At 37.9% G+C, this 72,089-nt stretch overlaps 3 protein-coding genes, 1 long non-coding RNA gene and 1 other non-coding gene across 6 annotated transcripts; 4 read left to right on the forward strand and 1 right to left on the reverse strand.

Annotated features, from left to right (window-relative positions):
• Window positions 1-14,730: 14,730 nt before the first annotated feature.
• On the forward strand, window positions 14,731-19,772 carry LOC139977514 (uncharacterized). Its single transcript, XR_011796582.1, has 3 exons — window positions 14,731-15,724; window positions 17,368-17,637; window positions 18,413-19,772. It is a non-coding gene; the product is annotated as an uncharacterized lncRNA (long non-coding RNA).
• A 3,114-nt stretch (window positions 19,773-22,886) lies between these two features.
• LOC139977422 (uncharacterized) lies at window positions 22,887-28,063 on the forward strand. Its single transcript, XM_071986739.1, has 2 exons — window positions 22,887-23,225; window positions 24,544-28,063. The coding sequence occupies exon 2, from the start codon at window positions 24,574-24,576 to the stop codon at window positions 26,113-26,115; it is 1,542 nt and encodes a 513-aa protein (XP_071842840.1). The 5' UTR covers window positions 22,887-23,225; window positions 24,544-24,573; the 3' UTR covers window positions 26,116-28,063.
• A 2,189-nt stretch (window positions 28,064-30,252) lies between these two features.
• Trnay-aua (transfer RNA tyrosine (anticodon AUA)) lies at window positions 30,253-30,324 on the forward strand. Its single transcript has one exon. It is a non-coding gene; the product is annotated as a tRNA-Tyr (tRNA).
• A 1,391-nt stretch (window positions 30,325-31,715) lies between these two features.
• On the forward strand, window positions 31,716-44,266 carry LOC139977108 (GA-binding protein alpha chain-like). Of its 2 annotated transcripts, none has more exons than XM_071986197.1 (11): window positions 31,716-31,862; window positions 33,288-33,403; window positions 34,264-34,411; window positions 35,081-35,165; window positions 36,177-36,257; window positions 37,782-37,910; window positions 38,693-38,899; window positions 39,614-39,658; window positions 40,371-40,493; window positions 41,249-41,441; window positions 42,483-44,266. In XM_071986197.1, exons 2-11 carry the CDS (start codon window positions 33,318-33,320, stop codon window positions 42,694-42,696), a joined length of 1,311 nt encoding a protein of 436 aa, XP_071842298.1. In that variant the 5' UTR covers window positions 31,716-31,862; window positions 33,288-33,317; the 3' UTR covers window positions 42,697-44,266. The 2 variants fall into 2 exon arrangements, with proteins under 2 accessions (XP_071842298.1, XP_071842299.1); XM_071986198.1 differs by lacking the exon at window positions 31,716-31,862 and adding an exon at window positions 32,039-32,139.
• A 249-nt stretch (window positions 44,267-44,515) lies between these two features.
• LOC139977107 (uncharacterized) lies at window positions 44,516-54,729 on the reverse strand. The gene is made up of 8 exons (XM_071986196.1): window positions 54,530-54,729; window positions 52,487-52,636; window positions 51,606-51,869; window positions 50,662-50,730; window positions 49,600-50,123; window positions 48,492-48,683; window positions 47,478-47,626; window positions 44,516-46,344 (listed from the first exon to the last, which is right to left on the reverse strand). Exons 1-8 carry the CDS (start codon window positions 54,719-54,721, stop codon window positions 46,295-46,297), a joined length of 1,590 nt encoding a protein of 529 aa, XP_071842297.1. The 5' UTR covers window positions 54,722-54,729; the 3' UTR covers window positions 44,516-46,294.
• Between the last annotated feature and the right edge of the window lie 17,360 nt (window positions 54,730-72,089).

Below are 72,089 nucleotides of genomic sequence, written 5' to 3' on the forward strand. Positions count from 1 at the left end.
CGAAGCGTACAAGAAAATTTTGGGATCTTACGGCCCTCAGATGGCCGGAAACATCACTTCCCGGGTCATCTAAGCTGAATCTATACTGTCTCCATATTTGTATTGTGTCTATTTTTTTTTTTCATTCCAGAGGAAAAAATATCTTGAAATAAAAAAAATCTCTGAAATTTTGCGGACGCTGTAGCGTTCACGTGTGTCGTAACGGTATTATTTTTCACGAATCGTATAGGTAACGTTGCTTTCAGCCGGGCATATTTAGCACGATCGGCTTTGAGTAATTTCCGATCCTGGCGGTTCTGAGATAATTCGCATTTTGGTGTGATGAAATGAATTTCACGCTAGCAATGATACACTTTCACAGGAAAAACTCTGTTGGCCTACAATGCGGGAGATGCTTCAAAATGCGGGAGTTTTTTGGAAAATGCGGGAGATTCGGACAGGTGGGCGGGTGAGCGGGAGACGACCCGAAAATGCGGGTGACACCCGCCCAAAGCGGGTGACTTGGCAGCACTGTTAATACCCAACTTTAAAATAGGGATATCATGTCCGAAATATCTCATAATCAGGATCCAAAATACTTTCTTTTTTAATTTCGGGTGTTATTTTGGGAAAATTGCCCCTGTCAATCTTGTTTCAGACGCTACGTTAGAATGTTCGAGAGCTCTTTTATATTATTCGATGAAGAAAACGGCCTCATGCAGGCTATTATAGGCCTATACACATGCAATACACAATTACACATAGTTACATCCTAGGTACCGATTGCTAGGGCATCCAGATGAAACGTGTATTAAGCATTACCCTGGTAACTGAGATTCTCAGCTGTTCGAGGGAACATGTACGCGTGTAGGCCTACTATAGGGCCTATATGAATACTATGAGGGTGCATATATGTACTATACCAATACCGTGATAAAGATAAAGACGGCTTATTTGAAAGATCGCACTGCATACATTTACATAGCTCCCAACTCTTGACAAGGCAAATGCTGGTCCATGCCACGAATCGCCGTCCTGGGGGAGGGGTATAAGGGGAGGGGGTGTCCCCCTCCCCCTTTTGATTGTTTGGAATCCTGGTGATGCCTACATGTAAAATGGTGGCACTTAGAAATGCTTTTGTCACCCAAAATTTTCTGAGAAATATGCATTTTTTTTGTGTAACATCAATAAATTGAATAGTAGGTGATAATTCATTCTTTCCCGTGGCATGAAAATGTTCGCTGCTCGCCCCAATGAATAGAAAGGCTAATTTGAGGTTCAAATGATGCTGTAAAGGAGGTTTTATACTCTATTATGCTAAATGCTAAAGAAATGATGGTTGCTAAGTCAAAAATTGATGCAATTTTTTTTATGTATACTTGACAATTACAATGCGGTTTTTTTCGGACGCTTGTGCGGGTCAGCGGGTTTGGGTGTTAGAATGCGAGTCTAATTCCCGCGAATTGCGGGCCAGTTGGGAGCTCTGCATTTAATTTTAAACTAGAAAACGAAAAGGTTTAGACTAGTCTACCACTGCTATTCCTCTCGATTTTTTTAATTTCCAATCATATGATTTAGCGGATGTTCGGAAACACTTTTTGGCTCACCTTTGGGGGGGGGGGGCATGGCCCCCTTGGCACCCCCCTTGGATCCGCCAGTGGATTCACCAAGCAGTATCTAGCATGAAACTAGCTAAGTAATATAGTGTGTTTTTAATTCTTAAAGTATTGCTTACTTTTTCATGGATATGAAAATAAATCTTTTCTTGCTAAAAAAAAAGGAAGCTTTTATTCACTTATGAAATTTACCAGAGTTTAGGGCGTTCCAGAGTTTACTACATCCTCATGTATATTATCCTCATATCTGAAGTCTTCATACAAGAGTTTATTTATAGAAATCTGTTGATAAGTGTAGTCTCACATTCTAGATTATTATATATATTGACTTGTAACAAAACACACGTAACTTATCCACAAGCTGCATTCCTTCTTACAACAAGAAAGAAGGAATGCAGCTTGTGGATAAGTTACGTGTGGTTTGTTACAACTCTGCTCCAAATTATTGTTAGGTTAATCAGGTTGTTATTGTTAGTGTGTTACCTTTAAGCAATCTTGTTTTCTATATATATATATATTTATATATGTACTGTGCAGTTTTTCCTCAGTCTCTGTTATACTCTTACAGAAAGAACAAGCTGTGTGCAGCAACAGGCTGTAATATACTCAGCAGCATAAGCGTAGGAGCCAATTTGATTGGGGGGGGGGGGGCTGTAACGTCTTTTATGTATCATTTTTATGTGTCCTATTTATAAATTTTATAATTTATACTGGAATAAAGAAATTGAAATTGATTGAACTTGAAATCTGTAACCAACATTTTTCACCATGGTAATGCGCATATCACATAGGCATGGGTCGGTTATTATATCGCATGCCAATAAAATGCAATCATTTGCTGTGTTATAACCCTTCCATATTGGTTACAATTATAATGATAAGAATAATAGTATATGTTTAACTATTGAAAAACACTTTTTAAATTATTTTTCTTTCAGTAGGTGCCGAAAAATTATCAGCATATTGCCCGAATTTTCACCAAAATGTTTGGATGGGGGTGCAGCCCCCACCCCCCCCCCCCCGCCTCCAATACGCCCATGCTCAGCAGTCTCAAACTCTAACAGGTTATTGGCCCAGACACATACACTGGAAGATAACTGTGTAGAATATCTTCTTGTTTGGAATTTATATGTTGATATTTGGAACCATTTCTTGGGGACTGTTGGTGCTTAACTTGGTTAATAGTCGTGACCAATATGGCTGGAAAAACAGAAGATATGACGTGGAAACTTATCAAAATGGGTGGCTCGAACTGGCTGAAATGGAAATTCCGGATGAGACATTTGTTGCTTGCAAAAGGGCTATGTGGATGGCTCAGGAAAGTTGGGGGTTACAGTATGTGAGAAGTAGAAGAGTACAAACTTGAAAAAGACACAACTGGCATTTTCCACCATTGTACTTGCAATAGCATCTAGTCAGCTGGAATTAATTACGACAAGTGACAAACCAAGTGATGCTTAGGATGCCTTCCGTTTGAAAAGGATTCTCTAGCCAACAAAATTCAGCTCCTATTTCTAAAGAAGACCAGGTTGTTTAAGTTATATGTCAAGTTTGGAGCCATTTATTTACTTTCTACTCTTACCATTTACTTTTCTATATTTGTCATTTAATTTAATATCTTATGCTATATGTCACAGTTATATATTACCATTTCAAAGTTACAAAACTATCCATCCTGCCACCTGAACTGTTTTTGCTATGTCATGCCTTTCACTATGCCACATTGTGATACCCCTTCCAGCCATAATGCACTTGACATTGTGAGCAAAATTGTTTTCAGACAATATTATTGTATGAAGTCTTCACAGTATAAAGTGTGATTCATTTCAAGAAATATTCAAATTTTATTAAGCTATTCCTTCCATTTTATCAAAGTAGTTTCACTTTGAAGTGATCGATTTCATGCCCATTTTTCACAAGACATCATGTTCTTTCATGGAGTGTGTCACACCAAATGTTTTTTCTTCTTTTTCTGTCGCTTAAAGTGCGGCCTTATTGTTACAGTTACAAGATCAATACAAGACCAGGCAACTCTATTTCCACTGTTGACAAATGTTTGTCTCTATGCATGTGCAAAAGAAGAAGAAAACAGCCCTACTCAAAAATTTTGTTGAGAGTATCCACAGAACGAAATGTATCCAAACATGTCACGTGTGCTGTAAGTCCGCTCTTGGTCATTGTCCCCATCCCAAAGCGGCAAAACCACCTCATCCCTCGAAAATACCCTAACCCTTCCCAAAGCTGGTACACACCCCACCCATCCCAAAGCTTGGAAACTCCACACCCTTCCGCTTAGCACCACATTCCCTCCCAAAATCCCTAAAAACACCACAGCCCTCCCATAAACAACACACCCTTACCCAAGCCCCAGCACTTAACTCCAATATTGACAAGTGATTATGTAGTGTGATACATGAATAAAAAAAGGTTGGTATTGACTGGAAAACTGTTAACTGATATTTATTGATGGATATACCCAGCTTTGCAAAATCTCACTGAGTAAGGGCTACTGTGGAACTATGGTAAGTGGGTAAGTATAAATCATTCGGTATTGTAGGTATAAATCATTCGGTATTGTGGGAGTTCCTTACAATAAAGCAACTAGAAAGAAGTTTTTTCCAATGCCATGTTACCTTTGTTTATTCAACATGTGGTATGACCCCTTTCCTAAGGCGTTCAATTTTGACAACAAACTCGGGAAAGTTTGTGTTACCTTGACAGTTACCACCAATGATCTTGCCAGAAAAGGAAACATTTTAAATGGAACATTTTAAAATATTATCCTTGATAATTGTAAGAGCATTGTGATATTATATACTGTTTTGCTTGATCAGAGTGGAAAATAACAAACATACTTTTAGAGATCAAGATGGCTGATATGAAGCACAATAATGTAAATAATTCAGAAGCCATATTACTGCTGCTTAAGACAACAACTAACATATGCACATTTTACAGGCACGAATGTTTAAATATATGTCATATATTTCCGGGTGTAATCGAAAGAACAAGTTACTTTTAAAATTCTGAATTCTGGTTATTTCTCTACTGTGCATTTGAAACTATCAGTGCTTACGCACGGACCCTTGATGCTGAGATCTGGGAACTCACCTAAACAATAAAATACAACTAACGGTTTCACAGTTATAATTAGTAATAATATGATAGTAAGAACAAGAATCCACAACCACTCTTAACGGTATGATGTGGATTACTCTCAAATAAGGCCTACCAGGATGTGCCATTGTTAAACTTATGTTAATTGTGAGAGAAACTCTGCGTATTTTACACAGTGACGCTAAGGTCCACTTTGTGAGCGACTGATGAGTTTTGCTCAGGTGCAATAGTTGACGTGCCGCACCGTATTTTAAGTGTTGATCATATATTAAATATGACCAATCAACATTCGGAACTATGCATATATATATATATATATATATATATATATATAGGGCATTTATATATACCATGTGGTAAATGACAGTCAGTTCATAATAAGTAACATTAGTGGTCCTAGTTCCGCTTTCAGAAAGGAAACTAGGGTAAATGGTTCACATTGCGGTTTCCTCTTTTAACAGCGTTGTTGAAACCGTGTAGGTGTCTCTGTAGCCTTGATTCTGTATTCATGTTTATTGTACACTGCGTTGGACGTTGCGTTGGCACTGCGAATTGCGCCCCAGTATGGTATTCCGTTAACAGTTCTGCGTTGTACCTGTATAACAGCTATTTGTTGTGAGCACAATATTTTAAGAACCTTGTAAGATGAAGGAGGAGGTTTCAATAACCTGCACTACTGGAATATCGTCTCCATTGCCATATTTAGTCGAGACTCTCTTCCGCTAATCCCAGCTTTAAATATTACCCCACCAGATAGAAAAAAAGAGGTTACAGTATGTCCAATGCCAATAGGAATTAGTATGGTTGGCCAAAAAAAATCAACATTATTCTGATTTTCGTCTGAAATTTTAATCTTGGTAACACTTGAAGGATGTTATCGATTTAACTTCTGACGTTACGTTCTGGATGTTAGTTAGGATATTTGTGTTAACATTATTGATTACCAATGTTTAATAATTCAGTCATCAGCTTCTACATTCTCTAAAATAATATATTTAATTCAGCTGCATTTTCTTTTCTACCACTGCATTTTGCTCGTAATTTCAGGAAGTAATGTTTATTTACTTCATAATTTGTGTTTAGTTGAAATGAATATGATCCTTAAATATTTCTTCCTGTTTCAAATATACTTTGTCCGGAAATCAGTTCACCTTGTCGTGTAGTGTTACTGATACCGTAATCCATTCCTATACTGTAAGCCTACGTAGCACAGACGTTAGATACACAATATCGTACATTTCAAATACACCGGAGGCTGCATGAAACCAACACACAAATGTCTTATAATATTCGTGCTGTACTTTGCTGTACATCAAGGTCACACTGTGCATGTAATGCAAATACTTTGTAGTGTTGATATGGTTTGTATAGGCTGATAATAAACTAGAAGTTCAACTAGAAGGGGTGCATTTCACAAAAGATATTCAATGAACGTTTCAAAGTCGTAAACAACTACGAAAAATTTAGCTCTGCTTGATCGCAAACAGTTCAATTCAAAATACAACTTTAGAGTGTCTTTGTATAGTATAAGTAGAATGGGAAAAATATGAAAAGCTCATAAAGGTTAACGGGAAAGCTACCTACGGTGAGCTAGTTATGAGTCATATATATATATATACATATATATATATATATATATATATATACATACATATATATATATATATATATATATATATATATATAACATGGCATAACATCCGTTATGCCGATGACACCACTCTCATAGAAATGGACCTTGACAGCCTACAGGAGGCCACCAACAAACTTCAAGAAGCATGCATGGGGAATGAAAATCAACCAAACAAATGTAAAATAATGTCTGAAGACACCAAAGATGTTCTCCTTAACCAAGTACCTGTTGAGAAAGTTGACAACTTTGTCTTCCTGGGCAGCAATGTCCCCTCAATGCAATAAGACGTCAAATGCCGCTTAAGGTTGGCTTCCTGGGCTTTTGGAAGACTGAAAAATACCATTTGGTCAAACCATGACATCACCAGATCCCAGAAAGTAAGGATTTACCAGACCCTCATCCTGCCAATAGCAACATACAGTTCTGAATCCTGGGCACTCCGTGAAAAAGATCGTCATCGACTTGATGTCTTTGAAATGAGATGTCTCAGAGCAATACTGGGTGTCTCCATCCTAGATAAAGTGAGGAACAGCACCATCAGACAAAGGCTGAATGTCATAACTACCATCAATGCTACAATCTGCAAGAGACGCCTGAAATGGGCCGGCCATGTCTTTAGGATGCCGGAGCATCGGCTTCCATACCAAGCATTCAAGAATGACTTCAGCAAGCCAAGACCTCCAGGACGACCACCTTCAAGACGGAAGGACCTAATCCAGAAAGACTAGAGATGACAACCGTCCCCAAGCTGATGAAAACTTCCTGAGGCGTATGTTCTCTGATACTCATCATTGGTAATCTGGCCTTGTTTCAGGAGTCTGCGTAGTAGGTTGTTTAAGGATACTTCCTTCTTTACAGTGGGGTCATGATCAAGTTTACGAAACTTAGAATTATCATTCAAAATATGTTCCATCTTTGTGTTGTAGTCCAACCTATCCATCAAGACGACAGCATTCCCCCTATCCGGTTTCAAGATAATAATGTCCGACTTTTGTTGAAGTCTCTGGAAAATGTTAATATGAAAATTATAATCTGGTTTATCCCTTCTAGCAGCCGCGAAACAGAAACGACGCAGTCTATGTTTAAGTCCATCATTAAGGGGTTGTGTAATGACAATATACATATAAAAATAATTTTTCTGCAAAAGAAAATCTCTGCTTTGTTCAATTTCAAGGATGCCTATAAGTTAGATTATGCCAACAATGTTGTATATAGGATAAACTGTCCTGACTGTGATTCCTTTTATGTCGGAGAAACCAAAAGACGGCTTAAGGATAGATTCAAAGAACATCTGATGAGCTCCTTTGGTGGTCAGAAAGGCGCTATTAACCTTCATTGTAATGCGCACAATCATAATCTACCTACTTTTGTTGACCTTTGTGCCGCTATTGGTAATGAACCCCAGTGGTTCAGGAGGAAGATTAAAGAGAGTCTCCTAATAAAAGACTTAAATGCTGACTTAAATAGAAATGTAGTGAGCTACGGGTTGGAGCTATTCTAATCCCTATTTACTTTTTATTGCTGGTTGTTCTATTCATTCCTAGTTTAAAAATTCACTCAAAAATGTGCTGGTTGTTCTAATCATTCCTACTTAAAAAAAAAAAAAAAAAAAAAAACATGCTTATCACTATTGTCGTCTTCGGATGTATATTAGCCCTTGTATTTAATTGATCTTGTACAATTGCCTGACGATGGAGTGGTGACCACTCCGATATATAGCAGTATGTCGTTGTTAAAAATATTCGCTTGTTTAACTTTTATATTATATATATATATATAGGCTATATATATATATATATAGGCTATATGTGTATATGTGTTTAAAATCATGTGCTTATGGACGATGCACCTGTTTCGTGTAATTAAGGGGGTTAACTTAACTGACCAGTATAGTGTTATTACTATATGAGTCTTTTAACTGCTCGTAAGAAATAAAAGCTTTGCCTCTTTGCTTGAGTTCTTTCTCAAGTTTAATAGCAAATTTTAACTTACATAAAAAATCTCTACATCTCATTTCCGTGTTTGTATTTTTTTTTTTTACTGAAGATGAAGTACATGAAATGATATGGGTGATTCACAGAAAAATGAGGGGGTTAACAGATTTACTAAGGAAACGGGAATGTTTTACATTTGTAGAACTATTTAACTGTTTCGTTTTATTTTGCTCGTTTATGTGGTTCTACAAACGGGAATGTATTATGTTAACTGCATTATATAACAATCTGTGTATCTTTGGTATACTAAACAACATTTGAGACCTGGCGTCAATTAGCGAGCCCGCCGGAAAATATGAAATAAAAATAATTGAGTCTTCAGGTATGATGAAATGAAGATTTCATATAATCGTCTCCTGTGCCCGGCCTGGCTTCCCCCACCCAAACGTGTTACTTTATCGTGAAAAGACAATGAAGACTCGCCCCAAACCGCATACCGCCCTCTGAAAATGTTTTTTCTTCTTGTCGTTACAAACTGCAGACAGTAATGAAACGTGATACCTTATCTTTTATCTAGACCTGAGATGTCCATCGCTGCTATGTACACTGTGTAATGGGTATTGACAGTAGCTGTATATATTGACTGTACACTATTGTCTAATTACCGACGGTAGCAAGCTGTGTGTGTATTTACTGGGATCGATTGTAGTGTCTAACACTTCTGTTACAACTCATTCGAAACTAGGTCAGATTACCGGCATCAGACGTTTCTTTGTGCGCGAGTCTTCACTCCCTTTTAAAAGCATCGAACAAAAACCCCCTGCTTGCCATTGTTTACTCCATCGCGACCCGTGCCGCTCCAGGCACTACAAGGGCCTCTATAGATAATGCTTCAGGTTCGGCAACAACAATTATCCGCTTGTGAGTTTAGACGGTACACAGAATAGACAAGCTAATGAAGAATAAAACCTCTTCTACGAACAACTTATTGCATGTAACGATAATCTTCTGTTCATAGAAATGCATGGTCAGAATGACAACCTCTGTTCGAGCCGAGCCCGGTACGGCTCCTATAGCAGGTCAATTAGAAATATTCACAGGAATACCTTACTGCAGGAACCTCATGTAGAGTGCGTTTCGCATCATTTGGTGTAGAGAACCCGTAAGTTATAGCCCGCTATACCATTAAACATATGGTTTCAATGTTGCGTATAGCCTACACATGTCACAATCTTGCAGTGGCCTTTATCTTGAACTGAAGAGTAAAGTCTACCAGATAAACCTCAGAAGGAAAGCAAAACAAACTGGTTCTGTAGTTCTGTATATATTGGCCTACTTAGACTCTTTAAGGTGAGTACAGTTAAGTTTTATTGAGTATATTAATGCAAAAACTGTGTGTTGAATCACACTTATATGATCTATAGCGTCAGTCCATGTATATATAGACTATACGACGTTCCGAGTAAACATACCAATCAATAGACTTATATACGGTTGACAGCCCTCTTATGGGCAAACAAAAACTTGGCTGGTTTATTATCTTACAATAATAGGTACATGTTATATGCATATATAGCGACAATCACGGTGTAATCTCGTGGGGCTGTAGAGCAGGGTTTCCCTAACTTTATCCGGCCCTCACGAACCCTCTGTGGATGTCAGAGTTGTCCACGAAACCCCAACTTTTCCAGACACGATCTGTCATTATTATACTATATTACGCATGACAGTGCTTCGTAAAAGATCAAGTTCATAATGTGATATTGAACTGGTATAGCCTATCATGTTAAAACTGGCTAGTGACTGCATGTTGTCACTCAACAACAATTTTCAAGCACGAATTTATGCTAACTTTGCTTTGTGTCGGGCAAAATGGAGGTCATCTGGAATTTCCAAAATAATAACATTACTTTGGCCAACCTTTCAGTTACTTTCTCAGCTATTTATCTTCACGACGTACTGTCATGCGTAGGCTACACAAATTTCACCAAAGACATGCGGCCTGTGTCTGTTTCATAATTCAGTTATTTTTCACATGTACGGTACGGTACTACTATGGCAACATATGCGTATGGAACGCGAATAGAGTTTGTCGATAGGTACGACTTTTGTACATTACTAAATTATATGATATATCAGATTTTAGTTCAGCAAAAAGTACTCTAGATTTAACTTTCAGAAACGTCTCACGAAACCCCTGGGATGGACTCACGCACCCTCTGTGGGTTCATGCACCCCAGTTAGGGAACCCCTGCTGTAGAGGTTCTACATACATCGCCACCATATCCTTTAGTCCCACCCTCCCCCTGCCCACCCCTACACCCATCATCATGATGATGACAATGATATTATTGTTTGCTTTTCATCTTCCCTATTCTTTGTTTTTTTTAGGACGGTCCTTTAAACACAAAAAATAAAACTTTCGACAACCACTACTTATGATGATTATTATTTTTCTGTTGCTTTATAGGCCAATATGTTTGTTCAGATATCGCAACGGAAATCTAAGAAGAGAAGATATAAGTCACAATGGAACAAGGACGTCTAGAACAGCAGCAGCTAAAAATGGGAGCTTTTGACGATTCTACGATATTTAGTCACATTATCATAGGCGTCACAATTTCTTTGTGTTTCTGGAGCATCTTCTACAAACTAATAAATTCGCTTAATCCTTCCAAGGGATGCGAATGGAACTTTAACATCGTAGCGATGTGTTTCTCCGTGTTAATTGTCATTATGAGTTTCATATGTATCGTGTGTTTCAACCCACCACTACTTACAAACTTGGGTTAGTCAAAACTTTCAACAATAATTCGGGTTTTTTTTTTTAAATGTTCATTACATAATATTTGGCTATTATAGAAGATAGTCAGAAATAACTAGGCCATTTAAGGTCGACAAGTGTAGGGTGCAACCCCCATGCACACCCCTGCCCCGCTCACCCCCCCCCCCCCTCAACAAACAAATTGAAAATATAAGATTTGTTTCAAAGATTTCTTCAATGTAACAAAATCAACGTATGATTTTTTTTTTGTGTAAAATTGTTTACTTAAATCGGGTCGTATCTGACCAGAGTTTTCCTTCTTAAAATGTCATTGCCCAAGAAGCCTGTCGATGGAACATATATACTATCCGTACTCAATTTATCAAACATTGAACGAAATTACCCTGTAAATTATTTGCAAGTTTAAGCAAAACTCTGTACATAGAGGTACATACACTAACATAATTAAAAAAAGTAACCCAGTTAAGTCACATGTTAGCTGCTTTGGTGACGCCACTGACTCAGCTATATATAGCCACAGACAAACAGTATTAAACTCGACAGCAACTCGTTTTCAAAACAATGCAACATATTTCCACAATGAAACAAGCAATCTTGATCTGGCATGCAGTTTCCACTTTTATATTACAAACTTGTTACAACTGGTTAGACAAATTAATTTCTGTTAATTATTCAAATCCAAGTACAACATAGTTCACTGTTGACAGTTTATTTTATAAATATTAAATTATATTTAATTCCATTTCTTTTCTTTTCTGCCTTTTCCTTCTTTCTTTTGTTCAGGTCAGCCTAGCAACCCTGCAGCATTTAGGACGCTTTGTTTTACTCTCGGTTATTTTTGCTACGACACCCTTTGGTGTGTCATCCATTGGGCGGAGAAGAAAGATGTTCCGAATATTATTCATCACATTATAACAATTCTCATCCATTGTCTTGCATTGTTCAGTGGAGTTTGCGCAGAAATAGGCACGAATGTGCTTTTCGGTACGGAAATTAGTACCCCTTTACTCTTAGCTCGTTGGTTCATGCGGGAGAAAGAAATGAAAAACCATATATTATACCATATCAACGATTTTGTATTCGTTTTTTTGTTTTTAACATTTCGGTTAGGAATTGGTACATGGTATATCTGGACATTACTCACGGATCCAAAATGTCCGCCTATGACCGTGACGAAATTGTTTCTTTTAAGCATCTACTTGATCAGTTTGGGCTTTGCCGTTTCACTTTGTAGGATGGTCTATTTTAAAATAAAGAAGTTAAGCCGGCCGACTGTCGAGTACCTCCATCACGGAGATGAAAAAGTTTCGACAGCAGTAGACATCAATTTCAACTCACCACAAACTCAACTAAAACTATTGGCTAATGTGAATAGCTATAACTGTCAGGGCCGCGACTCAGTTTGATCAATTGCAAGTGTGTAATATAATAGCCATGGATGGATCCCCGACGACGTGCGCCGGTTTTTTGAAATTTAGGAGAGACAAAAGGCGGTCATGGCCCCCAGAAGCCTCGCCCACCCCCCCCTCTTCTCCCCATGTCATGTCCCACTTGACGCTGTTGAACGCCGTGACCAGTTTTTTTTTTCAATTGCCAGACTTTGCAATCAACTTATGTGAAAAGTTGTTTACAAGAGATGGTTATACGAGGACTGGTGTACCGATGTATATATAGAATAGAATCTACATCACGTGATAAAACAATCATGAATAAACATGGACCAATCATGTCACATTTTTATCATTATAATCAGCAAGGACGGACTTACAGATAAGGTACATTGTCTTGATATGGTTAGCAGAGTATGGTTCTGTAAAAATCTGAAATCCTAGTTTCATCGACTGGCGTCGCTTCTTTTCTTGTTGTAAGTTTTGTTTTGGTTTAGATAGAGAGAGAGGTTAGTGGGGGGGGGGGGGGTTGAGGGGGCTTTGGTAGAGATGAAATGTGCTTCATTTTGATATTTTGTTTCTGTGAGAACGTATAGTTGGTGTGAATGAAATATTTCAAGGGATATTGAAGTGAGGTTCGTTGGGTAGGGTGTGTTTGGGGGTGGGGGCGAGTAGTTCGAGGATGGAAACATTTCATGAACCCCAACCCAAATTTTCATCTCCTCATTAAATACAACTGGACTGCTGATTAGTAATATATATTTATAATAACATTACTGAGGGTTTATTCATAACATTATGATTATGTATCTCTTTATTTTTTAACATTCAGTCATTTCGTATTACTTTCTTAAATGCTTTCTTTTGTTCCTGGTTTTTGTATTATTTCCTCCTTTGCTTATCTATCTCTTTTTTTTTCCAAAGAAAAAAGCAATTCCCAACATATAATTCCTTAGTAAATATGTTTTTTTGAATCTCTTTGATTATTTGTGTACCTTCATGGTTATAATTTCTCAGGAATTATTGTAATATTCTTGATTTGTCTCTTCGTATTTTTTTATTTTTTTTTATATTTTATTTGTGTCTAATTTGTAAATAACGTATTTCCGTATACCTTGCAAAATATTGAAATATATAATAATGAAATATTATCCTCATTCAGGGACATTCCAAAGGTTTAATGTCGTTTTCTCATATCTTCATAATTTTAACATTACTTAAAACAAAATATACAAATCATAATTTAGTGTTTATTACGGCCCGGCAATATTCATATTCATATAATTGCACTGTTCCATCACACATTTGTAACATTATTATTAACAATCATAAGCATGCCCAACCCGACAAAAATATTCAACACAACAGTACCGAATTAGAATATTCCAAAGCTGAAAACTGGAAGAAATCATGGCTACATAGCCTAAAGGTCAAACCCATGGCCGCTACATTGTTCTCGGAGGAACTGCAGGCTGGCAACCCCAGCAAGATAATGTATGGCAGAATACCAACCAAAGAAGAGTTGTCTATATATACCTACGGCCCCAACACAGGGACGGAGGCACCAGCCCCCCCCCCCATCCCGCCACCACCCTGATATATTTTCTCCGCAGTGGTTTGTACGTGGGCGTGGTTGTAATTTCAACACTACTGCCTGTTAATTTGGTTTTTACCCTTGTAGCTTTTTGCTTCGAAGTTAATTTCATGATTGAAATGTAAATTACATTAAATAAAGATACCACATAAACCATATAGATGTAGGTAAGCCTATACCAGTCATCACTATGACGATATACCGGTCACCAGGCGGGTAGCGAGGAATTTGCCAAGGGAGGGGCGAACCTGTAGGCAAACTATCAGAGCAGTAGATTCGGCGTTGAAAACTATCTAAGCGTAGCGCCAACTCACGCGTACAAGGGAATTTTGGCTGAAAATGCCTCCCAGATCGCTGGAAATGGCACTTTCCAGGCCTTGTAAGTTGCATCTAAGTTTGAAATTAATAACGATATCATAAAAACATACAACAAAAATATGCCCAAGGGGGGGGGGAATCGATCGCCCCCTTCGCCCCCACCTCCTTGGCTACGCGCCTGCCGGTCACCGTGACGATTCAACAAGAATGAGGAACGCCGAAAGATGTTAATTAAATCAACTTATCTGACCTCCAACGATTTACCTTGATTGTTGGACTTTGTCCTCCAAATCAGATCAACTAATATCGTGATAGGAGTTCGTTAAATCTGGCACGAGATCTTCATGAACTGATGATACTGTTATATATCGTGGAGTACCTGTATATAGTCTATATGCTGACCTAACAATGGCTTTCGATCTTTATGGTATGACCCAGTTCTGTAGGATAACATGCATTAACCGCGTGTTCTTCTGTTTTATGGGCAGAACAGGGAAACTGATATACTCTGTCAGAGTATATAATTTCCCTGGCTGGCAAGGACTGGTCAAACACATGCAGACTCGAATCCATTTCGATCTTATGACCGATTTGGACCTGAATTGAACCGACCAGCCGACTGCGTGTTCTAAAATAGAAGATAATCTTTTTTTGTCAGGAATAAAGAGGTCATTACCTAATTTATCGAAAAATGGCATATTTGTTTTTATATCTGTAACAAACAAAAGTCATCTTTTTGTTTTCGTGTCGTGTTTAATAATACTTTTTGTCAGTTTTTTGGTTATTAAAAAACTGGCAAGAATTGGTGAAATGCTAGTCTACAGACCGCCGAATCCATATATTTGTCAAATATGACCAGCTCTTTTACCCGAATTGGACCAACTGAGTGACATGAAATTGTTTACAATTCTCCAAAGGTCCTTGCATGCCTGATTAGCTCTAAATGGAATATGGATCAGTTGTGTATGATATGAACCGTTCTCATAGTGTTTGTCATCTGTTATAACGGTATGTTATTTACAACAGCTTTGAAAATAATTTCTAATTCCGATCGTTTGAAGCAAAAACCAAAAATTCATAATTATAAGAGCAAATGCAAGTTTTGTTATTTACAAAGGGAAACTCGAGTTTTTGTTTTGAAAACATGGAAGTATAACACGGCAGATTCGAATTCATGTTCGTTCCGACACGATGGTGGACTGACCAAAAGCGATCCGCACCGCCACTGACCCGCCATATCTGATGGTTTTGTTTGATCCTGCCTAAGATATTATAACGACATTCTCGTCAGCGAAAAGGTCGGGGGATCTCTCAGTGTATTACGACGGATCCAATCTCCCCTGGGATATATTTCACAGAGGTAACGAAAACATTTAATTCAGTCTCATGGTGTATTCACTTTTAGTAAACAAGCCATTTAGTTGTTCAATTGATATGTGTTTTTACTCCTCGATTTCTTCTTTCTTATCTCAAACTTCGTAACAACTTTCAGAGAGTATACGTGCCTACTTAAATCGCCTATACTGCTCTTTACTAGGTTTTCGTTATGTAAGCTCCAACACTAAAAGTGTAAAACCGGTCCCACTCTGGCCCTACCGTGCAAGGTCGCTGGAAGCCGATTATGGGCGGCACCCCCCCCCCCCCCAACCTCAACCCGAGGTTGACGAAAACTGGTCTGAAAAACATAGATATGTGTATATGTCTAGCGAAACGGTATATACACATTGGGATACGGTTATTTCTGGAGAAACAAATGAGAAATACTATCACTAAATGTATCTCTCTTTTCATAGAATTTCCGGGAACCTTTATTACAGGGATTAAATGTAAACCGTCACGTACAGCCATGTCTCTGTAAGACCTCCATTCTCGGAAGAGTATAAACTTTATTGAATGAAATGAAACACATTCAAACTCGATAGAAGATTCTGCAAGCTATATAGCCTAAACTCCTAATATCACTCGTTTGGTGTAATCTTGAGCTGGAGAGTAAAGTCTACCAGAATCGATAAGATAAAATTTCAGGGGGTAAAAAAACGTTGTGTATGTCAATACTATAGGATCGGACGATAACATGTGTTTTTTTGTTGTTGTTTTTTTTTTGGGGGGGGGGGGGGGGTTTGCTCTTTTTTTCAAGTAAGTTGAATACGTGCATATATACATAGTCTTAACGCAGTGATATTGTCGTAGTTTAACAAGTGTACAATTTGACTATTGACTTTAACAGTAAATCAACAAGATGACATTGTCCCTAATGTTTTGCTTATGTTTGGACAGGTAATCTATATACTATTATAGCTACCATGTTCACAATTTCCCATATGTATAGGCATCATGACCTTCCAGATTTAGCGCTAATTTTAAACAGGGGTCGACCTCAGTGACAGCGTCTTTGTTTTAAACCAGTCGTGTGCCGTTGAGAAACTATAGAGCTCCGCCGGAGAGTGATAGTAGGCCTACCAGAAGTGATAATCATTTTTATTTTAAATTTGCAACAAGCAGTGGCGGGTCCAGGATTTCTCGGAAGATGGGCCCGTTGTAAATTTTTCTAATATGGACCTTGTTTAGAGCAAATTTGCTGCTATATTTAGCGCATACAAAATGTCAGTACCACACATTCCCTTAATTCCCTTAATCCGGTCCAGCCTAGTAATGGTCTTATTAGCCAGTAACATTCTTCTTTAGGTGTGGAGGATGTGGGGGGGGGGTTAAAAAATGTACATAATTATGAAGGGCGTGGATGTGGGTTGGCCTGTTGACCGATGAGTTAATGTTGATTCGTCGATTGATGAGTTCCGCACATTGGCATACAAATGGATCTAACAATATCCTTTTGTATTTGAATTGATTTTGTTAATTGTTGATGTTTTTGTTAAGTTTTTTTTTGGGGGGGGGAGGCTTCGATTTACTTAGAAATGATTCTTATATACAATAAGCTTACATTAAAGCGTTTCGATATCGCCTATAATAAACTTGATTTTACCTTCTTGAACCCTGTTTCAGATATCGCAAATACGACTCCCCCAAAATATAAAATGGTACAGGTGAAAACTGGCGATTTGGACAATTCACTGATATTAAGTTACGTCATCATTGGCGTCGTAGCTTCCTTTTGTTTCTGGAGCGCCTTCTACAAATTAATAAATTCACTTAATCCTTCGAAGAGATGCGAATGGAACTTTAACATCGTAGCGATGTGCTTCTCCGTGTTGATATTAATTATGAGTTTTATATGCATCGTGTGTTTCAACCCACCGATACTAACACACTTAGGTAAGTCAAAGATTTTAAGAACTGAATATTCAAATTTTTGTTCCATGACGAAAAACCTTGCATTGGATGAGAACTTCAAAGAATTTTGTAACAATTGTTAGCCAATGATTTGATTTGATTTTTTTTCCCTTTTTCCTTTTTTCTTTTCTTTTGATCTTATTCTTCGTTTTTCTTTTCTCAAGCAATGTTAGTCTTTATTCGCTGGTAGAGCCAACTTTCAGTTCAATGAAATTAAGACGAAAATCTCGGAACTTTCATATTTCCTTTTTTTACATGTTGGGCATATTCTGTAGTCTTGAAAAGTCTGGGTGGCGAAATATTTGATTATTAACTCCAAATTCTAAAATTCATTAGTATACTAGCTCATTAATCTTTATTAATAAGGAGGGTGTCTTAAATTGATTAATTTACAACCTTATTTTGTGTAACAGGGGGAGGGGAGAGGAGGGGGAGGGGAGAGGAGTGGGAGTGGAGGGAAGGGGGAGTGGAGGGAAGGGGGAGGGGGAGGGAAGGGGGAGGGAAGGGGGAGGGAAGGGGAGGGAAGGGGGAGGGGAGGGAAGGGGGAGGTGGGGAGAAGAAGGGGATGCGCACGTCGCGTAATATGATCGATACGGCAATGTAACATCAGTCTGTGAGTAGACAAGTTTCTATGTTCTCTCAAACAGAACAAAATGTTCGTAGTTTTTGTCATTTTATTTCACAGTATTCATATTATTCACATTATTTATATTATTCATAACATATGTTTACTCAATTTATTTGTTTACATTTCCAGGTCAGCCTAGCAACCCTGCAGCTTTTGTGACAATCTGTTTTTCTCTCGGTTATTTTTGCTACGACACCCTTTGGTGTGTCATCCATTGGGCGGAGAAGAAAGATGTTCTGAATATTATTCATCACATTATAACAATTATAATCCATTGTCTCGCATTGCTCAGTGGAGTTTGCGCAGAAATAGGCACGAATGTGCTCTTCGGTACGGAGATCAGTACCCCTCTGTTATTAATACGTTGGTTCATGCGTGAAAAAGAAATGAAAAATCATATCTTATACCATATAAACGATTTTGTGTTGGTGGCAATATTTTTAACATTTCGTTTATTAATTGGTACCTGGTACATCTGGACATTACTAACGGATCCAAGTTGTCCTTTGCTCGTGGCTAAAGTATTTCTGTTTGGGCTCTATTTAGTAAGCTTAGGTTTCTCAATAACAATGATTAGAATGCTTTACTTTAAAATTACGAAATTAACTCAACCTGCTGATGATCGCTACCAAGGTGGCGAAAGAGATCCGAAAATCCGAAAAGCACCAATATGATTCGATGCTACGGACGTTAATACGAATCGAGGTGATAATCTCTGTAGTGTATCTGTTTTTACCTCCATGGTTATATCTAATATGACAAGTTGTGTGAAGAAGCCGTCACAGCTTTATGACCGTTTCCTTTTGACATTTCTAGAAGAGCGCCATTTCCAGTGCCAGGATCAATGGAAGACTTCCGGACGAAAATGAATACGTTGATGCAGTGGCATCTCCAAGAGGTTAGATGGCAGGAGACCATACCCCCCCCCACTCCCCCCATCAATGAGTGACCCTTCTATCCATTAAAAAAGTTTACCCGCATCCTCCCCCCCCTTCCCACCCATTTGCAAATGTCTGGGACCGTCACTGCATTGATATGTTAAAGAGTAAAGACCAATTTCAATATATACAATAGTTCAAATTATATTTTTCTTCACTTTTTCGCTTTTAGCTTTGATGACTTATGTATTGTTACATCAGAGGCTCAGCAATCAAAGTGGCTGTTTCTGATGTAGGGTATTATCATCATACGACCGGGCTAAATCACACCTGTACTGTAGGTTTGTTGGGTTTTTGTTTTGTTGTTTAGTCTTGTCTGTCAGTATTTGGTAGAATACTCTAGGCAATGCAGTAGCAATGGCGTGTACTATACAAATACAGCTAATGTTGAGAATTAGTCATACTAAGTTAATTAAAGAGTTATGCATTATATATAGAAGTATACGCTAAGATAACTTTACGTGTATTTTTCATATCACCTGACCCTCTAACTATTAATTACTTTTAATGTCAAACCGCACAACTTTTTTTTTTCTTTTTTTTTTTTGGTGGGGGGGGGGGGGTTCCTTATAACTGTTGTATTACAATTATTAAATTAAAGTTTTATTAAGGAGAGACACAATATTTAAATATATGATTTGCAAATGATAATTTCAAATTCATTCACACGCTGAAATTGGCGAGTCGCATTGTCCGAGGTGACGGGGTGCGGATGGGCGCAACCGCGTGGACGTTGAAAAGGAAAGGAAACTGGTGCACCTCATATCATTTATTGACATTGCATATTGTTATCAAGAATTGTGCTTCTGAAGGATTCACCACCGCCTCCCCCCCCCCCCACCACCACCACACCCACCCTCTTCATGTACCTTTCTTCCTTACCATTCACGCCCCCCCCTTCCTCCTACCACTAATACACCTCCACTCGTTTGAGGTCATACCCGCCTAATTAATTCGGCGCGCCATGGACTTGAAGAAAGGGTCGTTATTCTGTATACAAGCTTAGTAAATAAGACTGTTTTACCACCACAGATATAAGCAATTAATATACATATTTAAACGAAACGTCAATCACACAGCTTCAACATTCTGTCATAGAAATGATAGTTATCGGGAACTTATATACCATAGCGTTGCTGATCATTTCAACCGATAATTTCAGGATTTTTTCCTAAAATTGGCAGTCTGTAATTTGTTTAAAGGGAAATTGGACAAAGCTTACCAAGGTTACATATGGGTCCGTTGAGGGATGAACAGGGCAATATATCTTCCAGGAACATTGGGTATTTTGAACAGCAACTCCTTGAACATATACCGATATATGTATTATATAGAAGTGGCATTCACACGAAACACAGATTTCAAACATTATCATAATAGGGCTTACAGGGGGCACATACAGAGGGAGCGCTGTCACAGCCCCATATCCCCTCCTCCCCCGCCCGGGCCCCCAAACAAAAATCACAAAAACGATTTCCATGCAAAAGGCGTCAATTTCAACGTGATTGAAAGTCATAATACCATTAATACAAGAGTGTGGTCTTTTGATGAAAGCAAAACTTGGAAAGGTTGGTGGTAAATATGTCAATCCGCAAGCTAGATAAGAAGTTGATTTACTTTTATTTTGCTCTTGTTTTTTTACTTTCTGGTATCACAACCTTACAGGGAGCAACCCAAAATAATCTTCACATCAGTGACGTCACTCACCATTGAACATTTGTCGGACTACCCCGATCCCTCACCCCCACCCGATCTCACACCTGTGTCGGGGTATCCTGCTTTTACTGAACCGTACGTCGCGTTAAGAACACGTAGTTGTAGGTATTTACTATAACGGGAAATGACCTGCAAAAATAATATAGAACAAATATCACACCTTTACTAACTGAAACGTTCAAATACTACATTAAAGTAGTGGAACAGCCAATAAGTTGAAAGCACATAGAGCAAGGACCGACTCAAGATTCATACCAACAAAGAGGTGTGTTACTGGGTTCGTTGAACCCGGCTCCCATGTAGATGGTCTGAGGCTCACCAATCCCCTCCCCCCCCCCCTCCTCGGCAAAACTTTTGACTATAATTAGGTCTACACGCCAGGTTATGCTAATAAATACTTTTAATTGTTTGATATGGGATTGAAATTAAGGAAGAGTGCGCACAGCCGCCGTCCCAACCCTCAACCCCCCGTCACCCCTCCCCTGGATCCTCGCCTCTACAGGAGCATATAATTGTTGTTCTGATGTTACATGAATTGGAAATGAGAATCACCCCTTTTTCCAGGTAAAGTTTTAATAACTCACGATGTAACTTTAATAGTATATTACGAGACGTATTCGCTACTGGTTTAGGTCGACCACCTTGCCTATAGAGGTCGTTTATACCTAATTTGCCTAGGATGGAAAAAAATATATATATTTATGAGCAGCTGGTACTCTCGTCGACATATATGTACCCGCCTGGCAAAGATTCCATTAAATTCTGATAAATTAAAGGAGCATTTCGTATTAATTTGATAAATGTTCGATATTAGAGCGACACTAAACGTATACGTACGATATATGGTGAGTCAACTTCAATGGCAACTTTATCTATGGAAAATGAAAGGGAAAAAGTAAAAGAAGAAAAAGCCAACTTTTCTTTTCTTTTTAGGAATGCAATGTGAAGACTAGGAACATTAAATGTTTATGTATGAATAGTGATCAAATTCCGGATACTTGAAAAAAAATTATGAAAACTTTCGTTGACGTACGTTATAGAAAAAAAGGTTCATTCACGCAAAATTATTATGAAGTCCTGTAATTTGGTTGAACCATACGTATATCGGAATGCTGAATGTCTTTCCTTTTGGTATGTTATAGATTCTCGACTTCTGACCAGATCCTTCGAAAGCCTTGTCGACGCCGTACAATTATATATTACTGGGCTCCCATTTGCATTTTCCTGAAGTTTAAACTTCGTAATAATTATTACGAAAGCGAGAATGAACTATTCTTTATTCCAGTTTCATCGTTCCCCATTCCCCTTCATACTTCTCGAGCCCTTTAATACTTTCTAAGGTTCCTTAATTGACCCTGAGTCCGGAGGTTATACCCCCCTCCCCTATCTCGTTAGGCCTATAATGAGGTATTTGTTGACGCTTGTAAAGAAAGCCTGCTCCGTTCTCCCTCCCCTCTCCCCCGCTCCTACTTTCCTTCCCATCATATCTCTCCCTTCCCTTCCCTTTCCCTCCCGTCTCCATCCATCCACCCGCCCCTCCCCTCCTCTCCCCGTGCAACGAAACCTTTGCCTCGCTATCACTGAATGCCTTCTGTTGGTTGATCACCATCATTGAACCTACTGATTTCTGCAGGTTTCTATGGTAACGCGAAACTGATTTTCAACATAGCCTAGCCTTATCTATATGTGAATTGGGAAACTTTATAGCCTAAAGCAGATCCTTTAATAATTCGAATCTTACACATCAACTTGACAGGCTGCTCCAGCATGCGGCCTCTGCACAAAGTATTACAAACAATTCCCCAGTGAGCCTGATAACTTGACCTCACAGAAGAGTTCAAATTCGTTGTTATGGTAACGTTTACCGCAGTTCGGTTTCGGATGTTTGGGGATATAGGATTCGTTGTTGAGCGCATGCATGAGGTGTTACCCTCTGTATATGCAGATAGTTCAGTGATGTGTTTACCTTATACCCGGCATGGTACTGTGACGTATGTAGCAGCAGTTGTATAAACGCACATCAGACACATAGAAGATTAGATTGCAGTTAAAATACAGAGGTCGATATCTTAAAATGAATGTATAGGAACAGAGATAGATTGATAGAAAGAGCTACCATTGCGGTAATATTCTGCCTAGGGTTTACACGTGATATAATCGTGTGACTTTTCTTAGTCTTTTGGTCGTCTCTGATTTTCTGGTTTGGTTTTCTTCCTCGTGAAGTACTACCCACAACTGAAGCTGGTTATACCTATACCCTCTGTTCGGACATTGTGTGAGGAACTGTGGTAAGTCATCGTTTTATTCTGGCAGTTATTGTAATTACCTCTTCAGAATGGTTTTTCAGTTTCTATTGTTACGTCACTAGCCATGTATACTGATGGTCTCGCACCACAATTCATTGTTCCATTGACTTACACACTAAACACGTCACTTTCAAGATCTGCCAAAGCATAGATAGAAATTTTCAACTGGCATATCCTACCCACCACATGATAGCTGAGATCTTGGCCTATCATGGCACATATCATGACCGTTTAGATTTTGAGCTAGATGAGGAGCAAGTTTAGCATACTGAACCCCCACCCTTCCATCTGCTCGCTCGGAGTAATATCAACATTTAACCAAAGATTTTCTAAAATGGTTTAAATCACCTGCGATCCTCCCTATTTTCACATCATCTGTACTTTGAATTATGCTCTTTCATAAAAGGCAGAACAAACAATGACAGTAACTGATAACATGCTTAAACAAGTATTCCTTAGGTACTTTTACCTCATTTCTCTTTTCGCTTTCGAGCGGATGAACACTACTCTAATTGTGGTGCGGTATCTGATCCGTAGCAACCATTGCTTTGTCGGGATAACGACCACGGTGTATAGGCTAATTGCGTTTGTCCTTTAACATTTTTGGGCACCCCCTCCAACCCTTCCCGGCCCATCCTCAACTTTGAAAGTTCGTATACCCTCGCTGTACATTCATTGACTTGTATATCAGGATAGAACCTCGACTCGGGTGTTTCGCAATACTCGAACCTTTAACTAGGCATAGACAATAATTGTGCAGAAGGATTTAGGCAAAGAAAATCCTGCAGTTTATAAAATAATCTACTGTTCTTTGAACTTCTTTCGGATCTAAACAGGAGAACAGAAAAGTGGAAGCTTATTTTTAATATTAAGAATGGAATTAAGGGGCATATCTTGTAACACAACCTTTATATTGAGATAAATTGATGATTTCAAATTTCTTATTCACACCTTTATTTATTCTTCATCAATATTCAACAAAGTTCTTTTTTTTTTGGTAAGTTTTTTTTTCGTGCATAAATTATTTGTACATTTAAAAAAAAAAAGGCTTCGGAATTTTTTGTTTTGTCATGTTTTCCATGGTGACATAACTAATATGCATGTTGCCAGATGCATTTTTCAACAAAAAAAATCCTCAAATCTTCAGGATATGAAATGCTATTCTTGTAGTTTGAGATGCAACATGTGTCCCGTAAAATTGGTTAAAATAATGAACTTCAGCCACCCAGGATTATATTCCTTGAAAATTGATTCTGATTTTTTGCTTTGTTGTACGTGTCATTCTGTTTTCGATTCCTAGGACGCACGGTTTGAAGTGTCAACTACAAGAATGAATCAACTGACATCATATCTCCTGCCACTGGCGGTAACCATAGTTTTATTAACGTTACAATGGACTATTGTTGCTCCAGCCATCGTCTGCTCTAAAGGATGTACCTGTCAGCTGAACAACGTCGATTGCAAATACCTGTCGTTGATAAGAGTGCCGGACGATATTCCGAGAAATACCGAAACGTTGGATCTCTCAAATAACAAAATTTCTTCAATCGGTAATTCCTCCTTTGGTAATCTCACCAACCTCTTGACGCTTGATCTCGGAGAAAACGCGATCAAAGTGATAGAACCAGCTGCGTTCTATCAGTTGTCCTCACTTGATACGTTGGTTCTGTCGGAAAACGATATCGACGAACTAAACGCTCTGCATTTTTACCATTTGGGCAGCCTGACCAAATTATGGATTATGGAAAATCCGAATCTGAATATAGATATCAACGCTTTTCAGAATCTTCGATCGATCACAGAAATAATAGCCGATGGAAATCTGATCACCGACAATTACGATTTCTCGGATTTAGTGTACTTGGAGGTATTACAGTTATCAAAGTGTAAAGTTCGAAAATTTCATTCGGATAATTTTCGACGTTTGACGAATCTGAAGAAATTGAATTTATCCGGAAACGAACTGACCGAATTCCCAGTCGATATTTTAGATGACAAGGAAGCACTGGAAGAGTTAAATTTGGCTGGTAACATGATCACAAACCTCCAAAGGTATGATTTCAGTAATAATCCAAATCTCATCCATCTTGATGTCTCGCAAAATGACATTGAATCGCTGGAAGGTGTTAAGTTTGAAAACCTGAGCGCCTTAAATCTTCTTGACCTTAGTTATAATAAGATACAAGTTTTGCCGGTAGATCTTTTGAAAAATTTCTCACCGTTGTTGTTTCTCAGAGTGAAAATGCCCGGAAATCCAATTGCTTGCGACTGTCATCTGAAATGGCTTAGTGAACTTCCAGATCAAATCACGTTCGACGCTCGATGCGAAACTCCTTTCGTCTTGAAGAATTATGACGTCATGAATCTTTCGCCCGATAGTCTGCGCTGCGCGCCCTCCGAGAAGAAAGGAGCCGCTCTTTTTAGAGTGGTGACTTATGGAGAGTCTGTAACCTTATCATGCCCGGTAACCGGAGATCCGTTCCCTGATGTCACGTGGCTGTACCACAACCAATCAACGGCCTTGAATATACCAGTCGCGTCGTCGTCTGTTCGTCCGAGTATCGAAGGAAATAAATTGTTCTTTAATCTCGTGACCTTTGACATGGCGGGTTTATACATATGTAATGCAACTAATGACCTGGGGTCAGTGAAGGTCGCTGTGGGGTTGAGTGTTGTCCCGGTAGTGGCGGCAGATCGGATAACAATGTGTTCTTGTCAAAAGCCAATCTTTCTCTTCGTTATTCTATCTGTTGCAGTTATGGTTAGCGTCGGTGTTAGCTTTGCATTTTATCGGAAATTTATCAGAGCGGCACGAACGCAGAGAAACATGAATTATACAACACTTCGGGAAACGGAGGGCGAAGCTCTGTAATGGATTCATCATTCATTAAAGAGCTGCAGTATCATGCTTGCAAAAAAAAAAGTTTCTTTGAAAGTTGCACGAAGACATTCAAGTTAGGTGAATTATTAAACTGCTGCATACGAGGATACAGACGACACCAATGAGGCTGAGCGTGGTGCTGTGATTTCAATACCAGTGAACATTTGTCTGATACCTATATACCGCACCGCCCCCCCCCCCCCGCCATACCATGCATCCATCTCATCCCTGCGTCAGGGTATTGACCTATAGGATACCGGTGATAAGCTTTTTTCGTCCCAAACAGTGGTTGGGTTTCAGAATGGTGCCCAAATTTAACATACCGTAGTTTAGCAGGCTGAAGCAACTTGACTCAAGTTTTCATGTATTTCCAGTTTTCAATTTTCAGTATAGTTTCATGCTAACTCTGGTCCTGTATCTAATCACAATCACGGAGAAGTGTTAAACTAACCCATTTCATTTCAGTAATGCTATGCAGCTGTCACCCTTGTCAATATAATGTTCGTTGAATGTTTATGATGACATGACCGTTCTTTTACTATTTAGCACAATGACACAACCACGGGGGGGGGGGGGGGAGGGGGCTGAGAAGGCTCCCCCCGCATTGACAGACGGAATTAATACAAAAAAATCAGTAAATCAGTAAATAAATAACATACATAATTAAAATACATAAATACCATGATCATGCAGTACAACCTAATTGGTCGAAAAAAATGAAGAATCTGTTTTGTCAAAAGTTGCAAAATATAGCACCAGTCTCTTTATGTTTATCTAAGCATCTTCAATTGCAGCAAAATTTCTTAAGGACTTTCCTTATAGACCACCCCCCCCCCCCAGACGTATTTCGTTACCAATTTGTCAGATTAGGCAGAAAGTCTAATTAATTATCAATGTCCAACGGCCGGTAACATTTCCAAGTCAAATTTTTGCCGGCCGAATTCCGGGGTACGTTGAATGTTTTCCCAACAACCAAACTAACTCAGTAGGCTACACTAAGTGCCTCGAACATCCGTACTTTGCTTTCAGTTTTCAAACTTGCAAAAACAATTCTTCATTCTATTTATTTATTCTTCTCTCTTGTTACGACTTTGTGAACAAAAACAGTATTCCAACAGTCTCTCTTGCCTAGGTATGCTTAGCTTAAACAAATCAACAAAAATTGTTATTTTAATTTCTTGATATTTTGTCATATGTTCCAAGTGGTAAGGAAAGCTCTGCAATTGTCATAGCATAAACGTGTTATTGTGTGTGTGTGTGTCAACCACTTTCCCATATTATTCATTTGTCGTTTAGTCTAGGTATTGTTCCAAATAATGTATTGTTCGCGTTGTGTGAATTTTTAAGCAGGTGGATCCTATAAGTTTAGAGAACGATGGACCTATTTCCATGATACCAAGTATCTCTAAACTTTACGACAGAGTATAGCCATTGATAGGCTTGATAATTTCTTAAACAATAACAATATATATTATATCATTATTAATGTAGTCTCTTACCGGGTCGTTCACCCCGATGGCACATGCACTCATACGTTTACTATAATCAGATCATTGCAGGTTTCTAAAAAGGGGGAGTTTGTTTCTGGTACATTTCTTGACCTGTTTAATGCATTTATACCCGGCTTGATCATAGCATACTAATCCAATATTTATCTCGTTACGGTATGCGTGGCTCTCCATGGAAATGGTTCACAAGTTATCTGAACATGTACTCAATTTGTCTTACTCAATAATGCAAACTCTGATCCCTCTCCCATATCTTGTGGGCCCCACAAGGTTCCATCTTTGGACCACAGTTATGCTAGCACTAAGTCGATGATACAACCTTTATGTTCTTTTCCTGATCAACATTCCGTCATTAGTACAGTTGAAGCAGATCTAAATAAGATTTATCTGTGGTTTTCTGTTAACTTAGCTAGGCTAGCTCTAAATATATATTTTTTTTTTAAAAGCGAAGTTCGTTCTTTCCTATCTAATAAATAAATCCATCGATCCTTCCATTCAATACATTGCTGTTTGTAACACAAAAATCCCTCTCTCAAATAGGCCTAACTCAAAGTTTCAACATTAAATAATACAAAACTGTTAGCAACCTGCTTATCCAATAAAGAGCCTTGTCTATACTAGTCCTCTTACATCTTTCTCTTTTGTATTCACCCTGCTCATTAACCTGATTTATTCTGTGTGTGTGTGTGTGTGTTGGTCCCTTCTGGTTACTATAACTTGTCATTCAGCCTCTGCAGAAGATCCTGCTAGGACCGAAACGTCAGGCCCTCTTACTTTTACAAACTTTACGTTTCGATACAACTTGATCGTCTTAACCTTTTTCACCACATTTTTACTTATACCGGATTAACAGTCTGTAATTCCATACCTGATAATTTTAAAACTCCCTTCTAGCAAATCCACCTTCAAGAATATGATATAACGTTACTTAATTAGTCAATATGCTCGCGATTAATGTTTTCATGTAATGTACACACATTTTGTGTATTTGTTCATCTATTCTTCTTGTTTTGTTTTGATAATGATACTTTACGTCATTCTTTTATCTAATGGAGGGCCTATACGTTTACAAGTTTTGTATAGCTTTCTGAGGGCTCCTCTTAAGCTCGTTCACTTTGTTATTTTGTATTTGATTACAATGTTGTTACAACAAAACGAGTTTAAATAAATGTTACGTATATCGAAATATATCTCATATGTTTATAGAATATATATGTGATCGACATTGATTAAAATTATATCAATGAATATGGAATCAACCAATCACGTAATTGAGATGCGGGTTGGAAGAGCTAAAGTAAACTCGACGCCTGTAGACTGTGATTTCTAAATGACTGTTATTTTAGAATTGTAATATTCCACCAAAAATGTGCCCAATGACGATCGTCATTATTTCAAATAACACTTTCTCTCAATAAGTGACTTTTTTTTGTGATTCATAATGTTACAGAACTCTTGTGACAATGTATAGTTTGGTTACTTTACCTGCAATTGCAAGAATGTGATGAACACAGTACGTAATGCCTCATACTGACGCAAAAGTTGAAAAGACTTCTCATCTATTTTTGGCTAAGATCATGTGTAGCATTATGTTCCCCTTCAAGGGGGGGGGGGATCATGATACACACCTAACGATGATCTCATGTGTCGGTGTACCGGGACTGAGGTTGAGAGCGTGATGTCCAATTGTCTAAGTCGTCGGACTCGTGATCCAAGGATTGCTGGTTCGATTCATGCCTATAGTTCATTACGTTGTGTCATTGGGCAAGATGCTTTATCTCACTTGTCTCTCTCCACCCTGGGGATAAATGTGTACCTGTGAGGTAACTTGTCATTGGGCGCAGTATATAACTGCTGCCGACTCCGGGAGAGATTGTCTCTGGGACAGAAGAACATTGACCAGGGGTAATACAACGTCTGTAAAGCGCTTTGAGACCTATCGCTGGTGTAAAGCGCTATGTAAAAATCCAATATCAATATCAGATGGTTCGTATATACCCATGCATGTTCTATCCTGTATGTACATTGCCATTCGCATGCATGGGGAATATGGAGTTTATGAGAATGCTGAGTGTATGTAAGATAACGGGAAATGGATCAAGAAAGCTTCAAAATAGTTACAAGAAATACATTTTTTGAAAGACTAAAGTTTTCTCGTATTATCTGTTATTACCATCTATTGGTTCCTGTATTGTTCTTTCACAGTGTATTCCAGTGTATCCATCGTCGCACATAAGTATAGAACAAACAATGTGGGTTATCTAATAAAAAATAAAATTCGATCAAAATTATGAAAATGAACTCCTCCCATTACTTATACTTCCTGTGAAATAGTTCCACGGCATCTCCGACTGATAAAGAGGTCGGAATTGAAGGAAACAGATGACATTTTGAGATCATTCGAAACATTCAAAGTACCGTATAGGATAAAGACCGACAAAAATAGTTATTTCAAATGACCCCCTTTTGGCCACTGGAGCATCTACATAACTGCTACGTAAAATCAAACTGATGATATGTTTCCAAGCTTGATTCTACTGCCACGTATGGCTGACGAAAGTTCCAGAGGGACCGAAAAATCCAATATAATTTCTAAAACAATACTCTGGACATACAATCAGCGTCCATAGCCTAGTGGTTAGGGTGTCCGCATATAAAGCGGGAGGCCCGGGTTCGAATCCCGGTGGAGGCTGGAAGTTTGTTCACTGTTCTTGATTTTCCAACTCATTACGATTTCAATTATCTCTCTCTCCACCCACCTCTCTCTCCACCCCCCCCCCTCTCTCTCTCTCTCTCTCTATATATATATATATATATATATTCATTTGCCATTGTCTTTTACCTCCATTTCATTAACATAAAGTCTGTTCAAGGTATCTCAGGCTTTCGAGATCCGGCTTTAGGAATCACAAATGATTTCGAGTTATTTACCATCATGTTTGATCTCTAGAGTAAGGCAAATATGTCACCAAAACAGAACTAGCATTGTTCGATACAGGTGACTAGCGCCTACAGTGGAATTACGACCTTCCTTACCGGTTTCGAACCTCTGGACATACAATCAGCGTCCATAGCCTATAGTGCATGGTTAGGGTGTTTCTTTGAATAGGATACGTTATGTTCCTATGAAAGAGTAAAAAAATAATTAATTTAGATAGCATCCGTACGAATCAATACATAAAACAAAGCAAAAAAACACTTAAACAATTGTTTATGCTGTAGGCCCTATGTTCTATTCGTGCGAAATAGAAAGAAGTGGTATATTTAGCGTGCGTTCGTACCACCTTAAACTAATACAACGATGAACATGCTTAATTTATTGCTTAATTTCGTACAAAATAGTTTAAACTATTTCTGTTTCTCGCATTCGTACGAAGCCACCATTAACACGAAGAAAAACGTCACCATGACCATGCTTTTTTGTATAGTGAACGTTATTTTCGTACGAAGGAGTTTAATTTAATTGAGCTAGCATCCGTATGAAGCTACAAAGAAAAGACCGGCCCATTTCAACATTTGTTTGTGCTGTATATCCAATATTCGTACGAAAATAGCAAAAAATGACATAGGCCCATATTAGTATCAATATACAGGGGCGTATCCAGGATTTTCTAACCCGGGGGGCGCGAAATACTATCTAAGCGGAGCGCCACCATCGGTTGGCGCGGAGCGTACAAGAAAATTTCTGGTTTTGATAACCCCCAGATCACCGGAAATGGCACTTCTCGGGCTTGAAAATGACGAACCAGATGTACACTTTTGCCTGAGAACCAAGTATTTCCCAATAGTTTTTTCCATCCATAACCTTTTTGAAGACTGTCACCAGTCACACATCATGTTCGACCTCATTGCATGTTCTGTGGATCATTCATTGCTTTTGTAAGTGATTCTACGTCACGGCCCACAATATCCGAAAGCCCCACTTTTCAAGGTTTTAAGCCCATTATTTGTTCAGAATTTGAAAATTCACATTTCTCGTGAATAAGCTTCTAAGCTTGGCCGACTAATTCGCCATTACTACTGTAAAAGAGAGTTTTGACATAATTGGACCTGTATGCTCTACTTTCTGGCGAGTATGAACTACCGTATTATTTCTCTGTCATTAGCGAGCCATAGCGAAGGAACGTTGGTTGTGAAAATCGCAAATTTCAATTCTGTCAATGGAGTCACTTAAACAGCTCACTAGACTGCTGTAGATTGAGCGTTTTGTGCCTTATCAGAGGGGGAAAGGTTGGTCTTTAACGTCAACAGTACTGTAAAAATAAAAAAGCTACCTTTTTGCATCACTTTAACTTTGAAAGTCACACACATACATGTATATGACTCGTTTATATTCATATTCTGATATGGTGTAAGTGTAACGTAGTAAAAATTTGCACAGAACGTAGTACGCACGTACTGAACTAATTTGTAGTAATAGTAACAATGACGTGCGACCACTAATGAACTTGGTTCCAGTAATGTACATTAGATAGCCCTTGAACCATTGATTTGCTCACAGTTAAATGTAAGAATATGTAGCGTAGCAACAATAGAAAATCTTTCCCCTTACCCAACTTGGTCCCTAAGATATGCCTACACAAAGTTACTACTTTATTACTGGTTAGGCCTATAGTCTAGCCTAATGCCTAAGCTTGGCCTAGGCTAACTACAGTATGAGTAGGCCTAAATAGGACTGCCATTACGGGAACTTAGACTAAAGCCACAGCCTAGCCAAATTGGAGCTTTAGTTTAGATACCCAAGGATCAGCAAGCCTTACAGTAGCCTATGTGAGACCCTATTCGTGTTAGATCGTGGATGAACTCCGGCTTATTTCAATCCTTAGCTTTTCAATAAGTTTTTAGAGTATAATGAAGCAGGGGTGTTGATTCGCTCACATTCCTGCTCCCGGGACCGCCATTTAATGTCCCCATCCGATGGACGGGAGTGTATGCCCCAGCATCTGACCACTTTCTCAAATACTGAGGTAGGCAAAGGCACCCCATTCGACATCACTGCAGTACAGACATGACGAACAAAGTTGTTTCGAAACCAAGTGAAGCACAAACAAACCCCCATTCCCAAGTTCACAAACCAGAAATAACAAATTCACAGAAGACTCAGACATCACCACTGCACTATGCCATGTGTACAGCTTACGCAAAACCTAAGTTACAGGTTACAATAGAGTAAGTCTTGTCTATATGAAAGAGTTTTGCATAGCCTAGATGTCAGCAGAGGACGTGTGTAGTTTGGGGACAAATTCATAGATACTGTAGGCCTTACAGATATTGTTGTGCATGCCTACTGTCAGGAGTTTTATGGCAAGGAATTCTTCATTCCATGAGTAACCTACGGTATGTCTCAATAGGCCTAGTAATAAATCTGATTTGGGTCTTGTGGTTCCCATGTTGCTCACACTAGTAACTTTTTTTTCTTTAGATAATGTAAGTGAGTAAAATAACATAAATGTGTCGGAAACCATTCATGAAGACTGCTTTGAAAATAAATCAGCAGCCATTGAAACTGAGAAAACATTATATTTTATGAAAATTCTAAAGATTTGCAAAGCATATGTTCAAAGCAAAGTTCGGCTCCAAGTTTGGCTACAACATACTGTCATGTGCATTGCAAATTATACTTTCAGTTTAATGTCACAATGTTTCATGTCACAGAGTATTCGTCAAGACGGAAGAGTTAGACATATGGAGGAAGACAAGGACACCTCTGAGGACACAAGTCCAGAGAAAAAGGTTAGATTGACAGAAGAAGATGACTCTGATTCAATCAGGTAAGCATGTATGCAGATGTGACAAGAGGTGTGATGGGGAGGGGGTGAGAGTGGGGGTGGAGCTACTGCTCCAGGGTCATGTAGGGGCCCTAGGATAATATGGGATGAAGAATTTTCTTATTATAGTTTATGAAATATGAAGAGTGCAAAAAGGGGATCTGTGAGATAATTGATGATTTGGAGGGTGGATGAATGAGATTGACTTGACTCTTAAACATGTGTCATCTTGATGTGAAGGGCAATATTTAAGGGGGCAGCTGTTGCATTTCATGACGTAACATCCCTTGCCATGCAAAACTATGGGTAATGTTACAAGTATCATCACAACACATGTAAAGCTGTTAAATCTCTCAAGAAAAACCGCAGCACTTGACCACAGGTCTGTGAATCTTTCATAGCAAGCTTATCCCACCCTAGGCCTTTTTCTTCCTATAACATGCAACAGATATTAGTTTTGTTACTATTAAATAGTTTATTTTAATGTTAGATTTTATGTAGGGTGGGGGGAGGGGAGGGGGCCATGAAGGGTACGTGGAAGCTTTAGTCCATCAGAGGTGCCTGACGTGCAGCTTGTTTCAAGGTCTCAGCACCACCGAGGGGGGGGGGGGGATTGCTGAACTGTTATTGTGGGAGTTTGTGACCCAGTCTGCCTGTGAAAGTACTGTACTACAGCTCCTACAAGGGCAATGCACTAATATAATACTACTTATTGAATCTGGTGAAAAGTGGAAATATCAGAGTGCAGCCAACTCCTAAATTTATACAAACATTACAATGAGAAGATCAGATTATTTTTTAGAGAGTTTATTTCTCTGATTTAATCTATAGTGTGTGATAATCTTTGCACCTCATTTTTTTAGTGTGGTAGTCGGCACTCCTCACTCCCAGAATGTAGTCACCCAGATGATGGACATTGCCGAACCCCTGAATACGTTACGGACGTTGCTGTCTCACCGGCTGGACTGTTACCTCAACGACCATGAAATTCATCTGCAGGACTCTACAGTGGTAAGAACTACTACTGCTAAAGACTCTTCCCGAAATGTTAGTTTTCGAAACAAAGAAACATTGATAGCTGCCCAGAAGATAAGATGCAGGATAACCCTTTTGAGTATGATTATAAAAAGGAGTGATGTTGGCAATTCTATCGTAGCTATGAAGCCTGTAGTCAGTTTAGCCCAAAGTATATCAGAATAGCTAAGAAAGAGTTCAGCGAATACTTTATCCAACGTGGTGTAGCAAAAATAAGATGCAAGCATGACTACGTCGCTTTAAAATGTAAACCATTCTTTGTACAAGTGACATTGAGAGTGATAAAACCAAAAAGTGACTTATTTCTTGACATTCCGACTTGTTATCTAGAAATTTGGATATTTAATCCCATTTTTTGATCTTTTTTTTTTTTTATCACAACGTTTCGATATATTCAATATTTGTTTTTAACTTCCATTCGATGTCCCTTCCTGGCCACCGTAAGATTGAGGTCAACTGTACTTATATTAAACACTAAACTCAAGTCATGCAGGTATATTATTATGTATGTACTGAAATGTAATCAATCTGTGTCATACAGGTATGTCTTTTCAAGTAAAAAAATGTGCCAAAAAACGAGAGACACTTTGTGTCGTGTCGTACTTGCAATTCCTAACAGACCGTTTGTGATTGCACATTTCACAGCTGGATCCAGAGAAGAGCCTTTTAGAACAAGGAGTCAAGACAGAAGGGATCGTTCAGTTTAGTGCTCAAGTCATATCCAGCCATGGTAAATATATAAAGACATTCTACTTTAGTAGGTTCTCTAGCAATTGTATGCAAACTATGGGTAGGGATGACTGATGACTTGATTCCTCTCATATGCACTACCTGCTTGTATTAAAATGATCATCAAACTCTTTATGGTATTAACGTCTTTCTTTTATCATTAAAATAAAATATTGACTTGATTTTCTTAATTATAAGTTACTGCAAAAAAAACTCACAAACAACATATACAGCACAAGAACATTGATGCTAAAGTTAACATCCAGCAAGCCAAGCTGTAGAGTTCATGTATTCTGAGCATCCAGCTGATAGCAGTGGTCTGGTCCATCCCAGTGGCCCAGTTCAAATGATCGGTTGTGGATCCAAAATCTTGCCTTAAAGAAATCTTGTTTTCAAGAATCTTTTTGTTTTTCATTGCTATAGGGTACTGTTTTGATATTGTAGAACAATGAACCCTTTTTTTGTATCTTGACTAGTCAAGTTTCATGTCAAATTATGTAGTAATTAGTAAAAAAAAAAATTCATAAGATAAAGGTCTCTGGCCAAAAACTTCTTTTTCTCAATTAAGAAAAGTTATTATTTACCAGCTAAATTGGGCCCAGATCTGATCGGTAGGGGTGCTAGAGGGCCACAACTCACAAAATATATTTCACGGCAGTTATTTTCACAGGCAGGCATGCTGCTTTCCAACACCTGTGAACATAATTCAAGACCAACAAAGTTTTGTAGCAGATGAAACAGATTATGAAATGTTAAACTGTTCTTGACACCAAAATCTGTCATAACATCTTCATTGTCATTTAAAGCAGCATGTCTGTAGGTCATACAAGAAATTATCCCCTAGTTTGTAAGAATTTATTTTTTCTGTCAAAATAGAAATGAAATGTGCTTTATGGAGGTGTGACTGGAAACGTCTGCTTATTTTGGATTAAAATCTTGAGAGATGGGTCCTTGGAGACTTACGAACTCAGATTTTATTATAAATATATATATATGACCTTTGAACCTGCAGGTGTGAAACCTGTCATCAACATCCTGGACATTGTCAAACCAATCATTGAGACAGTAGAAATACCAGTTTCTGAGAGTCAAGGTAAGAACATACCACCCTAATAACGCCCACTCACCCTAATGATGCCCACTCACCCTCATAACGCCCACTTGATTTCATTTCATGACTATATTTATATATCTGTATTAGTTATATATGTAATATATCTCACTTTGTAATAGCATCACTAAGATATGGGTTTGTTCCATGGGGCAAAAGTCAATCAAGTCCAAAAAGGGTGTAACTTTTGCTTGCCAGCCACCCCTGTTATTTCCAAGATTTTCCCGGATTCCATGTTTCGTCCTTGGATGAAAAATGTTTCACTTTTACATGTTTGGCCTCCCTTTTCTAGAGTGGACAAACTTGATCCTAAAGCAGTAATTTTTTACAACTACTCATCCTCACAAAATACAGATTCTCAAAGTGTCACCCTTCCCTTTAAACATCCTCACAAAATACAGATCCTCAAAGTGTCACCCTTCCCTTTAAACATCCTCACAAAATACAGATCCTCAAAGTGTCACCCTTCCCTTTAAACATCCTCACAAAATACAGATCTTCAAAGTGTCACCCTTTCTTTTAAACTTCCTCACACAATACAGATCCTCAAAGTGTCACCCTTTCTTTTAAACTTCCTCACACAATACAGATCCTCAAAGTGTCACCCTTCCCTTTAAGCATCCTCTCTATATACAGATTCTCAAAGTTTCACCCTCCCATTTAAATGTACATGGTAGGTGCATTCCTTGATGTCAACATGGGGTGGTGGAGGAGACGGGGTGGGGTGTTATATTATATCCGTGGATTTCCTGGAAAAAAATTGCTTACCTAATTGTTTGGTAGTTGCTGTTTTGATGAAGTAATATAATCTGTCCTGATTCTTGTATGTAAAGTAGGCAAGACCATTTATGGTGGGGGTAAAAACTCTACCTGTTGCATATTATCAAAGTAAGGAATATATATGTACAACCTATAACAGTTTTGTGTGGGTTTTATGACTAAAGTGACATGATAAGTTTCACTGCTGGTCAGATTCATACCTATCTCGTGGATCTCATATCTCATTCTACCAATGTAAACTTAATGCTCATTGAAAAATAAACTTCTTCTCAATTTAGGTCCTCTATCTACAAAATCTTGTAATGACAACAGAGCTTTTACATCCGTAGCGCCAAAGCTTTGTAATACTTTGCCCCACAATATTTTCAACATACCTTCATTGACTACCTTCAAATCTGAACTCAAAACTTATTTATTTAATTAATTAAATTTACGGTCTTCTTTGTATTTGTGTTGATTTGTTCATATTTTCTTAGTACATCGCTTAGGAACATTGTATGTCACACTTTATTAAAGTCTTATTATTATTAGTAGTACTATTATTGTTATTATTATAATTATTATTGTTGTTATTGTAATGATTGTTGTTATTATTATTATTATCATCTGGACTCCTCCACTGCCTCAGTAATAAATAGTACACCACACTGACGACTACATGTCCGCCTTCCTTCAATGTGAAAGGGATTGCTATACACACCATCTCCATCGCTTCTTTAAATCTAGGTAGTACAGTCTCCGAGGATAAGATGTCAGAGGGGAAGAAGCTGATGTTGAAAGAAGATGAAGAGGTGACCCAGCTGATCGTCTGCAACAATTACCGAGAGGAACAGGAAAAGAAAAATATTCCGCTCGGTGAGTTTTACAATTCCATTCTGCGCTTATCCTCCACTTTGGGCTTGGTTTGTTGGGAGTGAAACATAGGAGTTGGTTATTTTGCCGAGTTTGCTTCAGGGTTGATATAGTTGCATCAATAGTCCTGATTGATTTATGCAAAGTAGCTTAGGCTAGGTACATCTGCTACTCTGAAAGTGGTAGGTTTCATACGTTAATTTCTAATGCACATTTTTGAGGATTTTTAAATATTCCACACCTGTCCCTTTTCACACAGCAAAACTATTAAGATAATTTCTGTAAAATGAACAACAGAAACTTGATGTGGCAAATTTTACACAAATTTGAAATGAGAAAAGACTGTTTTTTTCCAGAACAGGATTGGAACCAAACCAATGATGTCAGGTGTACAATTTTTCTGTTCTACCAACACCTATCCAGTCATTAAGTAGTGACAATCCCTATGCATCCATGTCATTACTGGAGGGGATGGGAGGGGGGGGGGCAGGCAGCCAAATTGCCTTGCATATTGTGTTACCGTGAATCACACCCCTTATTTCATTAGATACACCCCACAAAGCAGCAGGTTTAAGATTCCTATAGCAATTCGGCATTTCTTTAGCCTTTTAGCCTGAGCTCACTAGATGATATCCCATCCCTTCTCAGCGTCTTCTCGTAACGCAATATTAACACAATCTTGTTGACAAGCCTGTTAAGCAACCAGCCCACTGGGATACATTTCACAGTACTAATATATTGGACATTGCAATATAATTTTCTTCGCACGTCTGCTCTTGTACCAGATCCCCTTGAGTGGACTGCCAACCATACCATCAACTGGTTAACTTGGGCGGCGACCGAGTTTGGCATTAGCGCCTCTAAGGATGTTATAAATTCCTTCCGTATCACCGGCAGGGAGCTCTGCCAATTCACCAAAGAGGACTTCATGAAGAAGATGCCAAAACAGCAGGGAGATTTATTCTGGACCCATCTACAAGTCTTAAATAAAGGTGAGATCCTACTATTAAAAATGTATGAAAAGATCAATTTGTGGTAGGGTTTTTGTACAAAGAATCTTCAAAATTTTCAATACTTTGTGTTTTGAAAATCATATATTTTAGGTGTTGCTATGCTAATGTCCAACACATAATTATCCTCTCCTTATTTAAAGTAAGTGATTCTACATGTATGGTAATGAGAGTATGTTAATCTATCTAGGGTTTGAATATTCATGTATCAGAAAATATTAAAGAGCCAATATACTATCCTCCTATGTAGTGCTTCAAAGAACTCGTACTGACAGCAGGAACATTTCCTAGCCTTTATCATGATAGACACAAGATATTTCCTACAGCTCATACTGTCAATATTAGTGCTCTGAAGTAGTCCAACCACACAGGGTGATATGAAATCAAGCCCTGAGACAGAACATCTCGGAATAAAACAAGTGTTGATAACTAATTGCAATGAAAAGGTTAATTTGGCTTAAAAAAAATATTATCGGCTATAATGAGTATTCTTTAATCTATGTGCAGGCAAATCATTCATATTCATCTATAGCTATGTAGTATACATATTCATGTATAAATATATTTGTATAGCTATAGAAGTTACATATATTATTACAGCTACCTGGAATACAGATCTATTAAAAGAAAACCCATAGTGATCAAGCTGTTTGTTACCCTTTGTTTCTTTATCTAAATCTTTCTCTACCTCTGCAGGTAGAGAACCAGATATCACCATCTCTGCCCCCTCAGCACCTGTTGGTAAGTTGAAGCTTCTCGCTGGAGTTAATTACTTCCAGTCCTTCGCCAGGAAAATACCCAAAATTGCGTTCAAAACAGATCGACTTGATTTTCAATCCAGTAATTGGTATATTGCCATTTACGAACCCTACTTATGTTTTCATCTCAATTATGTGTAGTGGCCATGGTTACCCACATGATCTGGAAAAGTAGGCAAGAGGATAAACCTCTTTTACTAGGTCTGTAAAATGAGAAAAGAAAACCTCATTTGAACACTTCTTGTGATATGATAAGACTTATACGAGCAAGCTTTTTAAGAAGGAATTGAAATTAAACAGCATAAATGGAATCGATCGTGAAAAGTTATGAATCTCACCATAAAATTGGTTTCACATGTTTACCACAGATTCTGCCAGATTAAGGGTGAATCTGTATTGATAATGTCGTTAGCGTGGTAGTGTACACTAAGTACAACATGATACCTTACAGGGACGTCCAAAAACCCAGGTTTGTCTCAGGGGACAATTCTGACATCCAGCTACATGTTTGGAATTCTTCCCTTTTCATTAAGATGAGAGTATATTATTCTTCACCCCCATACTGCCTGCAATGTTACCACAGGTACCAGGACTGTATCACTCAGAGACCCTCACCACACCCCCTCCTCTCCCCTCATCAGGGTCTGGAACAATGTAATTAATATTTGTCGTCATTAATTTCTTCCACTCTTTAGCTCCTCTCGTATTGAATGCTGGCCCAGCGGCCTTCCAGAACAGGCCTCGACTACCCAAGTCTCCCCGGACCCCAAAGTTGAACTCTACATCTGAAGACAGAATCCTTCCAGGAAACCGCACCGGTGAGTTTACCTGGCCGGTGTTTTAATAAGTTCCAGGAAGGTATCATAAAGAGATGTTGAACTAATGTGGCTCTACAGTGATATGTTGCCAGTTACATATATCACACATTTGTGCAAATTATATGGTGTTGAATTTTGTCCATGTGACGGTAATTTGGAAGAAAAGTAAAATGGATTAAAATGATAAATGAAACTAGAACCAAGTAAAATTCCCTCCCACCCTCGAGAGCCGATTCTATCGGGATGATAATATTTCTTTTAGACCTTCACAGTTGAATAAACAGAGCTCTGCGGCTAAACAAATATTCAAAAGTGTCAGGTTTTCCAGGATGAATCGAGTAACATTCCCACCCCCCTCCCACCCTTGAGGGCCGATGCTATTGGAATAACAATACTTCTATCAGACCTTCACAGTTGAATAAACAGAGCTTTGCGGCTAAACAAACATTCAAAAGTGTCAGGTTCTCCAGGATGAATCAACAAGAAGATTGTAACAGGAAAGTAAAGGTTTAAAACGAACGATTGCCATTATGACATCACAGACAACCCACTGTGATCCACTCCAAAGAAGGATCGAGGGGTTTGCCAGCCAGAATAGGTTTTGATTCGATCAACCACATCTCGAATTACGGAAAAGATATTGAGACGGGTGGTTTTCAGCTAACAAGTGTGGAATAATTTTCTTTCCCATATAAGTGTCCAATTGTCCCCCACCGGAATATTCCCCTTAACGACACAAACTTGTCTTTTTACAGGCAATAACGGTCAAATTCAGCTGTGGCAATTCCTCTTGGAGTTACTGACCGACTGGGAATGTCTGGAGGTCATACAGTGGGTCGGAGAGGAGGGCGAGTTCAAACTGATGAACGCAGAGTTGGTCGCACAGAAATGGGGAGCACGGAAGAACAAGCACTCCATGAACTACGAAAAGCTCAGCAGAGCGTTAAGGTGGGTTTTGAAGGAGAGAGTAACCCTGAACAGAGTAAATCTAAATACACACATTTGTATGTTTTTGTTGGGGGGTACTTAATTTATATTTTTTTAATATTTATTTTTTTTTTTTCCATTTCATGGGGAATCATAAAGAAATTCTCATTTGCAGGTTAGATATTGGTTGGACTTTGATACTGCAAATTCAAAGGTGATGCTTCTTATCAATTTGGTCTGATGACATAAAACTTTCACAAATTTTGTTGCTCCTTGTTCCGTATGACTGACAGTGCTGAATTAACGTCCTCATGGATCCTAAGGAACCATTATGCATTCCCCTTCACCCCCCCCCCCCCCCTCTGTGAACTTTGGCAGGCACAACCCAAACAGTAGAACACAGATAGTCTTGTCTGGAAGTGTTCCCATTGCAACACAACCATATACATTAGCACAAATTATTTCCCCAACCAGTTGCACATCTAGAATAGTTGGCACCTGAGGCGGATCCTTCCTTTGTCACCCCTGCAGGGCATGCCATCCTGGTTAGGGGTCTAAGGGGACAGGATGACCACTTTTTGTTTATGTAAGGTGGCTTAGATGCAAAATAGTGTTATCTTTGGCAAAGCTTTAAATGGTGTTTTAAATTAAATTAAAAAAAAATTAAATAAAATGGTGTTTTAAATTATATGTTTAGGAATTTTCATTCTTTAGTGAGTTTTCATTTTTCCTATTGTTTGTTCTAAGTATTCATTTGAGGTGGGGGGGGGGGGCTGTGGCATAGCACCCTCCCCTGACTGGGCCCCTCGCTTTGTACACCACTGTTGCCAACTTCAGTCGAGAAGAAGAAAGAAGTTCCCTCTTTATCGCTAACCACAGAACCCAGTTTCTGCATATAGTATTTCAAGTTGATGAATATGCATGACAGATTGTTTTCTATGATTCTCTAGTATTGGGACAAACTTTTCTCAGCTATTATATCACAAATGTTGTTACTTGTCTGGTGACATCACAAATGTTGTTACTTTTCTGGTGATTGAAACAAGTTCTCTGTCACTGCAGATACTACTACGACGGCGATATGATCGCAAAAGTTCACGGAAAGAGATTCGTCTACAAGTTTGTGTGCAACTTGAAGGAACTCATCGGCTACGATGCTTCGGAATTGAAGAAATTAGTGAATGAGGCTGCAAACGAGCACAATTGCAGAGAAATGGACAAATCGGACAATTTTCAGATCTCTGGGAACATAATCCACGTGGCCGGGTTCACGTAGGATATGCAGGGTATCGCAAGGAGGGCATGGTTCACATAGGATCTGTGGGTATCGCAAGGAGGTTTGCAAAGGTGATGGCAAGATGGGCCAAGAGAGAGAAAATACATGGAAGTAATCGGAGAAAATACTTAGATCAGAGCTTTCTCTGGTCTCCATGGAAGAGGGGCTCTGTGACCTGGCACAAAGTGCGTCAGAATGATCCCTGAAACGGGGCAGTGACAGACGAGGGCCGCCGTGACCTGTGACAGACGCCAGGTACTGGCTAGAATGATATGTGACTTACAAATGATTCCCATGACATGTTTACAGTTACACAGTACTGGAATGAATTTGGACTAACAGAGAGTAACAGCAGGACTTGTGACAGGCACAGACAGGGATGGAATGACCTGTAATTGACAAGATGTTCCTGACATGTTTACAGTTATACAGAGTACTGGAATGAATTTGAACTGAAATATGATTAATAACAGATCATGATCGGTGTGGAACGTCTTGTGTGTGACTGATAGTTATAGCAAAGGAAGGACAGCTGGGGAACTTCAACTGAAACTATGTACATATCTTGGTGCTAACTTCTGAAAGACAACAAAGTTTTCAATGTTTTTTTAGTTTTAATATTGTTTTAGTTGTGTGGTAAATGTGCCTTTCTCTTCATGGCATGTATCAGTCTTTGCTGTGACTGGCTTACCTTAAGGACCTGGTTACCAGAGTAATGCTTAAGTTTATGGCTATGCCAGAAAGGAAAATGCCCTTGAACACACATGAACAAACTTTTAACTTCTTATGTATTATTCACAAAGAAAGACCATTTCCTATGGATATTTGCAGTAGGGTCCACAGGGTTTGTAGTTGGAGGGGCCAAATTCTAGAATTGCCCTCGACCAATTTAGGCATTTTGGTCAGGGCCCAATGAAGGTTTTTTTTCTTTCATAAAGGGGGTGGTGTGACCCTGGGGTGGTTGAAGGCAATGTTCAAGAAGGGGGGGTGTTCCCCCAGGGAAGAAATATACTTCAGACTGCATTCTGACGCATATTCAGAGCATTAGTGTACGTAAAACATGACCCATCTTCCCCGAATGAGGATGGAGGTGTGAGGGAGCCCATTCCCCCTCCCCAATGCACACCCTACTGGTTGTATGGAGGGACAGTGTGAGCAGATGGATGGCCTGCATGTTGTGATCATAAATATTAATATTTGCTAGGTCTATCTAACCGAAGTCTCCCCTAGTCTAGGGTTAACCGAGGAGGCATAAGCATATCAATCCTTTGTTTTTCTTGGAGATTTCATCTATCCATTACAACCTGCCATGCATGTTTCGGATTTGTAATCTTTTTTCCTACTGATTATGACCATGAAATTCTGATAGGAGGGAATAGTCATCTTTATTCCATATCAACAAATTCATTATTTCATTAATTCTGATGCAGGGGTATGGGAAGGGGGGGGGTCGGTTGACAGAAAGAATTTCCTTTTCACTATCTCCTTTGAAAGTGTACAATTGATAACAATGGTGTTTATACATTAAATGCATGTACAATGTAAATATACTTTTAACACATCTGCACAAGTTTGTGTTCCTTGGATTTTGTTTTTCTCTGCAAATGTTTTACACAATCCCAGGGCTTGCTCCAAGTCCCACTCATAATAAATGTTGGCTCTGATCAAGCCGAAGCATTGAATGTGGGAGGGGTGGGGAGGGGAGTGAATGGTTGGCAACTTGGCTGTAGGATGTGACTAATCATCCTCTCCTTGCAAAGAACATAATAATGTACAACAGTAGACAATGTAAAACAGTAGACGATGTACAACAGCAGGCTCTCTTTCTAGCAGTAATAATTATTAAAGGTACTGAAAGTGTACAAATATTGATGATGTCCATACATTATATAGATATATATGTGCAATATATAAATAGACTTTCTGTTTTCACACAGATCTGGACATTGTTACAAAGGTACACATCTGAAACAGAATAATAATGAAATCGCTGGGTATCACAAACAATGTGTTGCCACTGTGTCACCAAGAACATATGGAGCAAAATTACTCTACGTTCGAATAAAAACCCATTCTTACAAATTCCTAGTGACAGTTAAATAAAAAATTTGGTGGCCTTTTTAGAAGAGTGCAAAATGAGTACTGTGATAAATTGACTACTGTGAAGAGGAGAAGTGTTACATATGAAGTATTATCAGTCATATGAAGTATCATCTCTCATGAGTATCATCACTAATATGATGTATCATCACTCATGTGATGTATCATCTCTCATGAAGTATCATCACTCATATGAAGTATCATCAGTCATATGAAGTAACATCACTCATATGACGTATCATCTCTCATGAAGTATCATCACTCATATGAAGTATCATCTCTCTTAGAGTATCATCACTAAAGTGATGTATCATCAGTCATGTGATGTATCATTACTCATATGATGTATCATCTCTCATGAAGTATCATCACTCATATGAAGTATCATCAGTCATATGAAGTTACATCACTCATATGACGTATCATCTCTCATGAAGTATCATCACTCATATGTAGTATCATCTCTCATGAAGTATCATCATTCATATGAAGTATCATTAATTCACTAATGTGATGTATCATAAGGTAAAAATAAGTGGGATACTTATTTACTTTTCAAGGTATTGTAGTGAAATGATCTGAATAACAAATGCAGTAAAATACCTATAAGGACATTCCATGTGTTTCTTTTTGCTAAAGTCAAAAACTTCCCTTCAACAATCTAGTACTTTCAGCAAGGCTAGCCCAGGACTCAAATACCTTTCACAAAGTAACTGATTTCTAGTTTGTTCTTACAGAAGTTGATGACCATGGATGGCATAAGACTAGTTTCACTGCATGATCATTTTGTATAATGTTGACAAATTGCCTCCTTTATGGATCTAACTAGGCCAAAGCTGTCCAATTCACCGAGTTTTGTTCATCGTGTGAACAGATCTTCAAAACTGGAAATTCTACATTAATCTAGCAAGAAAACGAACCGCCAGTCCATCGATTATCTCTCTTCCCTCCTCCCCACCCCCCTCCTCAAGAGTTTCATTTGCAATGCCACTAGGATATGGCTGCTAATGTGAGTCATTTGATCTTGGCTTGACGATGCAACAATGCAATCCTGAGATTGGGGTACACAGGGCCACTGTGTCCAACTTATTACCATACCTCGATTTAAGATCAGTTAACAATTTCTATGCGCAACTTCCGAAACGATCTCTTGACCCATTGTAAATCCTTAGCTGACCCCTTAGGTTGTGGAACATGGTTGTAGACTTTCTTTACACGCTAAATACTTAAAATTTTTCTTAGCGGGGGGGGGGGGGGGGGGGAGAAGGAGTGCGCTTGATGGACCTCAGGGCTACACTCCCTCCGTTTTAAAATCCTGGATCTGCACCTTAACATTGTGACTACAATCTAGTTGGACTAGATTATGTTTCAAACTTCTACCAGTCTATCTGGAGAGCTCTCTATCTTCATGTTGCATGAAATCCATTTCCTCCGGCTAGATGACAGAACTTCAACTCATGCATAGGTTGTCGACCTTTAACCTCTGACACATGGTCAATCATCCAAGGTCACTGGAATTTAAGAGTGATGTGAGAGCCTTTGCATATGCTGTTGGAGAAGGAGGAAACATTCACAGTATTTATAGACATGATCCTAAGAAAACATTAAGAAACATTCACAGTGTTAATCGACGTGATCCTAAGGAAAAATGAAGAAACATTAACAGTGTTTATCGACATGATCCTAACAAACCAGAACACATGAAACATTTATGATTACATAACCATCATTATGATGTTTCTGGTAATTTTCACCATGCAACCCCTTGAAATTCTGTTTATGCTTGTGGCCAGATAGTTTTAATAAATATCACAATGGGCTCCATGTTTCTCTATTAAAATTGATTTCGCAAAAATACTGAAGATAAAATATGGCTTCATTTTACAAACCCAACCATCAACTTATAGCTTAAATGACAAAGATCTTTATGACGAACGATTCCTCTACACAGCTAAGAAATATTGTGTTCCTTTTGAGAGATATCCACGTTTAAAAGTCATGTCTGAGAGCTGTCTTTTTGTAAATCTGTGATGTCATAGTGCCAGTAGGATCTAAAACCTTTAAATAGCTTTTGCTTTTGTTTTCTTTGTGTAAATTTTCAAGTAATATATTGTTAACCAGTGTCAACCCTGAAAAGTAATGCCATTTTTACTGTATGTAAAAAGCTGCAAGATTTTATATACTTTTTTTCCAGCATCTCCATTAGTACAAAAAATAATAATAAATCAAAGAAAATTGAAAGCAAATGTGGCTCTATGATGTCATAATTAGGTTTGATGAAGCCTTTTAGCCTTGCTTGTGGAGGAATATTTAAATCTGTGATAATCTTCAAATATGACATAAGATGTTTCTTAGCTGTTTGGAGAAAGTTTTGCATATCAGTTATCTTTACCACATAGAACAATAATGATGGTTTGCGATTGTGTCTCCTTTAATGTTATTTACATTTATGATTATGTCACCACTGCAACTGACATTCCAAGCTTAGAAATTGTGCACCAGGGCTGCAATTCAGTTGCCCTACAAAATTTCTTATCTGGTCTGCAACATCTCTGCTTTAAATAGTCTGATTCCAAGTGTTAATTTTTTTGTGAATTTATTATTTTATAAACTTTACAACAGAGTATCAACACAAATGTATCAAACAACTGCACGAGTTTTAGGGACAAACTCGAGCTAACCTTTGGGGTTCTTGTAAAAGACACAGTTGTTAGCACAGGTGTCTGGATTACAATCCCAAGCGGTAACACCGCATGGACAGAGAGGGGGTAAGGCCACACCTTGCTGGTCCATCTTCTCCTTCATCTGTGCTCTGAGAGCTTGAATGTATCTGCGAAAAAAGACAGAAACAAGACAATACTGCTGTTACTGTCTTGTATAGTGGTCTTCTATAGGTCTTCTATATTGTCCACCAAAAGACGAATAATGGTCACTTATAGTCAAACATCGGCAGAGCGCTTTCCTTTCATCGTCAAAGAATTAAATAAAATGTTTTAAACATCAACTGTAGGCACATCACTGTGTGGATATTATCTGAGAGGCCAGAAGCTCTAGGAAGGACAAAACACTTCAAAGAAATTTAGTGATTTTATCAGAGATGTATTAAATAGGTCACTTCATGGTCCACTCAAGTCAGTATACATGGTTTTTCTGACTTGAGTCTGGTCATCAGATCCGTATCTTTCGGTTAAGCTTAAGTTGCATATCAAAACTAAAGGTGAAGTTAGTTGCTATTTTCAAGGTAATGCTACTAAATTTGCCAGTGTCGGAACCATTTCGAAATGGAATTAGTTACTGCTTTTGTAAAGGCCTGTAGCCATGGATGTTAATTCGAGGGGAACCAACAATTTAAGAGAGGGCTCCGACAATGTCAGGAGTGGCACCAACAATTCAAGGAGAAGCACAATACTCATGTTCTGTAGTCTCCAAGGGGAGGGAGGGAGGGTGGTCCAGGCTAGCTATGGATCACCTCTGAAGTTTGTTTTACAGGGGGAAAAAAGGTACTATTTGCTTGTAACCGACAATGAGTATAGGCTATCTGAAGACCAAAGCAACTATACAGTTTTATTCCCCTTCATAATTTTTAAAAAAAAAATTACAAACAACGGTTGAACAAAAGTTTTACACTACAGTTAGATGGTATTTATGTACAGCTCATTCTAAGAACCATCCGTGAATAAATAAACTCAAGTTACCTCTTTGTTTCTCTGTTTTTGGTTTCCTTCCTCTTCTGTCTCTCCATCTGAGCTTCCACCTCTCTCTCGTCTTCTCTACGTATTCTCGTCAGCTCAGCTTCGGTGAGACCCGTCTCTGGATCTTTGGGCTCTGTGGCTTGCTCTGATTGCCTCTCTATAGCTAACCTCTCCTCTTCTTTGACTTTCTTCAATCTGAACAGAAAATCATGGCGGAACCAAAACGTTAGGAGGATATCGATTACTTCATTATTTTTATATTTTTTTTATTAATGATGTTAATGAGTATATGTGACTATTTATAATAACTATATGGCAGTATAACCCAGCCTATCAGATAACATCGATGTTCGATAAAAAAGAACTGTTTTCACGCTTTCTGTTTGTAAACCTCTTACTACATGGCATGACTTAATCGTCTCCAGTGATATTTCTCGTACGACAAGAGCAACAGCTCTTTGGTGCTTTTTTTAAGGGACGGAATATCTTCCTTTCTATCAGACGAGAAGGGGAACCACCAACCAGGTAAATTCACTACCGACTGTAGGTTTTCTATAGCTGCACATTGATGAATCAACTTGACAGACACACAGAGAGACACATCGACAGACACTGGTGACAGGAACTAATTATTTAAAACAGCATTGCTATTTTATGCAGCCACAAAATTATCATTCACAAGTTACAGAATTGTTAATACTTCTCAACAAAACTGTATGATATCCAACTTGTTCTTTTTTTCGGGACCCTCTAGATAAATTGCGGGAATCCCGCAATCGCGCGTCCAAATGTGAACATTGGTTGTACAGAAACTGGTTTTTTTGTACCAAACACAGGCTTGAAAACTATGGAAAAAAAAAAAGTCCATTGTTTTTAAAAACAAACATCAACTTTAGTGCCTGGCCAGCTCTTCTTAGTTTGGTGCAAAGTTCAGTTTCCATAGTTTCTGTAACAGTTCTTAGATATTGTGTGATTAAAGTTTGTCATAAATTAATATAACTCCGTGTACAAACACTGCTACACATCTTTGCATATGTTTTACAGCAATCAGCAACAACTCGCATAGCATTCTGCTAGATACAAAACCCGGACACACTACCCCTTTGCTTACCTCTGGATACGTTTGCTGTGCTGCTTCTTACGTCGGTTCTCCTGGACGTTTTCTCGCTCCATGTCCATAAACAATCTCCGGTACATCAACACCTCTTCCCTGACCTGCCTCTTCTTCTCCTCCACGATGACGCCCGGCTTCACGTCCACCGCCTCCCTCACTTTTTTCCTCCTTCCGTCTTTCTTTCTCGACCTCTCGTTCACTTTTCTGTCTCTGTCTTGCCTTAAATTATTCTCGTAGCCTGGATGAACGTCGTCGTCGGCTGTAACCACGGGATCGAAAGTGACCGTCTTTGACCTCTGACCTCGGGTCTGAGTCTGCGATGGAGCTGGTTCTGACATTTGTCCTATGGTTGTAGTGTCAGAGGTCACAGGTTCACAGGGGACCTCATCGCAAAGAAGTTTGACACCATCGCTCACTTGGTATAGCGGTTGATCTCTTAATATGTCAGTGTATGGATTTTCCTTGCCATGCAAAAGCTCTCTTTCCATTTGAGGTATTGCTTCCTGCACGGGCATTCCTTCCTGTGAGAAGAGAGAAACAGAAATGTTTCTGCAGGAATACTTGATTATATAAAATGAAAATGAGAACATGAAACAAATATGTTGAAAAGTAAATGAAAATGTTTGGTCTTATCTGCAGATATGGACCCGGAATCCTAAAGGATATACAATATTTCTGCTGAATGTTGCTTTAAAGGAGCTTAGTATATGTTCTATTTTGATATTGTCAATGTTATGTGTACCTCTTAGTATAACTAAGTAACCTGAGTGAAATTGAGAGTACTACTTTAAAGGAGCTTATCATAGGTTCTGTTTTGATACTGCCAATGTTTTCTTACCTCTTAGTAAAACTCACTGAACTGACTGAAACTTTGGAGTACTGCTTTAAAGGAGCTTATCATATGTAATGTTTTGATACTGTCAATGTTTTCTATACCTCTTAGTATAACTCACTGAAGTGACTGAAACTTTGGAGTACTGCTTTAAAGGAGCTATCACAGGTTCTGTTTTTTCTGTATAAATACCTAATGCAAAATCTGCTGCAAAAATAGTAGTTCACCTGAAATTGCTGCAAAGACAAATCATCCCTCGTAAAGGACTTGCCCCATCGTCCACCTGGAACGTTTTCCTAAAATAAAATAAATGAAAATATATTAAAAAGGAAACAAGGGATACATACTATCATAGAAGTGGATGGGACTCCCACTTAGCAATTGGGTTTGAGGATTTGATTATTGAATGTTAAGCTAAGAAGCCTAGAAAATACTGCCTACATCAATTTAAAGAGAAAACATGATTAAAAAGTTTAGGTTGATTTTGCAATGAAATGATTATTAGTCACTTCTTCTTTCCTCAAATTAATGTTGAGAATCACCATGGAACATGGTGAAATTGAATCACGTTCAATTTTACGGTTGTCACATGAAACCAACAAGACTGGGATACAGTCCGTACCGTCTCATTCAAGTACTAAAGCAAATCTGTCCAAAGTCTCTGTGATTCAAAAACTCACCCTGGTGGTAACACGAGGGAGGTTATTATTGGATTTGGTCTCGAGTTCTTACTTAGTGGAATTAATCAAACCCTGAACAATATTACTACAGTATTAATAAACTGATTACTTCATAAAACAGACCACATATGGAATGGAGAAATTTCCCAGTAAGCTTTGACGTGCCTGTCGAGATTGAAAGCCTGCCAATTGTAATACCAACACTCTCTATCGGGTTAAATTTTAAATTGTCTCAAACGCGATTTCTTAAACGGGTTCTTTATAAATGGAGTGTGAAGAAAAGACTAACTGAACACCTCCAAGGGTCGATAGATGACTTTTAATTCAAGGGTAATATCTTTAGGGCAGCTATCAGGGACTAAACAGAAATCAAATGTAATACATTCTTCTCTGCTTTGTCGAAACGGATATTGGCTCTGTCATTTGTAACTTGAGACTAATTTTGTAATAACACAGAGAGCTTTAGAGCAAAAGAGACAGGCTTCATTTACCTTTTCTGGTACGAGTTTGCGGCTAGCCAGTTCACTCTTCGCCATCTTGATCATGTTTCCTATTCGTTGAGACAGATGGTTCAACTGGTGAGGATCAAACACCTTCTCTACCCCTTCCCGATCTCCTCCTCCTTCATATTGACTCTCCCCGTCCGAGCTTATCTGGATGTTCCGTTCACGGTAGATTTCCTGTCCCTTGGGTCTGCTGGTCACTCCCATCTCCCCTCTGTGGCTACGGCTGAGGATCCTTTGCTGCAGGTCGACCTGAAGGTCGGCCAAAAGAAACAAAGACAAACAGGGAGGAATGGAAAGGAAAGTAAATTTTTATCTTGGCAAATTGGGGTCTTCATTCAGCTCAGCATTTGATTTTCATGTATTTCTCATTGTAACCCTCAACAGTTTTCTGCAAGTTAGATTATGATTCCTTTAACAGCAATTTTTATTCCCCCCCCCCCACCATCCCAAAATTTTTAGTATCCTAAATTAATTACTCAAAGTTTTCCTGGAGCTTTCCAACCCACCAAATGACTCAAATGAGTGCAAATTGACACCTTCTACAATAAATCGTCTTAAAGAGATTAAAACATGAATCTGTAACATGATATAATTGTTTTCTTTATAGACACTGCACTTAAAAAGGTAACAACATAAACCACTGGGAGCTAGTGCAGCAGCCTTTGTTTTGTTTTTTCACTCTTGAAGATCCAGGAAATAACTTTATCCAGTACTGCATCACAAAATGATTTATCCAAATTCATCCAAAGATTTATGGCAGTCTTTTCAACAAGAAAACCATAGTATTTTACAAGAGACCAAATTCAAAGCCATCAAAATTGCTGCACAAAAATGTTAATGCTAACTGAATCCCTGATATTACTCACAGCCTGAGATGAAACTTGAAGTTGCCTCTCTCTTTTCTCACGATGGACTTCTCTTACTCTGTCCCTTACGTCTCTCTGAAACTGCTGCAGTCTAGCTTCTTTTTCTTGGTGTCTTTGTCTCATTCTTTCTTCTTCAATCTGGGCACTTGTCTGTATAAAGACATTGATCGATTCTGATTTTAGTGACTGAATGTTTTTGTTATGAAGCTACTGACTTTATTGTTCTTACAATGACCAATGGTGTTGTTACAATATTACAAACATCTGTGATACTGTATGTCTTGATATGAGTTTCTGCCCCCGATGTTGATAGCCAAACCAGCCCAAAATGAGGGTGTTACTAAACGAATGACAATTGCGTTACACATAACAAATGACAATATGTTGTACACACTAAAAAATTGCGTTGACTAAAACGAATGACAGTGAATGACAGCACAGACATTTGCTTCAACCGGATATCACAGTTCAGACTTCGTGGGTATATTAAAGCCACGCAAACTGAGTGGACGCGAAGTGCGTGGCTTACAGAGGCTAGTAAAGTACGGACAAGATACAAACGCACCTTATAGTAAGCGAAATTGTAAGTCTGATTTTAAAAAGTAAATTTAACGTCATTTTTCCGATATTAATTGTTAGAAACTAACAATACTATAATCTTGAAACGGCTTCAGTTATCTTTCTATATAAATCTACAGAGGTAAATGTCAAAAGCACAGCGCGCACTCAAGCGCATTCTCACACAAAACTTTCCCTGTGGCTCCAATCCCTGCATTACACCAAAACCCCGCAACCACGTGACATGCGATTTTTTCTCAAATCATTTTTGCGCAGAAAACCAATAACCGCATTTACTCCACTCCGTTAATCATTCTATCTCTTCTCACACTGTCCTTCGTTGTTCATTCGTTGTCATTCGCTGTCATTCGCGAATGATAATTAACCCTGTACAAAGTCAATTGTCATTCGCTGTCATTCGTTTTAGTTTGTCCCCAAAATGATAAATCGCCATATTTAGTCGACAAACACAAAACAAGACATCATGAAAATGATAAATCAAAGCATATTTGTTATTGCAATCAAAAATAATTTTTGGGTGGCATCATAACTTCTTTTGTAGATGATGCAATATTTTACTGAAGTATTGTTCATTCAGTTCCGTATAACTAAGTTGGTTGGTAAATTTACTGTAATTTATAAGAAACTGAAGTCAAGTATATACATGTATTTTACTGACACTGATATTTGGCCTAAGTCAAATATTGCATTCAGTGGGGAACACTCACTATGACTATAATTTTTCTAAGGTGAAAATGAGTATGGCTTGTAGGACTATATCCCTGTATTTCGTTCGTGTGGAAGAACATAACTTACTGAAATTTTGCTGACAGGAAAGAGACATATATAATTTGTTGATTAGGGGTACAAGTTTCCTGTGCAAGGCGAACTTACAGTTACAGGGTAATTATAGTCTCTGTCCTGTCAAAATATTAAACAACATCAGCATGAATCTGCTTCACTTGACTATAGGCCTGAAACCTGGAAATAAACAGCCTTATGATAGGTTAGGCTACAGTGATGTAGCTGATGTAAAACTCTGGTTAACAATTGGCATTGCACTTCTGTATGGCATCTCTACTTGTGACTTAGGAAGTTAGGCCTAATTTAGGCAGGCCGTAGTCCTAACTACAGCTAGGGCCTTAAGGCCCTAGGCCCATTTTTCACAAAAATTATGTTGTTTTCATGTCAATTAATTAGGCCTAGGCTTAGGGCCAAGTTGTCCTCAAACTGTCTCGGTCAATGTTGATGACATGACTACAGTGTTTGAGAATTTTACTTAAGTATGAACATGGAATCTCTGAACATACACTACGACTTGTGGCTAGTAGAGTGCCACGTTATTTCATACTTCAAATGGGCCTAGCCATACTCTCGCGTTAGCATTGTCGTTGTTCCTGTCCTGGGTAAGGCATAGCCTAGGTTAGGACATTACTTAGTTTAGGCTACTTAGTACTGAGTCTTGGTCTACTCTTAGTCTCTTACAAATACTTCTGTGTCACCCAATTTCCAGGGATTGGCAACTTCTACCCAAGCACCGACGGGAACCACTGCGTGGTTTCTTCGTCCAAAATTCTTTCCAAGAGGTTCTGGTTTTCGTTTACAATTTGCCGTCATTATGGTTGTTGATATCGTTCGGCAGAAATTTGCTTGAAAAGACCGGGGATCATGTCCCATTCGTCGCCGCTTGAAATATTCTACTTTAACGTAGGGGTGTTTTTTATTTGTATACATTTTAAAACAGTTGTTGTTTTGTTTTTCTCAAGTTATTTTGATTACAGCACTTATCCTTTCTAAATTATATTTAAAACAATTTTTTTCATTTATATCATTATTAATCAGTAATCTTTGCCGACCTTCTACCATTGTTAAACTAAATTTTAACCTATGTATTGAATGGTAATTACCAAAATAAAACAACCGTCGATGAATGGGTCATAATCCAAGACCGGTGTGACAGTGTAGAACAGTGGTTCTCAAAGTTGGTCCCTGCCGCTCCAGAAGGCGTTGGGAGGTCTCAGAGGTGCTACTGGGTACACACGGGGAGAAGGGCCGATGGCACTGATTTGGGGTCCCTGGCGATTACGACACATCTCTGCAGCGATTTAGGGCACAATAAGGCATCCAGGGGGTCGGGGGGGGGGGGGGATTGCGACCCAAAATTATAGAAATTTAATACATACCTCCACCCCTATGTCCAATTTCTTTCGCGTTTGGATTATATTGAAGCAGATACATCTCTTGTAACTTATAAGCCACCATTTTAGCCTGTCATTTTGGGCAATTTCCTGAGCTGGTCACTGATTGCGAAGTCGAGGGGAGGGGGTAGGGGGAGGGGGTATTGGGAGAGTTCAAGATGGTCGAAGGGCCGGTCGTCTAAAAAAGTTTGCGAACCACTGGTGTAGAATCTCCACAGATTAACCCCGGTGTAAGTTTGGCAAAGTCCTGGTGTGTCCTACGCATAAATTGGTCTATAGGCCAATTTCTGCTTCAATATCTATCGTCCTATGACAGTCTAATGAGAAATATACGGATGAATAAAACTGGAAAAATGACACATGTAATAGTCCGTCCTCTCTAATAAGACTAAGACGCTTTCTATTTAGAAATTGTGTCGCTGTATGATTTGTCAAGCTTTACGTACACTGAACCTCTTTGTCGAGATGGAGAAAATTGACAAAATGACAACGGGACAAAACCCGTGTAGCCAATTAGACAATATAAAGGTGATATTTTGTTCGTAAAACGTGCATTATTTTGATCATTATTGTAAATTGTACATTAGCTTCATATTTTATTCCCTTTACATATGTTCTTAAATTAGCATGACACTTGCTCTTTACACAGCTCTTCGAATCTCACTTCGAGTTCCGTAAGACGTAAATGAATTATATATATATATATAAATAATATGTCAGGCTATAGAAGTAGCATTATAAACGGAAGATGGTACTATAATAAACAATAATAAACTCAAACATTCCCCGGATTGATTGAGGTATACAGTTACCTGAATCTTTGTGGAGCGAGGGGCAGATGTTAATGAAGTATTTTATTAAAAAAGGGGTAGGGGTTAACCTTTATGTGAGGCATAAAAGTGAAGGATTTTATAGCTCTTCCGTGTATGCTGCCCTCTCAGCAACCTTCCACTGTCCCTCACATTCCCACCCCTTTGCTCCCCAGGTTTAGCCTATACCCACTCCGTCTTTTTAGTTTTATTTTATTTTTATTTTTAATTCCGCATTGATCAAGTTTTGCTCTGATAGACTTTACATCAGTATAATTGTATAGAATTTTATTTCCATCTTCTGTTGCATTTCTTTTGTATCTTATAACATATTGATTCAAAAAATACATCCTTCATATAGCAATATTGATTTAGTCATATTATTGATTTCTCTCGATCGGTCAATACATGGTATTACATAAATGTAAAAGAAACGAATTTCTGAGCTAATTAAATGAAATTGAATAGATAAATTTATTATCTGTGTTAATATTAAACAGTAGTGGAATTAAGTAGCCTAATTTACGAAGAAACCGATATAAATGGATTGTTTTAAAAAAATAAAATAAAAAAAGTTATATAGTTTTTTGCAAGCCTTGCCAAGTTGAGGTACTTTTGAGTCAATATTGAAGAAATAAAAAATACCGTAAAACTTAATATACTAGAAAGAGTCACGTGTGTCTATACATGAGTTCTTTTCGCGTTGTAGATACATGTCTGGGGTCACACCCTCCCTGGGTTTGGGATATATCAGCATTTAATTAGACTCGAAGTGAGTCCTTACTAATTCCAATATTGTACTCACGTATACTTACAGGAGTTCTTTTCACGTTGTAGACACATGTCTGGGGGTCACACCCTCCCAGGATTTGGGATATATCAGCAGTTTAGACTCGAAGAGATTTCTGACTCGTACTCATATTGTACTCACGTACAGCTCCAGGAGTTCTTTTCGCGTTGTATTATGTCAGGGATCACACCCTCCCTGGGTTTCGGATATATATCAGTAAATTTAGACTCGACGTGACGGTTCTTTACTAGTTCTCATATTGTACTCACGTATAGCTACAGGAGTTCTTTTCACGTTGTAGATACATGACTGGGATCACACCTTACCTGGGTTTCATATGACTCGAAGTGAGTTCTTATTCGTACTCATATTGTACTCAAGTGTAGCTACCTGAGTTCTTTTCGCGTTGTGTATGGCTATGGTCACACCCTCTCTGGGTTTGGTATATATCAGCATTTTAGACTCGAAGTGAGTTCTTACTAGTTCTCATATTGTACTCACGTTTAGCTACAGGAGCTCTTTTCGCGTTTAGATACATGTCTGGGGTCACACCCTCCCTGGGTTTGATATATAATCAGCATTTTTAGACGCGAAGTGAGTTCTTACCCATACTCATATTCCAGCACCTCACTAGTCTACTCACCCTCTTAATGTTGTACTCATACTCGTATATTAGGGTCACGTTGGATATATTTAGTATCGATACTGGTACAATGTTAAGGACTCATACTAAGGGAAATTCTACTTGTACTCTTATTGTGCTAGTACTATATACGTCTGCCACTATTACAGTAGATTTTGTTTTTCTCCTTAATTTTTTTTTCTTTAGTTTCTCGCTGACGTCTTACAAAGAAAAAGGAGGTAAATTTAATTGTAAGGTTGCGGTTACCCATCATGGTATTTTATGATTGGATGTTTAAACAATGGAAACAAAACAATTGACATGAGAAGAAAAAAAATAGGAGGCAACTTCGTGACAGGAAGATTAGCAGATTACGTGGCGATAGCAGACATCAGCCCAGGCCCGATGATGGGGGAGGATGGGGTGCATGGGTGTTGGATCCTGATGATGAGGGAGGATGGGGGTGCATGGGTGTTAGATAAAGGGGAACCAAGCCCGGTCTCTAGGTCAAATAGATCATATCATCACCGTGCAAACCGACTGGTATATAGTTGAAGAGAGGCGGAAGGGTAAGGGTGAGGGTAAGGGGAAGGGGAAGGTGTAAAAGTAAGCAAAGGACGAAAATAAAAACAAAACAGATTTCATTTATTTCTATTTCTTGCCAGTATTTTAATTATTGCATCTTTTACTCACATTTGCATTTCTTTCTGTCCCTTACCGTTTTGTTTTTTTTTATAATTTTTTTTTTGCACTGCGTAATTTTATTACATAAGCAACATGCATAATAAAAGCGAAGGGCGCCCTCAATTTTCTTTATACATAATGTGATATGTGGTTATAATACGCAAATAATGCAAATAACTGCAAACTAACTAATATCAGCAAAGTGTTCTAAGACGGTGGTTTTTAGAGCCGGTGGTTTTTAGATGTCTTCAGTTCAATTGAGTTAGTTATGCTCTGTGATCGCTTTTGGCTTCTACTAACCTCGAAGAGGGAGAAGTTGGAGAAGGTGGATGGTAAAGGTTATAGACAACCCCCCCCCCCCCCCCCATGAAAGTATTCTCCGAGTACGGTATGTTATAAACACAATCAAATGTGATGGACTTATACAAACATAACCATGGCTTCTGTCTGTTATATAGTAATTGGCATAATATATCTAAATACCAACATCTTCTAGAACATAAATGATAAATTTAATAATCATAGTCTTTCTCCACTGCAATGGTCTCTTGGTTGTCTTGTTGTTTCTTGGCCAATGCGTTTAAATTCCAACGTTGACGTCAGCTGGAATGTGAACAAACGAAAGAAGATTAAAAATGATTACCAAAAAGAGGGAATCAAAAGTTACAATCAGAGGCAGGGCCGCATTGTGTGTTTGGGAGTTTTAACTGTCTGTTTTGGAATGAGTAGTTTAATGTTTTGTAGTTTCATTATATGCTAGCATATTTAAGCATATTTCAATATGGTGTTAACTGGTAATGTAGTACTGATCTTCAGAAAATTGACACCATCTTATTGAACCCCACCCCACCCCAATCCCCACTCGGTGAAACTTTCAGTTGTATTTGGTGTGGAGAACACAATTAGAATGCTAATTAATAACCATTTAAATTACTCTCTACGTACAAATTACATCCTCATAATATGTGTATGGCGAAGATATATTACATCAGGGCAATTTTCTGTTATAAAATATCAATCATTTATCTATACGGAGGGAGGAAGAATTACAAATTTTTCATTACAAACGCGTTGCAATCTAATGAAACTCTATATAACTATATAGACAACACACATGTAGAGCTAATGCAAACGTTACAAATGCGTCAGGTTCTCGGAATAATTCAACAAGAATGATTATTAATGGCCTTCAATAAAAGCTTTGACTATGATCTGCTATGGCGACTTCATTCAAAGAACCACATCTCGCGTTAGAGACACGATACTGAGATTTCAGTATATTTATCAATTGACAATTATGGAATGTGTATTTCTCTTCGATATAAATCGTTTTGTATTTTCTGCTATAAACATCTTTTTAAAACTTTATGCGACTTACATTGACCGCAGGCCAGTGGTCCAAGCATCTGTCCGTTCTTGGTCAAGGCGCAGAAGCATCTCTCGTTACCTGGACAACCTGCAGTGAAAAGTAGAGAAGACAAAAACCTGTAAGTGAGTGTTTGAAATTCCCCGCCAATCCAGTAGCCTGCTCGACAGACGATTGCTTACAGATTGATATAGTTAGTGTTGACCTGTGAAATATGTATTTTGTGCTACGTACGGTGTCGTGTATACGTATCGGCCTGATTTTGAACGTTGTTTATTTTATGAATATTCATGTAATAGTATGAATATTCATGTTTTTCTCGTTGGGAAGAACCATTATCAGACGAAAGCTAGCAGACGTTTGTTTGTTGCTTATTTATTTTTCATTCCTACTTGTCTATGCATTTACTTATTTATTTTTTATTCATTGTTAAAGTAAATACTACTAACAACGTGCTGAGTATATAGGCTATGCAGTTTGAATGTATCAAAGTATACCGGTAAGTCTAGCCTAGGTTATTCAGTTCTTGATGTTTTGGTTTTCAGAGTATACAGTGTCGTATATCTTCCCAAGGTTTGATAATCTGTTCTTTACAATATGCCATAATAAGTTAATATTGAGAAGGAAACCGAGGGTGGAGGCGGGGAGGGACATCCAGGAAGTGAACTTATGGAATGGTATAGCTGTGGTCCGCAACTCGATTTCTGCGAAACCATAGTAAAATCTTCCAGCTATTACAGGACACTTGTGGAATGATATCAATCTGGACATGGTTATGATTCGACTACAAGTTGTTCTTTCATACTTGAAGTAAAACACATAGTCAACTTACGCATGAACTCTGGTCCCTTTCCGCGTCCACCTTTGCCACGTCCACGTTTCTCCATCATGTCTTGGAAGGCGAACTCTAAATCGTCATCTTCATACGCCGTTACCGTGGCAACGATGACGGTCATAACCAGGAAGAAGCAAACGAGTTTGGTGTTCATTTTGGAGATCTAGGTGGAGAGAGAAGATCACGTGTTAAAGTTATATTAAGAGAGCTATACGTTTTGTTTTAAATTATTATGATTATCTTCCAAACAACCTATACATAAGACTGATAAAGAGGAACTCGGCATGAGAGGAAGGACCAGTATGAGGAAGCGAGAAGCAATAAAAGAGGTAAGGGGGGGGGGGTAGTGGTGAGGTTAAGACTTAGGAAGTGGAAGATATGGGGGGGGGTCATCGGAGGTGTCAGATGAGAGGGAAGTTGTGAATTTTGAATATGCCCCCAATACATATTATTTAAAACAAAACAACGAATTTAATTGTCTAATATGAAAACACCTCGTATAAAGGAGAACACAACGAGTCATTTTTTGTTATTAAATTCTCTCTGTTAATTAATTACATGATGGCAGCTTTTGCAAGAGTTAACAAAGGATTATCGATAGAAAATTAATGTCAATGCAATCGAAAAAAACTGTAATCAATATTTGTGTCAAAATGTGAAACGATTAGCGTGTGTTCTATTTCAAAACAATGTATAGTCGATATGAATTGTTATATCAAACGCCTAAAGCATATCAATAAACAAAAAGGCTCTGAAAACTTAAATAGCCTATATATATATCAATATGTATAAGTACAAAATAAAATTATCGACTCATTCTCCAACATTTTTTTTTCATTGTAAACAACACAATGTGAGATGAAAATAAATAGATAAATTTAATAAACCTTGTGACGTATGTAATGATTATGGATATATATCTGTTTAATTTCATGTACATCATATTCGTACATAATACTTTTTTGACAGTAAATTGTAATTGGTCAAACTTATATAGTTAAGAAAAATGTCATTCTTGAACTATCACATAATATCGAGGTTCGGTATTTGGACGTCACCTTTGAAGTTAGTCCCCCAATAACTCTTTCCAATTTTGTCGCATTTGACTGAAACTTGATAAAATTTATGTAATATTTATATAAAATTATAAAAATATTTGTAAAATAATATATGATATTTATATTATATTACAATAATATTTATATAATATTATATAATATTTATTATATTAGTTTATTATTTAAGTGATAAATTCTCAACAGAGGCTCACTCCAAAGTATTCAATTATCATCACGTGACTTCGATGAAATTGGAATTTACTGAGGCTTGTCTGATTGGTTAATAGTAACGGCGAAGATCAAAGACCATATCGGTCCAATTTGTTGAACTATTTAAACACTACGTTCGTGTTAATAACTACTTTTAATGGATTTTTTTTTGTGGTGGTTGGGGGGTGGGGGAGGTGAGGTTGAAAAGGTAAGTGTACACGCCCCCCCCCCCAACCGTTTGATCCGCACATAATTATTCATATTGTAGGGAATAATAAGTGTTATTTTTTACCCAAATTTAATTTCTATTTCAAGGAAGTCGAGTTAAAGCCGGACGGACAAAAATTAATACTAAAACTGTACTGATTTATTGTTTTGACAGATGAAGAATATTAACGAGGAAAAATGTTTGACAAATAGTATTTTGAAAAAAAAAATCTTTTAGGACTTGCATATCAAGTGGACAGTAAATGCCAACATTAGTGTCAACACACAATACGATTTTTTTGAGCAAAATATAACATATTGGTTTCTAAAAAAATAAGTAAAGAATTGAATATGTATATTCTATTACCAAATATAAAATTCCGAAATTAATTATGTTTCAATTCTATCAACAGCCACGTCTACCTCTTGACTAGTTATTTAAATTATTTTTTATTATTATGATTTCTTTTTTTTATATTATTATATTTTATTTTGCTTAGACATACGTATATACGTATATTTACACAGCTGATTGTGTTTGCAATGTAATGATTGATGTCACGCGAAATCCAACGATACCAAATATTTTATATGATACACAAAATAACAGAAATTTCACTATTTATATGTATGAATGTTATAACGGATGATTTGCACAACAAAAGAGTTGTAAAAGGGTGATTTATTACGAGAAAAAGAAAAGAGAACATAACTTCCTTTACGGCTTGCTCTCTCCCGTGATGTAAATGGTAAACACGATTATATATACATAGGCTATATATGTGTAAGCTAATTTGCATATGGAAATCAAAACAAACGTGGTTGCTACGCGGAAGTTCGTAAATTTACTACTCGTGGTTTACTATTATCATAAAGGGATTTGACTATTTATCATTGAGAGACCATGCATGGGGAAATAAATGAATTGGCTTGTTCTGTTTAAAATGGGCGTAAGTAGATGGCGATATATACTAACTATATAGCTATCCTAACTAAATGTTAAAACTAACCAAACCTATACCTATACACTCATTATATGTAATACAGCCGTCTTAAACTTAATAAAATACTGACTATATATATGCTCTCTTATAAATAGACATAACAAAAATTAGCTAATCTGTACCTATTAAAACTCTACCACTAGGGCTGTCATAAATGATGGTGAGAAAATTTGTTAACATCTATATAGCTTAGCTCTCGCTATGTGATCGGCTAACTTTCGAGATATCCTATTTTATTTTTATTTATTTATTTCAACTTTATTTTAAGAGGGTAGCTCGTTTAGCAATAGCTAATCTTCCACGAGGCCCTCTGATAAGACATATAATAATATAAAAAGTATGAAAATTTAAGAAGTCATAGCCTATATGTAAGACTGACGTTTATATTGCGATCGTACTGAAATATAAGCTATATATGGCGATCCTGAATAAATGTCATTTACAGAAATAATTAAACCTTAGATTGAGTTAAATAGGGTGTAGCAAAATTGTCTATATATAACCCTTCGCTAGCGCTATATATAGGACCAACTCAGAACCGTACTGAAATCTACGACTCTACGATATCAGCCACTCTGGGGCAACTGATGTTGATATAGCTGTACCTAAATGTAAAATAAGTTGTTGCGGCGCCATATAAGAACTATTTTACCGTCCTAAGCGGCGGCCGTGAAATCAGTTGAATTGAACCCCTTTAAACCTAACAAGTACATCTAAATTATATTATCAATATTGTAAAAAAATTGTACACTATTTGCCATACCCCAGGTTTTTTTAAGGCATGAAAATGTATACCGGTACTATTTTTTCTCAAATCGGTACATTGCAGAAAGGAGTGAGAAAATAGCATTGCCAATGGCAAGCTTATTTTTGAAAGTAAATGTTATTTAGGGCCTATTCTTAATATCATACTATTGTCAAAGCGAAAAGGAAACAGAAACAAATATATAACAAACAATTCTACAAGCTGCTACAATACTAAACAAAAGAACAAACCAAAAAACAAAACAAAAGAAGATCATATAAATTCAATATACCATTGTACCCTTACAAGAGAAACAATTAAAAAATAATTAAGTTGAGAACTTTACGTATAGAGTTAAAAGTGTAAGATAAATTTGATTTGACTTACGTTTGTAACTTGGGCTAATAGCCGATAGTAAGAGATGGAGACAAGGAAGTTGCGAAGGATGAGCAGGTAATGATGAAAAGAAGCAGAATTCTCGATATTTATACAAAAAGATGGTCTATCTGGATTATTAAGAGGTAGACGAATAACAAAAGAAAGAATAGAGAGAGAGAGAGCCAAACAAAAACGGCAGATGGCAGCTTATTTCTTTTTCCGGTCACTCGACTGTTTTCTGACGTCATTCAAAGCAAACGAATCAAAACATTGAAACCGCTAAAAGACATGCGCCGAGAGGTTCGTCTGCCAATTTCGCACCATTTTTAGTCTCTTTCATTATTTTTTCATTATTATAATATTTTTTTGTCGTTTTAAAGGTCAATCGATCACACGTAATGATATTTTTATATCTTGATAGATTAAAAAAAATATTAAAAAAAAGACTGATAAAAGAAGAAATTTCGACCTTTTCGTTATACTGTCCATATTTCGATGAGGTTTTTTTATAAATTTTTTTCGTGAAAAATACAAGTAATAACTTAGCAGAATCTCAAGTGAATATAGACGTATCATGAAAGCTTTCTGTATCGAGTAGTTCCATCTCATATGTACCAATTATTATAGGAGAAAGGATGTATTGACAGTTGAATAATTTGAATTGGGAGAACTGATGTTATTACCCGAGTCATTAGGTTTAATGTCAGGAAAGATGTATAGGTTTGACGTCAATAAATTTGACAAATGAACACCACACCCACGTTTCCCCCTACCCCCTCTCCGCGTATGTGCCCAACACCTCTGGCTACCCTGCAGTTGAACATTTTTATGTAACCTGGCGTGTTCCATATGCACAAAAGCAAAATAACGTATATTTCGACACGACAGTCGCCTACCCCCCTCCCGCCACACATGGGTACCCCCATGGGGTCCCACCCATAGTGGATACCTTACTAAACGATTTTTGTGTGTAACCTGGCGTGGTCAATTTGTGCAAACTTAGTAATAACGTAGAAAACAAGTTACAGCTGAAAAGAGTAACATAACATTTTGTATAATGAAATACAAAAATGCAATAATGCAACACTCCAGCTAGAGCATTACGGTCACAAAGTAATCTTTCTCTAGTCATTCCTCGTACTAACAAAGTCACATATGGAGATTGTTCGTTCAGTGCAGCAGGTCCTAAACTCTGGAATTCTCTTCCTCATCACTTGAGAAATATCACATCTATTGACACTTTTAAGAAGCATTTGAAAATTAATCTTTTTTAGGTTTGAGTATGGGCATTAATCTTATTCGTTGTTTTATTCACATTACTGTGCCTATTTTTATGTATATTTATATTTTTATGTTCTTTATTGTGGTTTATAACCCTGTCTTATATAATTTTTCACTTTTATTGCTGTTGTTATTACTTTTAGGTTTTCTTAAGTTTGGTAATGTTATATTCCAGGTATTGGTTCTTTTGTACAGTGCTCTTGAGTATGTTTTATTTCTGTGGTTTGTCCATGGTTTTATATATTTTCCCGGCTCTTGCGATTATTTATATTTTCAGATTTTAATTTCCCAGGTTTTTATATAACATTTTTTTAAATTTTTCTCTTTAATATCATATTTTCTTATTTGCTTTATTTTATATTCACTTTCTGATTTGTAAATTGTTTTCTTGCTATATATTTGTTTTACTGTTTATCATGTAATTATTATATTCTTTTATCCACTATTTTTATTAACTTAATTTAACTTGATTTTTTTTAAATTCTTTCTTAATATTGTTCTATTCTTCATCATGTAAAGCGCATATGAATATATATATATATTTTATAGTATTTGCGCTATATAAGGAACCATGATCATAATAATTTCATGATAACAGCACTTTAGTATTTGGTATTTATTATATAATGTTATGGCTGGTTGGTAAAATGACTGATGCATTTTGCTCTAAATTCCTGATTTGATCTGTTATCGTGATATTATGCTTCGGTAAGTATGAAATGTCACTTGTCTATGACGTCACAATTCCAAATCGGTTGGAAAACTTACCTAAAATAAAATCAAACTCTACAATTGTGAATTCGTCGCACTTGAATTGATGAGAAAAATGGTAACGCTAGAAATTGTTGCCTATATAAAAGACACAGGTGGGCAGTTTGTGGTCCTAGCGGAAGGGGTCATCTTAAGCTCTTATTAATGTATCCCACTGGACTGGAACATCGTAGCAATATTTTCTTTTCATCCATAAATCAACTAATAGAATGACTTTAAACTAGAATTACTTTAACTAAATGACTAAAACATGGAATATATATATTTAATTTAAGGGAAATTAAAGAAAATTTTATCAAAAGTGGCAGACAACACGCAAGTACAAATGTCTCTCCCCCCCCCCCTCCAATGTTATGTGATATTCCTTTTGTTTTCATGTGCGTAGGAACTTCCGCAAACGTTGCGGCACACCCACTCCCATCAAAGGTCTCTGGGTCCACCATCGACCGAATCCTTCAAAAATTTGAATATTTATTAAAATTTTGACCTTTTTGGGGCATTTTTTCCAAGCTGATTTGGCTGAAAGCGCTTTTGATGATCTAGCAACCCTGGTTAATAAGGGCAGTTTTAACTATGATTTATGCAATTAAAAAAATTTCTATACATGTGATTGTTTCTATAGTATGAACATTGTATATGCGTCGAAACTTTCTTTACAGGCTATTAATGCTTTAATTACCATTAATTGCCCTTTGTTAAACTTCATTCAGTGGCGTATCTATAGAACAGTTGGCACCCGGGACGGATCCTGCTTTTAACACCCAGTGTAGGGGATGCCGTCCTGTGTGAGGGATTCAAGGGAAGTAAGATGTCCCCTCCCTTTTCAGAAATTTATGTTTATGTAAGGTGGCTTAGATGCAAAGTTTTGAACTGATTATATGTTCTTATTGTTTAGTGATTGATTCTTAATTTTTCCTACTGTGTGTTCAAAATATTCATTCTGGGGGAGGGTGATGTGGCATAGCACCCCCTGAATGGTCCCGCGGTGGACCGAAACCATTCCACCCCAACCCCGTCCCAATATAAAGGAATCGTTTTAGTTTGACCAAGTCCAACTTCTATAGTAATACTCAATAAGCACCCTCATGATTATAAGTCTCAGTTAGACGTGGGGAGGGGAGGGGAGGGGGAGGGGTTGGGGAAAAAAAGACGCCGAGTAGCAGTGGTACATGCGATGATGGCTTGAGGGGGAAAACAACAAAATCTTTGCCGAAAATGATGGATCATCTATTCCAGTGTTTGAATGTTTGTCAACAAAACGGATATTTCAAGTAGACTTTTGTTTAAATGTCTCAGAAAAAAAATGCCATTTTCAAGATTACAGAAGGACATTTTTTTTAAATTTAGTTTTAAAGCAGGGGATGAATTCCTTTACATTATCAACAATCAGCACTTTTTTTGAAACATTTTGGGTGGATTATTCCTTTTTTTGTGTTAAATGTGGGGGTGGAGGAGGGGTGGGGGACCTATAGTCTACGAAGACGGAGCAAGTACAACCACTTGTTAATTTCTGTGTCATAGTAAGATCTGGTCTATATAAATATCTCCAAATTAATAAATGAATATAATTTCAGAGTCAATGATATCCTTGAAGGTATGAATGAGTAACAGCTATGAAGTCATCAAAATCACTCAACCAAAAAAGTATAATCCCCCCCCCAACAAAAAATGTTTAAACAATAGAGAAATAAAAAAAAGGGCGCTGATTGTAGCGTGCCCTTGATCTATAGCTGCCACGGAAGTACTTCACATGTGAAGAGTTGGAATTATTAAGAAACGCCCTCAAGAAGTGCAACTGTTGAGGATGGTTATCACATGCGATTAAAGTAGATCCTCTTTATGTGAAAATTAATCATTTTATTAGGATAATTAGCATATAATATCGAGTATGTAATTAAGTTTTTCCCACCTAGGCCATGTGCCAGAACAACGTTATGTACATATCTATATATATAATATGTATAATATATATATATATATATGTATAATATATATATATATATATATATATATGTATATATATATATATATATATACACACCGTACTTCCTTGACCAAAAACAACGGGACATATGACATGATCGGAAAACAAAAGATACAAATTGTGGGTACATGTTGTTCATAATTATGTGGAAGTCAGTATGAGATATATATATAGAAGTTTCTCAGACCATATCAATGATTTCGTGTCTTTCCTTGCTATAGTTGGGTTCTGATAGCCTTCCTTCGTAGCCATGCACGTAAAATTTGCTCGTGTGTCACACTTCACCGGCCTATGCATGAAATTATTTATATGTAAGAATCGATTTACATAATGGTGAGCTTTGACTCCAATACTGAGAAAGAGGGTTTCGAAGGGGGGGGGGGGGAAGAAGTTTGTTGCAATTGAAAGACTGTTGCAATCAAGAACGCACAAAGGTAAAAAGCTAAATGTATATATACAGAAGCTTTAGATGAGGTGGTTGGAATAATGATGTGACATGCAACACCTAGTCGAAAATTCAACCACCCCCCTCTACCCTCCTCCCCCTTCACATCCCCGTCCCCACAGTACCACACAAATAAATATCAAACCACATACCTACCGGCAGCAATGAACTATTTGTAATAGTTAAGTAGGGACTGACTGAAAATGCGACTTTCAAACAATGTCACCCTCTGCCAACAATGCCCCTTTCTCACCCACCACCTTACTCCCCCCAGTCGTCCCCACAGGGTCATATATAAGGAAAAATCAAGCCAAATACCGACCGACAGCAAAGAACTAAGAACTATTGTATTCCATAAGAAATATCTAGCTTTAATTTTAAAAGTAAAATAATTTTCAAGAAATAATGTCACGTCCCCTCCTACCCACTCTCCTCCCTCCCTCACCCCAGAACAGATGTTTATTCCTATGTTACACCAGTCTGTATAAACTTCACTGTTTTAAAACTCTCGCGTCAGTGACTTCAAAACTTTTTGCATATTGAATTTTGCATTTGACGCGATCGATATTGTGCCTAGACCATGATAAATACACATATCCACACGTTATCAGAGAGATAATAAGACACCATATGGTGATGCATACATGACCAGTGGAGCGAGTATTAGAGATGCCGATTAGTTAACTGTCATTTTCTGTTTAAAGTCTCACAGGTTTGATCTTCTCGTTAGAAAATTGAAAGATTATAAAACCTTTCCAGAATGACTTAAATTATTATACCATGTACAGCCAGTGGCGTCACCAGACTTTTCAGTCTGGGGGGGCACAGGGGGGGCACCAGCATTTGATGGGGGGGCACTTAGGTGGATACGGATCAACGTCCTGGGGAGGGGTCTAAGGGGAGGGGGTGCCCTCCAGGCGCGGCGGAACGGGAAAATTATTGGGGGGGGGGAGTAATGTGTAGAGACTATCTAAGCGGAGCGCCACCATCGGTTGGCGCGGAGCGTACAAGAAAATTTTGGGTTTTTCAAACCCCCAGATGGCCGGAAACGGCACTTCCCGAGTGTTTTATGCTGCGAATACCTAGCCCTAAAATATGGGTCTCAAGCCTGCAATTTCTCAGATTGCAAGCGCCCAAGCCCCCCCGGTTCCGCCGCCACTGCCCCCCTCCCCTTTGGAAAATTTTCGCATACGGAGGATGGGCTAGATGCAAAATGCTGCCACATTTGATGCTAAATTCGATCTGAAGATATCTCCAGAAATTGCTCTTTTTGAGGTAATGATTTTAACAAGGCGCAGAATTTTGCGGAGGATATGAACCACATGCTGTCGATATTATGCCTAACCCTATCAATAGAAGCTACATTTGTTGAATTAATGTGTGCATGACCCCGAATCCTTTCTTGACCTTCTCGTTTTCGCCCATTATCTATTAAGATGTAACAGGTTCCAGCATCGTTATTGGCTCCTATCAGGGATCTCACCATGCAATCCAAAGTTTGATCACACATCGAGTATGGCTCAGTATGCAGGTGTGAACATTCGCCATTTGTTCCTACAAGCATCTGACCTCAAATGACCTCTGCACCCCTTACACAACAGGATTAATATATGGGTCCACAAATATAGGCAAGTATGGTGCCTGCGGACCCTCACATTCTCACATTTCGTCAGCTCCTAACCTGTCAACCTCAGACCAAGGCAACATATTGCAGTACCCTCCCTTCTCACAGTCATGTAGCTCGCGAAGCGGACTTGTATATCCGCTGGTATGGCGTGAGCACTGACACATTCAATGTAAATATCGACACCTGTTGTGATGGCGCGGGTTACGACTTCGATACCCGACGTTCAAGGATAAACTTGTTAATTTTTTCGCAACTCATTTGAAGAAAATACGAATTACTGTGCTTCTTTGTCCTTATGAAAAACCAACTCAGATGATGGGAGTTGAATATAACAAAATATATATATATTTTTTTACCAACCCAAATCTCAGATGGGGGGGCACCCGGGGGGGCACTAGGTTTTCCAGGGGGGGCACGTGCCCCCCCTGGCCCCCCCTTGGCGACGCCACTGTGTACAGCAAGTTACTCTGAAAACCAATTAACCGGAAATGGGTTTGATAGTTTTGATTGGTAAAGGGTAGTCACGTGTATCGTCGAAGTTGAAATGGAATGTCTGGAATCCCCAGGATCTTAGTTACGAGATACATGATTGGTAAATAAAGAAGAAACCAACGAATTTAAGGAGGAAAAAAAAAAGGAACCTGAAAACCGCTGAAGTTTGGCAAGGCAGCCGCTGATAGAAATAACCATTGAAATATCTTTCTTCATGCTGTTGTGTTGTGCAAGGTTCTTCAAAAAATATGCATTTAATATGAAAACGGTGGTTAACTGGCGGCTCAATGCAAGTTATAACAGAGTTGAATAGATCGCAAATCCGTCCCTGTATAATCAATATAGGACCTACCCACCATCGCCCTCCTCACTCCACCCCACTTACCCCCGCCTCCACCACTGAAGTTCATATATCGATAGCAATTCCAACATTCTTAAGTTTACGTCTTGCTAGGCTTCTGGTAGGGAAGTGATAATCCGGCCAGTGGGTCGTGGCCCCTCCAATTTGTGCCACCGGCCAATAGTGTGCACAAAACAAGTTGCAGGAAAATAAAACAGCTAGGTAATGTAAATGTAAATGTTTATGTATATATATATATATATATATATTTATATGTATATATAGGCTACATGTATTTATTTATATGTTATAAATGTATATTTATATGTATATGTACATGCATATGTATGCAGGTATGTATATATTATATATATACATATACATGTCCATGTATTACATATTTATATAAATTCATATACATAAATGCATATACAAATACATTTGAATATTTATATATATATATATGTGTGTATACGTATTTGTTTATGTTTATATGTTGGCCTATGAGTATATATTGAAGTATATTTGTATGTCATTTGTATACGGATATGTTTATGTATATATGTATATATAAATATATATATATATATATATATATAAATATATATATATATAAATATCAAATAGCACATAACACATACATATTATTAAGCATTTCTACATTGAAAACTCTTTGAAATCACAATCTTTCCATTTGTAAACCTATTTGCGTCTATTAAATTGATTGATCACAAATCTTTTTCCTGAATACCTATAAGCCCAGTTGCTAAGCATACGGTATATTGACTCGTCTATTTCGTCTTTTTACGTTCCGTCACGCATACTTGGCCCGTAGAGCGAATGCCGTATCGCTTTTCGTTATCTGGCTGCTGCCAAACTTTCTTTGAAATGTCATCTAGCGTTAATTAAGAAACAAGAGATCGTAGCTATTAGACCGTTAATAGAAAAGCAATGAAGAATAACAAAAATAGTTAAACTATAGCCTGATGTACGGATGAGATTGAGGTTAGCTGTTTTAAGGTCACGTTCGCAACATCTATCACACTTGAATGGATATTTCCGTCTTTAATAATAACATTCAGAAGACTTTTTTGTTGATAGCTACAAGTCAAGAACATACATAGCTTAGCCATGAAGGAGATAAAGATGGAAAACTATATGGATATATATAGTTTTTCACATCTGCTTACTATCCCCCT

This window comes from Apostichopus japonicus, chromosome 12, assembly GCF_037975245.1.
Source record: "Apostichopus japonicus isolate 1M-3 chromosome 12, ASM3797524v1, whole genome shotgun sequence".
NCBI lineage: Eukaryota > Metazoa > Echinodermata > Holothuroidea > Aspidochirotida > Stichopodidae > Apostichopus > Apostichopus japonicus.

Bases quoted from the DNA above. Each gene is read 5' to 3' on its own strand.
- LOC139977422 (XM_071986739.1), top strand. From the start codon at position 24,574: ATGAATCAACTGACATCATATCTCCTGCCACTGGCGGTAACCATAGTT.
- LOC139977108 (XM_071986197.1), top strand. From the start codon at position 33,318: ATGGAGGAAGACAAGGACACCTCTGAGGACACAAGTCCAGAGAAAAAG. The intron at 36,258-37,781 runs GTAAGAACATAC...CTTTAAATCTAG, and splicing joins ACCAGTTTCTGAGAGTCAAG to GTAGTACAGTCTCCGAGGAT. The intron at 37,911-38,692 runs GTGAGTTTTACA...CTCTTGTACCAG, and splicing joins AAAGAAAAATATTCCGCTCG to ATCCCCTTGAGTGGACTGCC.
- LOC139977107 (XM_071986196.1), bottom strand. From the start codon at position 54,721: ATGGGACATGATCCCCGGTCTTTTCAAGCAAATTTCTGCCGAACGATA. The intron at 51,870-52,486 runs GTGAGTAATATC...GCCGACCTTCAG, and splicing joins TTCAAGTTTCATCTCAGGCT to GTCGACCTGCAGCAAAGGAT. The intron at 50,124-50,661 runs GTGAACTACTAT...CTCTTCTCACAG, and splicing joins TGTCTTTGCAGCAATTTCAG to GAAGGAATGCCCGTGCAGGA.